The following is a 72089-nucleotide window of genomic DNA, read 5'->3' as shown; positions in this document are numbered from 1 at the left end:
TCTATATGTAAGTCACATGTATATGTTGATCAAGTGATCATATCGTCACTTCTGGTCATGACTCCTAAATTTTTGGATCACGTCTACTCCACATGCCTGTATCTAGAAAGTGTTCTACGTCGAAATATCACTCAACACAATTCTAACTACCAAAACCAATACAGTATGTGTCAATACACATACATAGGGATTCCTGTGGACTATTCACTTCAGCCAAACGTTAAATAACACAAGATGCTGTTCGACTGTGGCAAGTGCGGATTTATAAAAAAATACTCTAAGCATACACGATGGAAATAATGTCCAGAGTACTAATCAACCTCTGCTGTCCCATTTTAGATTTGGGTCGTGTGAAACAGCTGGAATTAATAATAATAAATCGACGGGAAAAAAATCGCAGCACTAAGAAGGAGCTGTGCGACGTAAACGAAAGTTCGTAGTCGTGTTTCTACATCTGGAAGATGATGTCTGTTCAGTTCACACGAGTTGCATAAGAGCGGTGGTAGTAGCGCCACTGGGTTTGAATGGGGTGTTGTATCAGGGCTACGAGAAGCTGGAAGTTCCTTCTGCGATATTGCAGAAAGACTTGGCAGGAATGTAGCCACTATACAAGATTGCTGGCGGCAGTGGCCACGACAACGTTCGGTCGCAAGATGACGGGACTTCAGACAGCTACGTGGCACTACCGAGAGAGAAGACCATCGTGTTTGGTGTATGGCCCTGGCGCGTCGCACTACATCTGCAGCAGCAATTTGAGCAGCAGATGGCATGACAGTGACACAACGAACTGTTACAAATCGGTTACTTCAAGGACACCTTTGAGTCGGACGCCCTGTAGCGTTATTCCACTGATCACCAACCATCACCATTTGCGACTTCAGTGGTGTCAGGCGAGAACTCAGTGGAGAGTACGTTGGAGGTCTGTTGTGTTTTCTGGTGAAAGCTGGTTCTAACTTCTACCTCAGTGCCCATGACGGCCGTGTGTTGGTTAAAAGATGGCCTGCTGAGTGCCTGCGACCAACCTATCTGTGTGCTAGACACACTCTACCTACACCTGGCCTGGGGTACTCTCTTGGTTATCCCACCAACCCTGACAGCAAATTTTCACGTCAGTCCGGTGATTCGACGTGTCGTGCTGCCATTCATGAACAGCCTTCCAGGGGGTGTTGTCCAACAGGACAACAGGAAAATGTTCGCCTACATACCGCTATTGTAACCTAATATGCTCTACAAAGTGTCAGCATGTTACCTCGGCTTGCTTGATCACCAGCTCTGTCTCCAGTGCCGGCCAGAGTGGCCGTGCGGTTCTAGGCGCTGCAGTCTGGAACCGAGCGACCGCTACGGTCGCAGGTTCGAATCCTGCCCCGGGCATGGATGTATGTGATATCCTTAGGTTAGTTAGGTTTACTTAGTTCTAAGTTCTAGGCAACTGATGACCTCAGAAGTTAAGTCGCATAGTGCTCAGAGCCATTTCAACCACTTTTTTTTTTTATACAGAAAAGGACATCGGGCATTACTAGCTAATCCATATACCTAGACGCCAAAATGAAAAAAAATTTAACGTAATATCGTGGGCCTTACAAAGTTGTCGAAATGACTCCGCCAGTCAGAGTAAAATTAAAATTGCCAACTAGAAGTTCTATAGTCCATGTAGTACAGTCAAACTCTTTAGATGTGAGACTGATGCACTGACTATTCCTCCAACTGTCGCAGACAAAACAGAATTACCAAGAAAAAAAGAACATCACAGAAAAATACCTTAAGAACTCAGGTGTCGGGAGTAGGGTAAATTTCATGCAAATGTATATATGGTATTTGTTACTTACTTGGGTTAGTCTTAATTTTTTTTACTTCTCACGTTCTGTGTTTATGTACTTGCGTAAAGGAGAGAATCGATTGACAGTACGCCCTTTTCGTCGTTTTTCCTAAGGTAACCCAGAAAACTTTTACTGAGTATAGTACTCCCATACTTTTGTACTTATCTGCTAGGCAATCAGATTTTCCAATAGCGAGTCGCAGACGGGCAGTCTTGATAACATTCGATATTTGGGAAGTGAGGAATGATGTACGAAGACTGCTGGATAGGTTCACAGTGTTACCAAAAGAAATAGAAAATGAAGGATTAATGGAAGATATGCAAAATGAGTATCAGAAATAAAAACTTTAGTACAAGAAGTTGAGAACTCAGTTGTAGCACTTACAGAGATAGTACCACGAATGGTAATACGTCCGAAACGAAGTTGGTTAAATGCAGGAGGGAAACTATTAAAAACTGTGTTTGGAACAACGGACAGTGAAGACATCAAGATTTTAAGCAGCACAATTGGGAAATATATATAGATACAAACTCACGAAGTACTGTTAGGTCAATTATGTCTGTAGCAAATTTAAAAGGTTTTATTAGAGAAAATGTTATTATTTGTTCAACAAAGGCGATACAAACAAACAATCACTCTCGTGAAATGCAGTTATACGTCTACATCAACATCTACATTTATACTCCGCAAGCCACCCAACGGTGTGTGGCGGAGGGCACTTTACGTCCCACTATCATTACCTCCCTTTTCTGTTCCAGCCGCGTATGGCTCGCGGGAAGAACAGCTGTCTGAAAGCCTCCGTGCGCGCTCGAATCTCTCTAATTTTACATTCGTGATCTCCTAGGGAAGTATAAGTAGGGGGAAGCAATATATTCGATACCTCATCCAGAAACGCACCCTCTCGAAACCTGGCGAGCAAGTTACACCGCGATGCAGAGCGCCTCTCTTGCAGAGTCTGCCACTTGAGTTTGCTAAACATCTCCGTAACACCATCATGGTTACCAAATAACCCTGTGACGAAACGCGCCTCTCTTCTTTGGATCTTCTCTATCTCCTCCGTCAACCCGATCTGGTACGGATCCCACACTGATGAGTAATACTCAAGTATAGGTCGAACGAGTGTTTTGTAAGCCACCTCCTTTGTTGATGGACTACATTTTCTAAGGACTCTCCCAATGAATCTCAACCTGGTACGCGCCTTACCAACAATTAATTTTATATGATCATTCAACTTCAAATCGTTCCGCACGCATACTCCCAGATATTTTACAGAAGAAACTACTAGTAGTGTTTGTTCCGCTATCATATAATCATACAATTAAGGATCCTTCTTTCTATGTATTCGCAATACATTACATTTGTCTATGTTAAGGGTCAGTTGCCACTCCCTGCACCAAGTGCCTATCCGCTGCAGATCTTCCTGCATTTCGCTACAATTTTCTAATGCTACAACTTCTCTATATACTACAGCATCATCCGCGAAAAGCCGCATGGCACTTCCGACACTATCTACTATGTCATTTATATATATTGTGAAAAGCAATGGTCCCATAACACTCCCCTGTGGCACGCCAGAGGTTACTTTAACGTCTGTAAACGTCTCTCCATTGATAACAACATGCTGTATTCTGTTTGCTAAAAACTCTTCAATCCAGCCACACAGCTGGCCTGATATTCCGTAGGCTCTTACTTTGTTTATCAGGCGACAGTGCGGAACTGTATCGAACGCCTTCCGGAAGTCAAGGAAAATAGCATCTACCTGGGAGCTTGTATCTAATACTTTCTGGGTCTCATGAACAAATAAAGCGAGTTGGGTCTCACACGATCGCTGTTTCCGGAATCCATGTTGATTCCTACAGAGTAGATTCTGGGTTTCCAAAAACGACATGATACGCGAGCAAAAAACATGTTCTAAAATTCTACAACAGATCAACGTCAGAGATATAGGTCTATAGTTTTCCGCATCTGCTCGACGACCCTTCTTGAAGACTGGGATTACCTGTGCTCTTTTCCAATCATTTGGAACCTTCCGTTCCTCTACAGACTTGCGGTACACGGCTGTTAGAAGGGGGGCAAGTTCTTTCGCGTACTCAGCGTAGAATCGAATTGGTATCCCGTCAGGTCCAGTGGACTTTCCTCTGTTGAGTGATTCCAGTTGCTTTTCTATTCCTTGGACACTTATTTCGATGTGAGCCATTTTTTCGTTTGTGCGAGGATTTAGAGAAGGAACTGCAGTGCGGTCTTCCCCTGTGAAACAGCTTTGGAAAAGGGTGTTTAGTATTTCAGCTTTACGCGTGTCATCCTCTGTTTCAATGCCATCATCATCCCGGAGTGTCTGGATATGCAGTTTCGAGCCACTTACTGATTTAACGTAAGACCAGAACTTCCTAGGATTTTCTGTCAAGTCGGTACATAGAATTTTACTTTCGAATTCACTGAACGCTTTACGCATAGCCCTCCTTACGCTAACTTTGACATCGTTTAGCTTCTGTTTGTCTAAGAGGTTTTGGCTGCGTTTACACTTGGAGTGAAGCTCTCTTTGCTTTCGCAGTAGTTTCCTAACTTTGTTGTTGTACCACGGTGGGTTTTTCCCGTCCCTCACAGTTTTACTCGGCACGTAGCTGTCTAAAACGCATTTTACGATTGCCTTGAACTTTTTCCATAAACACTCAACATTGTCAGTGTCGGAACAGAAATTTTCGTTTTGATCTGTTAGGTAGTCTGAAATCTGCCTTCTATTACTCTTGCTAAACAAATAAACCTTCCTCCCTTTTTTTATATTCCTATTAACTTCCATATTCAGGGATGCTGCAACGGCCTTATGATCACTGATTCCCTGTTCTGCACTTACAGAGTCGAAAAGTTCGGGTCTGTTTGTTACCAGTAGGTCCAAGATGTTACCTCCACGAGCCGGTTCTCTGTTTAATTGCTCGAGGTAATTTTCGGATAGTGTACTCAGTATAATGTCACTCGATGCTCTGACCCTACCACCCGTCCTAAACATCTGAGTATCCCAGTCTATATCTGGTAAATTGAAATCTCCACCTAAGACTATAACATGCTGAGAAAATGTATGTGAAATGTATTCCAAATTTTCTCTCAGCTGTTCTGCCACTAATGCTACTGAGTCGGGAGGTCGGTAAAAGGAGCCAACTATTAACCTAGCTCGGTTGTTGAGTGTAACCTCCACCCATAATAATTCACAGGAACTATCCACTTCTACTTCACTACAGGATAAACTACTACTAACAGCGACTAACACGCCACCACCGGTTACATAAAATCTATCCTTTGTAAACACCGTCTGTGCCTTTGTAAAAATTTCGGCAGATTTTATCTCTGACTTCAGCCAGCTTTCTGTACCTATAATGATTTCAGCTTCGGTGCTTTCTATCAGCACTTGAAGTTCCGGTACTTTACTAATGCAGCTTCGACAGTTTACAATACCGATTGTTGCGTGGTCCTCACATGTCCTGACTTTGCCCCGCACCCTTTGAGGCTGCTGCCCTTTCTGTACTTGCCCGAGGCCATCTAATCTAAAAAACCGCCCAGTACACGCCACACAACCCCTGCTACCCGTGTAGCCGCTTGCTGCGTGTAGTTCCCGTTTAATACTCAGGCATCTTCCGCTACTGAAACCTACCATTGGGATGGGAGAATATCAAGAGTTATTGTGCAACCTTCATTTTTGTAAAGCGTAAGATTTTGCATTTAAATGGGACCACCAACATCAGATACCTATGGAATGGATACAAACTAGTAATACGTAATGCACGGCGGGTATAGACTACCTAGCAATAAATACAAGAAAGAGAAAATTCGGGACAATTTTTCTTTAAGGAGGGGGGATGTTTTACACGAATGAATAGTAAGGGGGAGAAATCAGAAAAAAATTACCAAAACTCACTAGCATTGTCACAAGTAAACTCAACTCATGCGAGATAGAGAGGCGGAAGCAAGAAGCGAGTCAGTAAGTCGCAAGTGGTTGAGGTATGCGACACTGTCTGCTGACTAGGGATACGCATTCAGCAGAAAGTAGACTGCGACAGAAAACCAAAGGAAGCGACACAAGAATGTTCGTAAGCTAGTGAGATATGTTGCAAAAGACTCTAAGAACAAATAGCAACTGACCCACATAGCATTTAACAGCCTGTTAAGTGAATATAGGAGAATAAAGAGGACACACACGGTCATTACGAACCCAGCCTTGCGTCATAGCCTCACACTAGCTCACTTTCAATACTCCGACTCTCCAGCTCTCGTCATGAGTTGATCACTGGGATCGATGGCAGTTACAGTAACAGGGCTGGAATTTATGATTACGATAATGTAATGAATCTGTGCCCTAGATGCTCCAGCACAATTTACGAACAAGCCGAAGATGTGCTCAAGATGATGGCTTTCACCTGATGAACTTCATGCTGCTTGCCGCCTACTATCTACTGACAGAGAAACTGACTGTCTCTGACAACATCACATCACAGAGTGTCATCAAAGAGCGCTGCCAGTATCGGACTTCATCACGGTAACCAGCGGCAGGGCGTTTTGGGGTCCACGTTCCCGTTTAATACTCAGGCATCTTCCGCTACTGAAACCTACCATTGGGAAGGGAGCATATCAAGAGTACACACGACTAACAGCACTATGTATATTATAGATGGGTCATCAAGGGTCGTCGTAGAATTCATAGTGGGACCGAGTATACTCCAGCAGCCAGCGCGAGAAGCACACAGTTCTGGGCAAGCAAGTGCTTGCTCACCGTCAGTCTGCAGCGGCGCCAGGATAGCTGATACCTTCTTCTCGGGGTGCAAACGCCGAGGTTACTCGACGAACGTCAGCTAGCATCCAACCCGCAGCTGAATGAACAACATTCGAGGCTGGTGCGAAAGAACAACATCTTGTAAACATTGAGAATAATTAACTGAACTCTAATAATGTTTTACTAGAGTCGAATATGCTTCACACATTCCGAAAAGTTATCCTGACTTCACGCAGGGGTGTCTCCCCTCGGCCCTCTGTGCTGCTATAACCGGATCTAGGCCAGAACATATACTGATAAGCTACTGGTGTAGCAGGTGAAATTGATAACAATGAACCCTCAGATTCAAATGCTGAAGAGAATAAAATTGAAATGCTAGTTTGTTGAATCCAGACATTATGATGAACATCTCTCCCGTTTGAATGGTTGATGGTAATTACTTAGTCTAGCAGAATTTGAAACAGATAAATGCTTAAAATGAACAACAAAGAAGGCGCAAAGACACGTAAAATATTTATATTAGACTTGACGTGGACAAGTGGGTGCAGTAGTGATCTTAATTTTCAATATAAAGTTTTTTTATTGATCTGGGTAGCAGATTTATACAATAATATGGCCGTTTCGACTGTGCTAGTAATCCTCTTCAGATCTAAAACTACACGAAAAAATATTGTTCATAGAAAGTTCTATTTACTAGCACTACTACATAAAAAGAAATAACTGACTTAGAACGTGTCATAAAATTATCGTTACGGTATATGTCTCATCACATGTTGTCCTATCAAGTACTGCTGAGTCATTGAAACTATTGTGTGTTGTTAATATATGATGCAGCTTTTTAAGACAAAAAAGGCACATCTGGCAGAGGGCATTATTATGTGCACAATTACATAACTTCAAAAGCTTATTAAATGAGAAATAATACAAAAAGAATGTTGGCAATTTAACTTGGTGTAGCGAAAGAGTTCCAAAACTAATAATAATAAAATATGAAGGGAGTATATGAGAAGATAAAACAATTATTCTGATGAGCTGACCGATAGCTGGTAATGGAATGGTGTACATCAGTAAATTATGAAATAATTTTACAAATAAAATTCAAAGCACACAGGGAACGCTGAGCCAACGATGAGTTCATTGCCGCCAGCAGGGGTCGAATCATTTAGGAGCGCTCTCTCTTCTTCATATCCTCAGACCATGATGGGCTGTGGATACGTAAAATAGATACTAAAACAAGTGAAATCAACAAACTAAATGAACACACACGAACTGAACAATAAACTGCATATCTATGCCAGCGAATTAAATAAAATAAAGCACGAATTCAAGGAAGTCATATGACAAGTTCTTTACAGAATTGGAAAACGAGCTTATAGGATCGACGAATACCGAACATTCCGATTACACTCAAAGAAAGTAAAGAACATCATGAAGAACAACAATCCGAGGTCGCTGGTGTTCAGTCATAACTAAACCGGTAGGAGCAACAAGTAGTTAATCGAATTGCTGAAACGAATTCAAAATCTGAGGATACCATTGTCAACACGTGAAAGCCACATGAAGAAAATAAAAATTCAGTTTAATTAGTGTCTTCTCACCTTAAAATTAATTTTGATGAGCTGAACTAAGTGCTCAAGGCCAAACAAATTCGCAATGCTGACAATGATCGAAGTTTGCTAAGAGAGGAGACTAAATATTTAGTGCTCCTAATGATAACTGTTACTCCAAAATAACGACTGATAATTGGGCAATTGAAAACGTTTGATCTGGATGGATACTGTAAGACGATAAATAATGTTAAAAATTGAAAGATGCACCTTTACATAGCCACTATGAGGCAACTGGTATTTGGGTGCAACAAATGTGTGTTGCTGACGACATATGGGTAAAAGTGGAGAAATTTACCAAATCAGTAGACTTCGAAACAACATCCACAGGTGAATATTTGTCCAAGAATATGAACGACAACAAATATAATCTACTAAGCCACGACGAGTTTACTGACGATCGAAATCGGATCTCAACAAAAGATCTGGAGGAGGAATTCACGTGGAAAAAAATATAAGAAACAGTATGAGAAGAAGAAAAGGAAGAAATTTGTACGCTAATTTCCGAAATAGAAAGATCAAGGGTGACTGTGAAGAGGATAGATCACATATAAGGCCTGTTCTTCTGGTAAGGTCTCTGCTACAAAATATCCTGAATAACCTGATGGATGCTCAGTAAAAGTTGTTCATCTGTATGTTTCCACATCTCCGCTACTATACCATCTTCACCTGAGGCCTTGTTGTTCTTCAGGCTCTTGATAATCTCGTCTGTTTTTACCCTGGTTGATGTTATGGAGTCTGGTTCCTAGAGAGAGCTCATGGTATGAAACTTATCAGGTTTGCAAAGCTGATGAGTGATGACTGTATACGGCATGGTCTGCTCCCGGAGTTCCGTATAGTACTCTCTTGAGTTATCCTTCTTGAAGCGCTCCTTTGCCCGTTGTATCAAGGACCTGGTGAGGTTTCTATTGGTACCGCAGATAGTGTTCGCAGTTATTTTTCTCTGTGTTCAAAATGCCTGGTAGCTGGGCTCATGCTTACGCTGATTCTACTTGATCCAAGTTCTATGCCTTTCCTCTATAGCCTGGTCACTTTCTATGATCCACCACGGACTTGGCGTTGCTAGATGAGGCAGGGATGGTTTTTTGTGTGGTATTCAGCAGAGATTTTTACAGATTGGGCCATCCTTTTTTTAGTGTGTTTTCCCTAGGGTGGTCTGGAAGGTCTCCTCGAAGGGTGTAGTTTGGTCTTTCTGGGAAGACGTAACAGTCAATCTACGTTAGCTCCTCCTAGTACCTTAACATTCTGTATCTCCCTGTGGTACATCCTGTTTATAACCGCGTGGCCTATCTAGAATTCATCCAACAGGTGATTGGGACTTTTCTATGTAAATGTTTGAAGGTAATTGTCTTTAGGACCATGTTATGTTCGTCGCAAAGGTCTATAAGGCACTCTCTATTCATGTTGGTCCTCGCCGGCCGGAGGGACCGAGCGGTTCTAGGTGCTACAGTCTGGAACCGCGCGACCGCTACGGTCGCAGGTTCGAATCCTGCCTCGGGCATGGATGTGTGTGCTGTCCTTAGGTTAGTTAGGTTTAAGTAGTTCTAAGTTCTAGGGGACTTATGACCTCAGAAGTTAAGTCCCATAGTGCTCAGAGCCGTTTGAACCATGTTGGTACTCTTTAGTGGTGAATAGAAGCCAAATATTCCGCGATATTTTCGCTCCTTACCAACTTGTGCGTCGAAATCACCCATGTATATGGTGGAGTGGATTTGTGCGATCTTGTCCCAGGTTTCTTGTAGAATGCTCCAGTAGTGTTCGACCGTTTCTAGATTTTCTCTATTAGTGTCATTCATAGATGCGTGAATTCTCACTGAAGTATACACTATCTTGCGAGACCTTAAGGACTGTGATAAGTCTCTGCCACTAGGTACAGTAACACCTATTATGTGACTGATCATCCTTTGATGTACAGCAAATCCAGTTCTAGGTTGATCTGATATCTGTCATCCACAAGATTTTCTCTACAGCTATGCTAACTAGTCACCATCCAATTTGACTCCCAACCATGCATGTATCAAGCTGACTTTCGAACTAGGAGATCTTGCATAGAGCAAATACATAAATTCAAGATCATCTTTAGATACCTGAAATGTCGTGGACATTCTTGGTAGCCATCCTAGTGGACTTTCAAAAGACATGTGATCTGATAGATAGACTGAATCTTATCGCCACCCTACGACAACTGGGCCTAGATCAAAGGACCACAAGACTGGCGTATGCCACTCTGAGGGACACCACCTACAAAGTCAAATTTTCAGGTGAGCTGAGTGAGAGTTTTACCACTCAAACTGAGTTACGAGGTGCTGGCCTCTTTTGTATTCTCATCAACTGTCTACTGGAGAAGATGATTAAGGATGGACTTTCGTACTACCATCGGGAACTGGAATGAAGGCTGGATACAAGAAAGACAATTCCAATATATCCTGCTTTGTCTTTGCAGATGATCTAGTCTTCTTAGCCAACAGCATATAGGAGGCAACTCACCAACAGCATAGCCTCTGCAGCGTAGCATCTAAGACATGTTTGAAGGTCAGTATACAAAAAACTGAGTTCATTACTCACATAATGGTAGCCCCATTTGCCATTTCACTGGACAGCACCACCATTCATAAAGTCCCTGAAGCCAAATATTTAGGAGAACGTATTTCAACAAATGGGAGTGACAAAATGGAAGTAAATAACAAGTGTCCCTAGTCTAACAAATGTCCCAAGTTGGGGAGAATCTATCACTTCTGCAAGAGCGTTTAAATCTCCAAATACCTTTTCAAGAAACTTAAGCTGAAACTTTACAACTCAATAGTAGTAAGACGCTCCATTTTATACGCCTCTGAATGCCTGTTTATGAACACGAAGGGTCCGCTCAGAAAACTTGAGCTCAAGGACAAGAAAATCCTAAGGACAATACTTGGTCAAATAATAGAAGAGGATGGTACCTACAGGATCAAAAGCTACGGTGACCTATATCATCTCCGAGACGACATATTCACATCAATGAGGAAAAGGTGACTGATCTTCTATGCACATTTGATCTGCTTGAACCCCTGCAGATTCATGAAGAGCATGTTCATCACAACAGATAGAGGAAAAGTCTCCAAACACAAATGAACTGTCACAGTGAAACCATACCTGGAGGAACTTTAAATTCCATTGGAAACTATACATGACTGGCCCAAATTCCGGCAGACCAGGGGTATTCCTAGTGTCCCTAACCAACAAAAAAAAGCACACCAACCAGTAGATCAAAGTGATGAGAGGACAGGAAGATTACTCACAGTTAGAAATGAAAGCTTTCTGGGCTAAGAAGAAACAAAGACCCGGCTAAAGAATCAGAACAAGTCCTGTGCTCCTGAGTAGGCCCAAACTAAATGAAGAAGTAGTACTTATCGAAGGCCGGCCACTGTGGCCGAGCGGTTCTAAGCGTTTTAGTCCGGAACCGCTATTGTCGCAGCTTCGAATCCTGCCTCGGGTATGGATGTGCGTGATGTCCTTAGGTTAGTTAGGTTTAAGTAGTTCTAAGTCTAGGGGACTGATGACCTCACATGTTAGATCCCATATTGCTTAGAGCCATCTGAACCACTTTGAACTTATCGAAGACGAGTGCCACATAAGTAATCCCTGTGCTCTTAATTTGCGGTATTTAGGATGCATCTGGACGTTATTTTTAACTATGCTTGAACAAAAAATCCTATTTACAGAAAAGGGCGTAAAGCTCATTTTCCTTTACTTTCGGCATTTCATCCTTCAATCAACTTGACAGCTACCTGAAACATGTCTTCAAATGTAACCTATGCGCCTCTAATGTGAGCCCACTCAAGAAACACCTCAGCCGAAGAAAATTTTTCTTCCTGTTGATAGTGTTTTGGCCGCTCGGAGTGGCCGTGCGGTTCTAGGCGCTACAATCTGGAGCCGAGTGACCGCGCCGGTCGCAGGTTCGAATCCTGCCTCGGGCATGGATGTGTGTGATTTCCTTGGGTTAGTTAGGTTTAATTAGTTCTAAGTTCTAGGCGACTGATGACCTCAGAAGTTAAGTCGCATAGTGCTCAGAGCCATTTGAACCATTTGATAGTGTTCTGAGCCTTATCAGTATCGTAGAATACAAATAACTTTTTAGGGAGGGCAACCACAGCTCAGAGACGTTTTGGATAACAATAACACTCAACACTCAATAACCGCTCAAATTATCATAAAAATAATAACAAAATGTCACACGTGTTTTGTATTCTGGATAGATAAACCTGAAGACACAACTATACGTACGTGCATAGCATACAGCTATGCGGCTTTTGGAAACACCTCATCATTCTTGGCCATTTAATTTCTTATGATAATTTCCGCGGTTATTGAGTGCTGAGTGTTGTTATGTTAGTCACAATCGTAGAATACGTTTGGCAACTGGGTGATCGAGTAACACAGAGACTTTTCAGAGACGTTTAGAGCACATTTAACTATACAAAGAGAGGCTGTAAAATGCTGTTCTAATCGTAGATTCGGGTTCCTTGACGACGAATTTAATTCGCTTGGTTATGCATTAAAAGCAATTTTTTCAAGTCATCTGTAACCACAGATAGCTTGACTGAGTACGGGACTTTCAAATGGTGGGACCGAATAAATTTCACGGTTGACCTATCAGTTAATTCATAATTTCCTCAAAATGGCGTAGAGGTGGATTAGATCCAATGGTCGTTGATTACAAAAACCCAAGCCAAGGAGTTGGTTGGGCGGAGGGACACCGGCTTCTCCGCCGGCCAGACGCCTATCGCCACCCTAGTAACGCCTACCTGTGCGTGGATGGCCGAACTGACCCTCGGCTGAAAGTCTGAGCGACCGTCGACATTACCGGCCCTGCTCATATTCGTAGCAGGGACCTTTTTTTCTTCGGGAAACCGTAAAGTGTGCGATGGCTCAAGTTTACAAAACCGGTGAAATTCGCCCACTCCGTCTCAGTGCGTGCAGTGCTTGGTACGCTCAGTTCAGGGCAGTACATACTAGTTTTTAGTTCGTGACCAGCAGTCGCGCGGTACTATCCGCCATTTTGCGTTTCGCGAGTTCTTCCCACAGCCGTGGAGGTAACCAAGTACAATTACGTTCAGTTTTTATCAAGTTATTCGCGACAGAACGCTCATAGCGAAGCAGACTGTTTTTAAGACACAAATATTCGGTTTGCACCGCGAGAGATCAGTCTCATGGTTTTATCAATGTTAATTCGGTGGTCTTTGTCGTGTTGTCCCTGTGCGTGTGCTCGCGACGTGTTTCCACCCTTGGCACTTTGAAATAACTTGTGATTCGATTTCGAGAGAACAAGGGCTCAGACCCGCGTCCGGGCATTTGATTTACATTTTCCGTGATCTCCCTAAATCGCTATAGGAAAATGCCAGGATGGTTCCTCTGAAAGGACACGGCTGATTTACTTCCCCATTTTCCCCTTTCTAATCCAAGCTTGTGTTCCGTCTCTAATGACCTCGTTGTCGACGTGACGTTTAACACTTATCTCCACTTCAACCTCCTTCTCCTTGTGATTTGAATCCTGGTGTTCATCTTTGTTAAGATGCATCAAAACTCTCTCTAGGGAGTGGAATAATTATCGTTATCTTTATTCGTATTTTGTGTCTTTCCATACACTTGTGGCTTGACCCACAGTAAACCTGCGGATTGCCTGTGTAATCCGAAATTGTGGACTAATTACCATTTATTTTTATGTGTGTTTACGATAATATATCTGCTGCTCTTTTAGCTGTCTGTCAGTGGTCTGTTGCTTCCATCTGTTCTCTTCCTTACCACTTAACTTCAATCAGCAATCTAAATCCCTGCGGTACGTGAAGAAGAACCTGAAGCCACTACTGTCCGGAGAGCAGCAAATCATCAGGCGAGGGTCTTCTACTCTGACGATAGGGAAGACGGTGAAAAGCAGAACTCATTTATGCCTTTCATTTTGATCCCACCGAAGCCAAAGGAAACGAGTAAATTACAATCACAAGAGATCGGATTTTTGTGTAAATACATATTCTTATTCTTTACCACTACTTCTTGAGAAGTGTCAATACTCATAAATTATGTTTCCAGTTTGGATGTATTTCATGTTGTTAGATATTTTTAAATATTTTACTATAATTACACGTTTTACATATTTTAATTAATGCTGTATTAAAATACATATTACTGTTTTTATACCCTTCTTTATATTTCACTACACCCACTGCAGGCCATTCCCTCTGAAACATGGTTTCTACGACCCGGGCCAACCGGGAGATCCGGGTAAAACCCGAGAATTTATTCATCCGGGAGAAAACCGGGAAAAACCCGGGAATTTTTTTGAATCCCGGGAATTTTTTATTGTTTTTGTTCTCAGTTAAATTTCTGTAATTTTGACTGGTAAGAACCAATTCTCTAACAAACGATATTACTGTATCCCGCTAATGCAGAATAATACTACAGCAATAAAACATGAACGAGAGAAAAAAATAAAATAAAACTTAAATTGCAAAGGAAATGCGCCATATACAGCAACAAAACACAGTGCTCATACAAGCGTCTGCCAACAGCAAAATGTGTCAAAGGCGTTAGGAAGACTACACAATGCTTCGTTAAAAACAAATTGCCTCCGATGAGCATAACGTCACAACTGTTAACATTAAATTTGTTTTAGCAGTTACGAGTGGGATCATGCGCAGGTGCAGTTGAGTAGTATCTTCTTCCGCTTCTGGCTACAGAAACGTGGCTGTTAGCTGCGTAAGCAGTCGCAGCAAAAGAAAAAAAAAAAAAAAAAGTAGCTAGGTGCTACCGGGAAAAATTTTACTGGCGCGCCCAAGCTGCCAGATTGCGCAGCAGCCCTGGGTCTAGGAGTGGGGGGGGGGGGGGGGGGGGGAGCTGCAAATTGATATAAACCTTGTTTCACAAAGCATCTAGCATCCAGCGCACGTTGGTCTATCGACTATTCGTATGGCTTTGAAACGTGTCCCTGTCGGTTTCTAAACATTGTTGAACACATTCTAAGTTGATTTGTGAATGCGTGTATGAAGTACGTGATGTCTCTGTCAGTGGAATCCTCGTCACATCTAGAAATAAACTTTCCTGCAGACAGTGGCTATACGAACTGAGCAGAGTGTAGCCGAAAGAAAGAAAGCCAATCACTGTCTGATTATGTGGTTGATTGGGTTTGCGAATGGTGAGCGTTGTTACGATTACCAGCGAAATCTATAGATTCAGACTACCAGAGTGCGAATAAACGACTAACAGGAATAACAGGTAAGAAAGATTACGTATTATCTTCTCGGTGTATCCAAGAAAATGAAATTTTGACAGAAAATTTTTGGCCAGATCGCTATACTAGCAAGGGCGAGTTGTACAGTCTCCGGCTAGCAGCCTCTTTAAGGTCTGTTCTGGAAGTAGGGCGGAAAACACGTTGTACGAACACGTGACGATGCCTAACCGGAGAATAATCGCGGGATAACTATACTGGTGATTCTGGCAAAGTTAGTGAAGTTAACCGGCGAATAAACTTTGACATTGGCAGGAATAGATACAGAATTAGTGATGACAACATTGTTTGTTAGAACGAGGAAGGAGAAGAAACGGGGACATCACACAAATTATGGAAGAATAAGAATATTCCAAATTTATATAAAAATTTCGCACTACTACTTTTCGATCTCATGCTTGAGAAACTGGAGCATATGAATGAAGTGTAAAACTATTTCCTAACGTAAAGCTTTTTGCTTGAGGTAGGCCTATTAGGCATTTGATATTGGTACTTTGTGAATTATATTCCGTCGTATTATAAAAATGACCATTTCTGCCAAAACAGTCTCGATTATTTGGCGTTTGTTACAATTTCTGCAGTATTATAAACGTCTATTTAATTTTATCTCGCAGACACTGACAAAATATAGGTAATCAGGTCGAGAAACCACACCAGTCTTGGGCCTATTTGTAATTACAGCTTTTTCAGTATTAGACAACGACATTTCGATTTTTCATGTAGCAAAAGGTGTGACGAACATTGATGAGGTAACAGAATCTTTAGCAGAAAGGAAAGCACGTCATGTAAAGCTGTAGCAAGATTAGAGAGAAAAAAATTCTAGGAGCTAAGGATTGACGAAATGTGTGCTGTCTCGCTTGTCTCTTCTCTTTACTGGCTTTATGTATCCTATACTTAATTTTATGTCACACAAAGCAGCAAGTTATTAGCTAATAGGGAATAAATAGTGCAGGATGTCAAACCGGCCGACATGAAGCAGGAGAGGCACCATAGGACATTTTAATTTCCGCTGTCCTGAATATAGTTTGATGGCATCCAGTACAAAATATACACGTTTCAATTCCACAGACCGAAATACAGTGACGTGTGATAGAAGAATGCTGTGTGAAGAGGTGTGGCGTTGCACTTTGGCACACTTAAGATCAGATAACATGTCTCACAATTCCTTGGACACTTATGTTTTATGTATCAGAGTCTTCAGAAAGATGTGCGCTACAAAATGAACGTATTTTTGAAAATTTGATTGTTTTTAAATTTTTGACGTCCTATCTAAACGCTCGAGGGACACCACTGCCTACTATTGCCCCGGATCGGAAATGTCGTAGATACGGGTCTGATGCGCTGAACAGTCTTGAGTTATAATAGGGAAGCGGGTAGTCTCCACGTGACCCGTATTTACATTTAATGATTTTGCTGTTTCCTTTTTGTCTACTGCACTCACATCAAATGAAAACAAAATTGATTTCTTTGGCCGGTAGCCATCATGTGAATTAAAATACATTCACATAATTACGGAAGGCTAAAATACGTTATTAGTTTGAGATTTTATTTTATTTCCACCTTTCTGACAGTCAAGCATTAATTGCCATGCAGAACAATGAAGTTATTTTTATCGGTTTGCTGAAGAAATTTTCTTTTATTGATCTTTTCCGCTGAGGCATTCAATATATTTGAAACAAAGGGTTTAATTTCAAACTATTGGCTAGTTTGAACTGTTCGGTGCATTTCAAGTGTACGTTTTCATTATGCCATAACAAAGAACCTGACATGAGATAACAAAGTACTGGTACCCAAGGAAATTTACGTCCCGAAATGACGTTGAAAAACTTAATATCAGGTCGATGCCTACTTCACTGGGAACCTGGGACTCCTTTAAAAATCAGCTCTTTGATGACGAGCCACTTAGAAGAATTTATAGCCCAGAAGATCACACTTTTATGTCGGGCACATTTGTGTGATATATCTTAAAATGTAATACGTGCATAAAATACCAACATTATATGTGAAACCTTAGCTTCTCTTGCCGCGTATTGGCCTTAGAGACCAATATTATACGTCAAAGCTTTGTTTTTCTTGTAGCAACATTATATATATTAATTAAAACCATTAACTTTTCCTGTTCATGTGATCGCGCTACTTAACAGTGATGTTGCTATTGGCTGACTACACCACGTGTCCGAAGCTCTGAATATCCGCTGTCATCGGCCGGCGAGATCACGTGACATGAGCTATGACTGGCTTACAAATACGCATCGCAAATCTCGATTTCAATGCTTCGGAAAGTAACATGCGGTGTTTGGTGGAATTCGAATTTAAACTTTCGTAATAGGAAAATATGCAGCGTACATGTTACTGCACATCAAACATCTTTCCAAAAGGTGCTTCGTCTTCTAAAGTGCCGGGAAATTCTACGCCTATATATAAAACCATAACCATTCAAAGGATTGATAAATTATACAGTTCCGAGAGAAAATATACTTCCAATTAACGGGGAAAAGCTATGTTTCCACCCGGGAGAAAGTGTATTTTTAACCGGGATATCCGGGAGAAATCCGGAAATTTTTTTCCTTGTCCACGTATACTCCCTGTGAAAAATATCCAAATCTTACCTACCAAAGAAGCTGAAGACAGGGAGTAAATTATCTATAAATATCATGTTCTATTGCCATAAAATGTGGTTAAATGCACTTCGAATTTGAATATCGAGGGCGTGCTTACGTTTAAGTTTCTAACATTTGAAATGTCAGTTCTCAAAAGCAAAGCAGGTATAATAACAAAACTATGTGTAGCATTATACTAGCCATTATTGTGTGTGGTAGTAAGCTTTGTCTGCTGTTAAGACTGGTTGATGGACAAGCAAGAAACTAGCGGCGCGAAGTTTTCCAGCTGCTAGTGACTTGTAGTGATTGAGAACAATAGTTGACGTAAGAATAGTTGGCATAAGATGGACCCTGACTGGTAGTGGCACTGTTGGCAGCTTTCACCCGCAAAGCACAACCCTGAGGCGTTGGTACAAAGACGTGTACGAAATCGCGTTTTGTGACTGGTTGTGGTAGGTGCGCAAAGCTACGGAGTCCTACCCTCTGCAGGTGTCAGCGATCTTCTTACACCGTTTCGAGTACAGGGAGCGCGTGTTCCGAAAAAAGTTTTACAAATATTACTGCATAAGAATGCACGACTGTTTGTGTTCCTGATGCCTCCTGATGCATCAAAATTATCAACTAAGTTAATATTTTCATTTAATCCACTTCACTTATCTGGCCAACGCATTGCAAAGTATATCTGAAAAAGGGCGCGGCAGCTACCAAGATGCAAAGAAAATAATTTCATAGACAAAGAAAGTTTATTTCTCAAAGCCTCGTCTCGTGTGTCGCTCTATAAAGAAATGCTGCCGAACCTACAGAGTACATGGACTGAAGCTGTCGCTTTCTATAACGGACGTTTCATGGCATGCAATGTGAGATTGATTCATTTCCACGAGAATGTTCAGTTTCAGAATGAGACATAAAACGCTTTCCTGAACCTAAAACCAAAATGTCATAGGTTATATCCATCGCAACTTTGACTTCCTCGCCGACAGTGTTAAAGATCAGAAAACTATCACGTTGCCTTTGCACAAATCGTTAGAAATTGTTGAGAACATCTAGATCAAGATGACTGACATCAGAAGTGATATTGAGCTGAGGATGGTGAATGAGTCTGACAATGTTTTGACAAGAAATCCACGCTTCTCTATTCTCGCTACTATCTGCAATATTGTCAGCTGGGGAGATGAAGACCCTCCAGTGAACATCTCTCCAGAAATATTTCACCTCCTAAAACTTGCACTGTCAACCTCCTGTAATGTGGAGAGGTCGTTTTCCTCCTACCAAAACGTTCTCTCTAATGAGTGACTTTTATAACTGCAGAGAATTTGAAGAAATATCTGGTTGTTCATTGTGTTTCAAATTGAAAGCTAAGGTAGGATACCACAGTAATTTCAGTGAAGATGGACATTTTAACAAACAGATGTGACCCACAATAACCTTCATTTTTAGCAAAGTACAGGCGTTCAAAGTAAAAAACTGAATGGTGTAAAGTGTACCATTTTACTGTGTGTTTTATGTTTCTGGCACACTTAAGTGCATGTTACGATAACATATTGTAGTTCAGAAGTTGATTTCAGTTTAAATTATTATTTTGTGTGAAGTACGTAATAAAATGTTTTTGTGACATTACATATTTACTTACATATTTTAACCATTTTCATTACATAAATATGTAGGTATTTTGAGTGTTTCAATTGCATAATAATCCGGTCTATAGTGATAGTTAAATCTACTTGATATTTTCTTGTCATATCCATTAAATATTCCGAATGACTTTCATCTTCGTCAAGGGATTAATAAATTTAAGGTTTTCAGTCTCGGTGAGTCGTCCCATGCAGAATCTACCACTAATCTCCCTTATCTCAGTGATAATGTAATTGCGTTGTTCCAATCGTGTAGGAGACCTAGATACTTCGCTAGCATTTTACCTTTTCACTGACCTACCTACAAGCTGTAAGATCAAAAATTAGCAAGGAAATCTTCTCCTTTGTACGTCTTCCTGAAAGCTCCATATAATACCCCCCAATACGTAACTGTGAAACACTTAAGAAATTGTGGAACTGCCCACTTTTTAAAAACTGCATTTTTCTACTTATGCTGACATAATATTTTAAATGCATAATTTGCTTGATTAATGTGCGGGTAACACTAATTCGCTAATTGTGTTTCCCTACATCCACTACAAGATTTCCATACTTCTGTGACAGTCCTGTTATTTTACTTGCACATGACGTAAGGCTGAATGTAGAACCTGTTTCCAGGTCAAAAGTACTTAATGTATTACTAAATCGTCCAGTTTTGTACTGGTGTGTGTTGGGTATACTTTTTGTTTAATTGAAATTGACTTTCGTCGTATGGTTACTGTAATACGTAGAAATTCATTTATGCTGTACTATTACGATGCGACATGTCTAAGCAATGAGAGTGACAAAAAGTCCAAAACGGCCAGAGCACAAATGCAAGGCTGTAGAAACATGCATAGATAACAGAACTCAGCATGTCGTTCTCAATGAAGAGAAGTCTTGCGAAGTAAGAGTGATTTCAGGTGAGCCGCAGGGGAGTGTCGTAGGACCGTTGCTACTCACAATATATATAATGACCTTGTGGATAACATCGGAAGTTCACTGAGGCTTTTTGCGGATGATGCTGTAGTATATCGAGAGGTTGTAACAATGCAAAATTATGTTGAAATGCAGGAGGATCTGCAACGAATTGACGCATGGTGCAGGGAATGGCAATTAAATCTCAGTGTAGACAAGTGTAATGTGCTGCGAATACATAGAAAGAAAGATCCTTTATCATTTAGCTACAGTATAGCAGGTCAGCAACTGGAAGCAGATAATTCCATAAAGTATATTGGAGTAAGCATTAGGAGTGATTTAAAATGGAATGACCATATAAAATTAGTCGTCGGTAAAACAGATGCCAGACTGAGATACATTGGAAGAATCCTACGGAAATGCAGTACGAAAACAAAGGAAGTAGGTTACAGTACACTTGAAACTTCCTGGCAGATTAAAACTGTGTGCCGGACACTCGAACTCGGGACCTTTGCCTTTCGCGGGCAAGTGCTCTGCCAACTTTTTTATTATTATTAATTTATTTATTATCAATATAAAGACAACTCCTTTCATGATGCTGGTACTTAATATACAAAAGATTTAATCTTAATCTATATATAAATTGCACAAATAGGAAACATGTTTAATAGTCACTGCCATCAGTTTACGTGACTTTTTATGATAGAGAGGCAAAATAAAGCAGAAAATGAAATTAAAATTTAAACTACAGAACACCACACATGAAAGGCATGCTTTTCTGTAAAAAAAAAAGTAAAGCTGTGAGGACTGGGCGTGAGTTGTGCTTGGGTAGCTCAGTCGGCAGGGCACTTGCCCGCGAAAGGCAAAGATCCCGAGTTCGAGTCTCGGTCTGGCACACAGTTTTTATCTGCCAGGAAGTTTCGTATCAGCGCACACTCCGCTGCAGAGTGAAAATCTCATTCTGGATACAGTACACTTGTTCGCCCACTGTTCTTGAATACTGCTCACCGGTGGGGGATCCGTACCAGATACGGTTGATAGAAGAGAGAGAGAAGATCCAAAGGAGAGCAGCGCGCTTCGTTACAGGATCATTTAGTAATCGCGAAAGTGTTACGCAGATGATGGAAAAGTCCAGTGGAAGACTCTGCAAGAGAGACGCTCAGTAGCTTGGTACGGGAATTTGTTGAAGTTTCGAGAACATACCTTCACCGAGGAGCCAAGCAGTTCATTGCTCCCTCCTACGTATATCTCGCGAAGAGACCATGAGGATAAAATCAAAGAGATTAGAGCCCACACAGAGGAATACCGACAATTTTTATTTCCACGAACAACACGAGACTGGAACAGAAGGGAGAACCGACAGTGGTACTCAAAGTACCCTCCGCTACACACCGTCAGGTGGCTTGCGGAGTGTGGATGTAGATGTAGATAACTGGGGTAAATGTAAGTGCTGCCTTTGAAAAAATTTAAAATACTTTGGAAAAACACTTGGATAAATATCAAAATTTAAGACAGCGAGCCAGTCCTAAGAAAAGAAAGAAAAGCTGAAAGATGGAAGGGATATGTACGAAATCGATTTAAAAGAAACAAATTTCAGGACAATATCATAGAAAGATAAGAGGAAATGGGCGAAGACGAATGGGAGATATGATACTGCGAGAAGAATCTGACAGAGCGCTGAAACACCTAACTGCAAACAAGGCCCCTGGGGTAGACGATATTCCATTAGAATTACTGATATCCTTGAGAGAGCTAGTCATGACAAAATTATTCCATTTGTTGTGCAGTGTATATGAGACAGGAGAAATACCGTCAGACTTCAGGAAGAATGTAATAATAACATTGCCAAGGAGGCACATGCTGACCGGTGTGAATACTACCGACCCATCAGTTCAATAAACCACCACCACCATCATCTTCTTCTTCTTTTTTTCTCTTCTTCTTCTTCTTCTTCTTCTTCACTACGAAAATAACAAAAAAAATTGTTCAAATGGTTCTGAGCACTATGGGACTTAACTTCTAAGGCCATCAGTCCCCTAGAACTTGGAACTACTTAAACCTAACTAACCTAAGGTCATCGCACACATCCATGACCGAGACAGGATTCGAACCTGCGACCGTAGCGGTCGCGCGGTTCCAGACTGTAGCGCCTAGAACCGCTCGTCCACCCCGGCCGGCCAAAAATAACATCTGCTGCAGACCAGCCGTGCAGAAACCCTATCCGTTCTTCGCTGAAGATAGTGGAAACTACTCCCTCAAGCCTACTACTGATTATTCTGCAGCATATTTTATAGGCACTGTGCAACAAACTGATGTCTCAATAATTTTCATATTAACTCCTATCTCTCTTCAGGTAAATAAAAATGACCTTCTCTTTTAGCCAGGTATTCGTCCTTGTCTCCAACATATATTCAGCAGATGCGTGTATCTAATACGTGTAGCGAGTCGTGGTTGCGATGACCACGGAGGAGTGGAAGGAGACGTTCTTCTAGCGTTAAGGACGGTGAGGGCTCTTTCCCCCGGACGTTGTGGGTTCTATGGGTTGGCAAGGGCTACGGGAGTCTGTCGGAGGTGAATGTGGCTGCAGCAAGACATGCGATGTGAATGTACACTCTTAATTTCTCCAACAAGCCGCAGCAGTGAGAGGTGCGGGTACTCATCCGGTGGCGCGGCCAAGCGTCGATCTCGTGGTCCACGGCTATGGAGTACTGGCACGTGGCAGCGTGGTGACTCGGCAGTTCTGACGGCCCTCAGGGTGGGGGCAGCACTGAGGCAGGGCTACGCGCCGCACCAAATTCAGAATCTCGGCTACAAGGGCAGGGGGGGGGGGGGGGGAGGGTGATGACGACGACGGCTCTCCAGCGGATTCTGGAGCGCGCCGGCAACACGACTCCTGCTGGTTACGGTTGCCTGCTCGTATCTCTGCCCGCGGGCTCGAACGCTGCTTATAAATACCACCCACCGACTTGTTTGGCTGCCTGGCGGCAAAGGAATGCAGCGCTCGTCGGTGCATAGATGCGTCGACGGATCGTTACGAGAGAGTTGTCGCACGTTGACGTAGCGTGTCATCAGCCACGTGTCTTCGGGGACTGTGTCCTGAATTCCCTTGAAATAACGGTGTGCCACACTCATGTAAGAAGCTGTCACAATATTTCCTGCACTCCGCATTAATCCCGTCCATTGCCACTCTCTTCAAGAGAGATGTCTGATCTGTGAGGGCCATCTGTACATAAATCTCTTCCCCGGAATTCTTATGTGCGTACCAAAGATTTTCATATTACGAGAGCCAGGATGCCTCGTCATCCACATTTAGTTTCACGGTGTCTCTGCGTTCTTTACGTAATATTTTCAGTGCCTTTTAAGGGGAAGACTGTCGACAATGTGTGTCGTTTTCGTTGTTCGAAATGAATCTATCCCATGAACCTTGATGACTCTTCTTTTCTAGGTTTTCTGCTATATTTCTTTTGATCCGATAGATAAATAAAAAGTTTAATATATCACTGACCAAATGAAATGTGCGTTTGGCAAAGACCTATACCGTGACGTCGTTGTGTTGTATTGTAAGGCGCCACGTATACCGTTTATATATGTATGCGTGTATGTCGTCGTTGTCGTCTCTTCTTTCCCTCGTCGATATCAGAGCATGAGAAATGTTTATGCTTGTGTTTACTATTTGTTGTTGACAACACACAACTACACGGCCACGGTACTACCTGATTTCAGGATAGCTAGCTTAATGTAGTATAAAGGTAGTGGGTTTCGATGCAGCGTTATTTAAGTTTGATTTTATTCTGCACTTAATCTTTGAGACTCTAAGAACTCGCTACTCTTAATCAGGCCCAAAACTCGACTTGTAACGAGAGCACTTACGACCAGTCTGTCACAATATTAATAATACGTAAGGCTCTATACCACTGTAAGAAAACATCACTGTTCATGAAATAACAAAATATACAAATAAACTTCTTTATATCTTTCCTTTTATTCAATGAAATGCTTTCGAATGTTTATTTCGCACCCACAAATCATTCACACCTGATGTAGAGTGTAAATGTGTGCATGACAAATAGTACACTGTTTTGCTGATAACCACGTATGAGCTTTTGGGTTGCTAGGCTACTTCGAGCAACAGAATTTATATTGGGTTCTGAAATTGATCTTTCTATCCTAACTTACGTCCTCCACAATGGCCCATCAACAGTGGGATAACCATCAAATATTCTATCCTTTCGTGATAATTGAGAATTCGCGTAAATTGTATTTTCTCAAGTTTAAAGCAAACCAAGCAGTCTTGATACCGCGACACACTCGCGACGCTTACTAGCCTGTCACGAAATTGGCCTGCATACATCTACAATCAATTCCAAGTTCATAATTCGCCCCACGCGATTTTGTGCAATTCAATTTCATCAAAGCAATTATTTCTCGAATCGTAATCACTGATCACGACACTGACCGTTCATAAACACACAATTAACCCTTTTTTTCTAAGAGTAAAGGAATGACGTCACGTCATCTACATAGTTATTAAAATATTATTCCAAATGACCTCAAACATTTATCGTCATTATATTTTAACGGTAGTCAGAAAAAATTTGATTTATTATCGGAAAATAAAACATAACAGATTGCAAATCGCACGGAACTAAACGACAGCTTTGCATACCGTCAGGACTCAATAACTGAAAACTATATAAAGAAATGCCCGAAATTTCAGTTTCTCCCTATCAACTGACAGATACTAATAAGATATTCAAGACTTCATAGATCAATGCCGACCTGTAATGTTATAGACGTACCGTCGGGTAGACCAGGCGAATGGTGCAATACTTTTAGTTGACGCCACTTCGTCAACTTGCGCGTCGATGAGGATAAAATGATAAAGAAGACAACGCAACACCCTCTTCCCCAGTGGAAGTCTCCGACCTGGCCGGTAATTGAAACGGGGGCCCCCACACGGAATTCCGCCGCGCTGAACACTCAACTATTGACGTGGACATGTCGCAGTTGCAAAACACGCCGATGAGCCAAAATACTATGCCACCTGTTTACCAGCATGTGGTTCCACTTTTCTAACACAGTACAACAGAGATTCTACAAGTCCGTGACAGGATTCCAGAAGTATGTAGCACCAGATGTCTACGCACAGGCCAAGAAATTCCCGCAAGTTATGGGATGGTGGCTTACGGATACGCAGCTGGCGCCCGATATGTGTCCCAGTGGATACAGATCAGGGATATCTGCTGCCCAAGACATCATTGTGAGTTCACTATAATGCCTCTCAAACCATTGCAACACGATACTGACCTTGCAACACGGGCAGTTATCTTGCTAGAACATGTCATCGCCGTAGGGGGACACTTCGAGCATGAAGTAAGACAGGCAGTCCGCATTAATGTTCATGTAGTTCACTGCTGTCATGGTTCCTTCAGTTACCACCACAAATCCCTTGGAAGCCCAACTCAATGTACCCCACAGCATAATACTGTCCCCACCGGCTGCATCCGTGGTGCGGCGCACGTTTCGTGCAGCCATTCGCCTGGATTACGTCGTGTAAGGACCGAACCATCGAGCTGGTGTAACAAGAAATGCGATTCATTCGACAGGCGACATGTTTCTATTGATTCACGGTGAAAACTCAGTGATTCTGTGCCCACTACAGTCATAAATGACGATGTCGTTGAGTCAACACAGGAACACGAAGAGGTCGTGTGATGTGGAGCTTCATGTTCAACAATAGCCTTTGAACGGTGTCCTCCGAAATACTTTGGTCTGTAACAGCATTCTATTCTGTCGTCAGATCTGCCTATCCTGGATTACACACTGCCGCGCGGGATTAGCCGAGCTGTCTAAGGTGCTGCAGTCATGGACTGTGCGGCCGGTCGCGGCGGAGGTTCGAGTCCTCCCTCGGGCATGGGTGTGTGTGTTTGTCCTTAGGATAATTTAGGTTAAGTAGTGTGTAAGCTTAGGGACTGATGACCTTAGCAGTTAAGTTCCATAAGATTTCACACACATTTGAACATTTTTGATTACACAGTGGGGGATCCTCCGACCTTTACGTTTTGTGATGAGACATGGTTGTCCAGTACCATATGACCTACTCGTTATTTCACTATCCTTCAACAACTTTCCACAGGTGCTCACGACTGTAGTACGAAACATGCCACCAGCATTGCCGTTTCAGAGATTCTCGTTTCCAGCCGCAGCGCCACAACAATGTGCCTTTTGTCAGAATCCCTTATATCACTGCATTTCCGCATTCGCTGCTCTTATCTTAGCTATAATGATTGCCCATTCGTCTCTGTTCCGCTTACATTCTTTCCTTACTGTGTCACGTGCCCACAACACTATCAGGAGGCATTCAACCACGTAGTGGGCAGTGGTCATACTGTTTTGGGTCATTACTGTATAGACACATATCGTTCACAGAAGTGTGTAAAAACTGGTGGGAGCCTACCTCAGAAAAGTTCAGTTTGCGTCCCAGAAAAATGTAGTAACACGCAAGGCAATTCTGACCGTACGACTTATCCTAAATGACAGATAGGAGAAAGGCAAACCTAGATTTATAACATTTGTAGATTTGGATAAAGCTTTTGACAATGTTGACTGGATTTCCCTCTGAAATTTTGAAGATGCAAGGAGTAAAATACAGGACGCGAAAGATTATTTACAAATTGTACAGAAACCAGACTGCAATCATAAGAGTCACAGGTCATGACAGGGAAGACGTAGTTAAAAAGGGAATGGGACACAGTTGTCGCGCATCCCCGGTATTATTCAAACTTTGCCTTGAGCAGACTGTACGGGAAACCAAAGAGATATCTGGAAAAGGAATTAAAGTTCAGGGAGAAAAAAGGCTTTAAGCTGTGCCGACGACTATAATTCTGTCAGAGATAGGGAAGGACATGGAAGAGCAGTTGAACATAATGAATAGTTTCTTGAAAAGAGACTATAAGGCAAACACTAACCGAAGTAAAACAAGAAGGAATATAGTCGAATTAAACCACACGGTGCGGACGGTATTAGACTGGAAAATGAGACACGAAAGGCAGTAGATGCGTTTCGTTATTCAGGCAACAAACTGTTTGATGATGGTCGAAATAGATACGATATGAAATGCAGATTGATAATAGAAGAAAGGCGTTTCTGAAAAATAGAAATATCCTAACATCGGATATAAATTTAAGTGTTATGAAGGTTTTTTCTGGAGTGTAGCCTTGTATGGAAGTGAAACTTGAACGGTAAGCAGTTGAGACAACAAGAGAATAGGAGCTTTTGAAATATGCTGTTAAAGAAAAATGCTGAAAATTAGATGGGCAGACTGAATAGAGAATTAGGAGTTATTAATTCTACTTGGGAAGAAAAGAAACTTATGGTACCTGGGCTCGGTTGACAGGACACTTCCTGAGGGATCAAGGGACTGTCAGTTTGGCGCTGGAAGGAAGTGTGTGGGGTAAAAATTGTAGAGACAGACGACGGCTTGAATATAGTAAGCAAGTTCAAATGGATGTTGCGGCAGTTATACAGAGATGAACAGGATTGCAAAGAATAGGCTAGCATGGAGAGTTGCTTGAAACCCGTCTTCGGACTGAAGACCGTAACAACAGTAATACAGTGGTGTTTTTAAAGCTTCATTTCGTTAGTTCATTGATCATAACAAATAAAAAAATTATTCATCAACTGTATAGTTTTTCCCACCAGAGTGCCAACAGTGGTGTAGCTTTTCGATTCCACGTCTACAGAGGTCGTCTTTTTTGTAGTTCAGGACGTCGTCCAGCCAAGTTTGAAGAGCATATTCGCCCAGAAAAATTCTGAAAATCTTTCGATAAGAAGTAGAAAAAAAAACATTTGAGGGCATAAGAACTGCTACATCCGGGATAGCAACCAGAAGCCCGAGATTGGTTTCAACCGCCCTGCGAAAGAAATTCGCAAAGTTAATCCCCAGCGGCTCGCGAGCCACATGCGGTTCTTTGGCCCCTTGAGTGTGGCTGTTCTATAAATCACATACGAACGGTCACGTACATTTCCAGAATCATAAAATATCAAGGCATACTGCCAAGCCGTATCTTTGCATTGCGTTCTACAATGTATTACTGCCGAGCGCATGTCCCCGCAGGAAAATCTAGAAGTTATGGTTAAAAATCCGCACCGCTGCGGTTGACAGTTCCACCTGCCTCTTCCGAAGCGCTTCGCCTCGTTTCCAAGTTTACCCCTCCTGAGGCATTTTCCCCTCCTCTACTGCCTTTCTGCGCATCTGGGGGCGACGATGTTTCAGTTGACCTGTACGCAAGAGGTAATGGTGCACGATTCAAGAACCAGTTGAGCGAGTCAGTCAGTCATCAATCTTACTATACAGCGGTTAGTGCTTGTCGAGTCCGCAAAACAGGCGCGGCCGGCAGAAGTATAAAGCTTACCTATATTTTCGAAACAGCTGCAAATCCCACAGGTATTTTTGTCATAAATTTAAGAATGGTAATTATTTTGTGTGGTGGTTTTGTTATTGTAACATGAAACATTTTATGTGTCCTGTCTGATGTGGCTGCAGAAGAGAAGCAAAGGAAAACGGAAGAACGTAAACGGTTTTTCAACCTGTCTTATTTCCTATGAAAAGTTGGCACTCGTAAAGAGAAACCAAACTTGGAGGGATGCTTTATAACCAGACTCGTGTCATTTACTTCTCAACATGCTGCCCGTGATGCAAGGAAGAACACTGTTGAGAAACTTCAGAAGAATCAAGGAAAACATAGTTCTGTTTTAAATTAATGGACTCAGTCTACCAAGAGATTGCTAAACGACGAAAACCGTAGACAGACGGCGAATGTGTAGCATGAGTTAAGAGGAAAGGTATATGTTTTACAGGTGATAGTATTAGTGATTCTGAACAAAAATACTTCATTTGGACATATGGATTGTTCGCAGTTGGTTCCTAGATAGAACACATTTAATGTACACTGCTATTTATTTTCTGTATTACTGTCATTGTTTACAACGTTCCACTGCAATGTTGAGGAAATTGAGACAAACAATTTGATACAGGCCACTTGTGATCTATCAAGTCCGGAAACTATCTCAAAATTGGCCTACAAAAACTACCTAAGCTCGAGTGCATGCGGGTCGTGCAAGAGTTTCGATATTCTCGCTCTCTCCTCGCGCAAATTATTAGTCCTGGAGAAAAAGATGAATAGGACTTTTTTGTAGGAAATTTACTGTAGATTGATTTCGTGCAGCACAGCGTTTCCGCTGGAGGGTGCAGTTTTCGAGTTATTCGGGAAAAACGTACAAAAGTGATATTAAATATGTTTCATCTCGGACATCAGTCGAAATAAGGCATATGTCCACATGAAATCTTTTTGTACAGAACCACTAAACCATCACTTCTCAAAGCATGTAAATCCTCTACTCTCTCACCCTGTGTATATATGAAAGGACTTCAAAAAGTAAGAAAACATGCTGTCCCACGCCAAAACCACGGCGCAACAAGAACGGAGCATTGTTCGGAGAGAGTTTCGTGCAGACAATTCTACTGCGGTATGGATAACAAATGCATCATAGTGTGGGAGTGAAACAGCGTGGCACCTGGAAACGTACTCCAAAGTTCAATCACGCGAGACAGGATGATTCTTGTGAAAAAAAGCTCTAAATTTCACACAGATTCGCCGTGAAATTCTGGCGCTACATGGGCCAAATGCAACGTCCCTTCCATTCGTAGTGAAATGGTGTCAATAATTTGACCGAGACCGCATCCACATGAGCGATACTGATCGGGAAGGAAGGTAATCGACATCGATCACAGACGAGAAACTGATTCGTACCAGTCGAAGATTTCCGACGATGAAGATGTTCACACGGTGATTCTCGAATGGTTCTGTGGCCGTGAGCGGATTTATATCGGCTAAGAGTTGAACGATCTGCACAACGTTCCGACTGTTTTTTACAGACACTAAGTGAATACGTTGAAAAAATAGTGTCATATCTCTGTCACTTTGATGTGCATGGCAGCATTCAGTAAAAGATACTTGTGGTATAATCTGTAACATACATTTTGAAATCCCGTCGTAAAAAGTTGCTTTACAGATGCAACCAAATGGGTATTTCGGGATTATAAGAACAAAGCAGATATTGTAACAAAATTGAAGAATTACCATTGTGTGCTGAATCAGTAAAAGATGAAACAGTCAAAATATCTTGGAATAAAATCAACCAGCAAGACGAAAATCTTACACTGAATTCAGCTTTTTCAATAGCAGTTGACGAGACTTGCGGCATAAAGGATACAGCCCAAGTTTCACTTTCTGCACGATTTAGTTCATTTACACGTTCTAAAATATAACTATTAGAAGTATTTCCACGCAAAGATCAAGTACGTGGAGAGGGTATAGCAAATTTTGTAATTGTGTGCACTGAAAATCACCATGTTCCAATCTGTAAAATTGTCTGTTTCAACACAGAGGACGGGAAGAATGACAGGGCTTAAGAAACGGGTTTTTTGTTAATATCGAGATACTTACTTACCAGAGAACCATTCATCAACAATAGCTAAAACTATAGATACTTAAATGTTTTTAAGTTGAAATAAAGAACGAGTACCTACTGAGGTCTTCTAATACATAACGTGGTTCTTTAGTTATCAAGAGTGAATGAACATTTTTAAAGGTTTCGCTTCCTTATTAATAGAAATTAAAGCATCGCTCCTGGAGAAGAGTGTTCACTATCCAGAACTAACAAACGGTTAGTGGATCAAAAAAAAATTATTTAATGGTAGATGTTATATCTCCTCTAAATCAGCTTAACTGTGGACTGCAGGAGAAAGAAAACAATGTTTTCAATGGTAAAAGAAATTATTTCATTCAACAACATTTTATCGTTTTTTGCTCATGAAAACTCTGATTCACTCTGCAAGCTCATTGAAAAATCGCCAAGAAACTAGTTACGGTAATGACATTTTCTGTTTCAAACCAACAGCTTTAAACAGGAGGGAAAGCCTTCTGAACAGGTTTCAGAAATTCAGAAACAGCAAAGCAACGTTAGCCTTTGTTGAAAAGAAACCTGTTTATGTTGCTGTAACAGAGTTACATCTCTCTCTCTAAAGGGGACACTGGCAAATGCAGCTGATGGATTGAAGGAATAAGTATTGTGGTGCTCAACATTAGAATGTGCTGATGTAGAAATATTTTAGATAAACAAATGTACTTAGTTCACAGTACATGTGGCTTTCTTCGAAAGACCAGGAGAAGGAAGATATGTTGACTGTTAACACCTGGAATGGTATTCTTGACTCATATAATCAGCTGAAAAAACTAGGTCACACTTAATGATATTCTGCCCTAAAATCTGGCCAAAAGTCCTCTTTTTAAATGCGAGTAATTCCCGGAATGGCTAGCTCCCTGCGATAGTCTAATAGATGAGGCATTGCAGAGGCAGTACTGTACGTTATTTGCCTATTCTGGACTGAAACGCTGTAGAGCTAGTCTGTATTTGCGTCTCGCTTGCCGTGTATCTGCGCTTCTCTACTAGCTGTAAGTCACTCTGCGTTTCTGAATGAATTAAATTGTGTTTTTATTTGAATTGTGGTGAAAAGGTATAGGAATTTCGAATATACGGGTACCACTATTTACACTGAAGCGCCAAAGAAACTGGTATAGGCATGCGTATTCAAATACAGATATGTAAACAGGCAGAATAACGCGCTGCGGTAGGCAACGCCTATATAAGGCAAGCGTCTCGCGCAGTTGTTAGATCGGTTAATGCTGCTACAACGGAGGGTTATCAAGATTTAACTGAGTTTGGACGTGGTGTTATAGTCGGCGCACGAGCGATGGGACACAGCATCTCCGAGGTAGCGATGAAGTGGGGATTTTCCCGTACGACCATTTCACGAGTGTACCGTGAATATCAGGAATCCGGTAAAACATCACATCTTCGATATCGCTGCGGCCAAGAAAAAGGTCCTGCAAGAATGGGACCAACGAAGACTGAAGAGAATCGTTCAACGTGACGGAAGTGCAACCATTCCGCAAATTGCTGCAGATTTCAGTGTTGGGCCATCAATAAGTGTCAGCGTGCGAACCATTCAACGAAACATTATCGATATGGGCTTTCGGAGCCGAAGGCCCACGCGTGTAACCTTGATGACTGCACGACACAAAGCTCTACGCCTGTACGTAAGCATCCTGTGTGGTCACCTGCATCCATTCATGCCCATTGTGCTTTCCGACGGACTTGGGCAATTCCAGTTGGACAATGCGAAACCCCACACGTCCAGAATTGCTACAGGGTGACCCCAGGAACACTCTTCTGAGTTTAAAAAAATGGTTCAAATGGCTCTGAGCACTATGAGACTTAACTTCTGAGGTCATCAGTCCCCTAGAACTTAGAACTAATTACACCTAACTAACCTAAGGACATCACACACATCCATGCGCGAGGCAGGATTCGAACCTGCGACCGTAGCGGTCTGGCGGCTCCAGACTGTAGCACCTAGAACCGCTCGGCCACTCCGGCCGGCTCTGAGTTTAAACACTTCCTCTGGAAACCGAACTCCCCAGACGTGATCATTATTGAGCATATCTGGCATGCCTTGCAACGTGCTGTTCAGAAGAAATTTCCAGCCCTCGTACTCTTACAGATTTATGGACAGCACTGCAACATTCATGGTGTCAATTCCCTCCAGCACTACTTCAGACATTAGTCGAGTCCATAACACGTCTTGTTGCGGCACTTGTGGTGCTCGCGGGGGCCCTACCAGTTTCTTTGGCTTTTCAGTGTATAATTAATAAACGGACAGATGTTTACCAGGAAATTTTCACAGGAAGAATGCAATACGGACATATTATACTGGCTGTTATTTGTATGTGATCCATTAATAACAGGTATGAGACCGAAACCAAACAAAACCAGAAAACATTTCTTAAGAGAAACATTAAATTTGCTGCTCTAAAGCGAAGGATGGATTAGGCAGTTCCCCCAAGCTGAAAAGGAGGGTAAAGAGGAGTCTGCAGTAGAACCAGACTACTCAGATGAACAAAAATGGGAGGCATCAGCAGAATAATACATATTATTGTAGCTAAGAAATAAAGACTCTAATAAAAATAGCATAATTTTGTTTTATTTCATGTTATAAAGTATATAAATACATTATTATATTACAAATATGTTCTCTAGGTCTCATACTACAGATAATACCAAACACTAATTTTGGACAACTTTTCGCATGAAACACTCCTATGTGGGTCGTGACCTGCGGAAGGGCCGTGTTTACACCTCCGCTGCTGGTGCCCGTGCGCTGTTAGCTAGTTGACTAGTTTAGCGCCCTAGAGCGTCCATAAGCACTTAACACCTATCAGACAGTAGATATAGCTCATGCTTGATAATACGTATGCACCACCTAAATCGTTTGTAGTGGATGAGGATGATGTTTTGTTTGTGAGGCCCTCAACTGCACGTTTATCGGCGCCCATACAAATTCACAATCTTTACTCAGTCCAATCTCGACACTTTCATGATGATGATGAAACGATGAGGGCAACACAAACACCCAGTCCCCGGGCGGAGAAAATCCCCAACCCGGCCGGGAATCGAACCCGGGACCCCGTGATCCAGAGGCAGTAACGTTAGCCACTTTTTTTTTATTCATCTAATTTTGTTTTATACTGGTCGTTGAATTTGTTCGGGACGGACGACCGATGACACCCGTCTAGGTTCTTCATTGATCCGTTCACTCAGTTTCTTATAACAGAGAGTAGCTAACCCTCTGACCGAACACGCTGAGCTACTGTGCCAGCATTAAAATGAGTGTACGGCATTGTGGGCCGGGAGTCCCCCACTCGGGGAAGTTCGGCCGCCGAGGGCAAGTACTTATGACATTCGACGCCACATTGGGTGACTTGTGGTTCGGAGATGGGGATGAAATGATGATGAAGACAACACACCACCCAGTCCCTGAGCGGAGAAAATCTCCTGCTCCAGCCGGGAATCGAACCCGGGCCCGTTCGCATGGCATTCCGCCGCGCTTACGACTCAGCTAACGGGGCCGGACGGCACTAGACCACGAGTTGCGGACGTTTGGAGTAGAGGACTATATGGAAGAAGTAATTAAGTTAACAGCTGAGGATATAATTGGAATTCGTCTATCGATCATTAGTAGCACTGTGTTTCTTAAGTTAAAGAATCATGAAAAATGTGACCATTTTGTCGAATTATATGTAAACAACTTAAAGTTCAAACTTTGTGACGGCAATATTGGTGAAGTTAAAGTTACTCATACAGGACTCGGAGTACGAACTATTCACATTTTCGAACTGTCCTTTAAAACAAAAACAGAGAAAATTATTGCAGTGTTGAAACCTTATGGCACCATTATAAGCAACATTGCTGGGAAGTGATCCACTGCAGATAAATTACCTGTCCTGAATGGTGTGAGGCATGTTAAAATTGACATGGTCCCACCCACATGTCGCAGGTACCCATAACGTAGGTGCAGGAGTTCGTGGAGCTGCAGCGACGTCAGAGGTAGTTATTCAGGACACTGCACGCCCCGTCGCAGAGGACGCACGAATGCAAAAGATCAAATCAAACAGGGTAAATTCTAGAAGATGCAGTTTCAGATCATTAACGTGAAAAAGAGCGAGACAACGGGGCAAATATTCCGCACACTGGCGCAAAATAACGATGACCTGATCGTAGCTCCAAATAATGAACTAAAGTCCACACATGACTTTGAATCACAGGTGACAAATGACGAAACAACAGAAACCTCCATCAAGGAAAACGAAAATCACAGGATTGCCCATCACGGAACGGGGAAAGGTGCTCCAACTCAGAGGGAATAGGTGCAGCAGGTACGACAGCAACTACATGACACGTCATAGGAAAGCCGGGAAGAAAATCAACAATCGTCGAAGAGATCACGGACGGAAGAACTGCCAAACCATGGAATAAGAAAATTAGAGGACTCTATAAACACCATAATGATCAAAAAAGGTGCAACGAACACGAACACGAACAACCAACCTAAGGTCGTATCGAAGGGGGGAAAAGGAGTACAGAAAGCCGACCATCCATAGGCATGGGCGGATGATAAGGAAGGTTTTTAAGACCAAGAAATGGCGACAAATCCAGAATAAAAGGCAAGAAAAATCGGAGAAAAAAGGCTCAATCAAACACGAGACCCCTCATTACAAGAAGCAGATGCTGAACCTACCGTGACTGGAGAAAGGATTCCTAATAAACCCCACAGCAATGAATCACCAATTGTTGGTGTAGAACACAGAATTAGCCGTATAGACAATCTCACTCGTAACAGTATGGATGGGTCTGCAGCATTGCCCGACAACACACCGCATGAAGAAATGGAAGAGTGTAATCCGCCGACAACACAGAGTAGCGGATCCACGGAAACTCGCTGGGACTGATGCAGACGTGTAAGACAACTTCTATTAATACACAACTGTGATTCGAAGACTGACCGAAATGAACAGTAGAACCGATTTACAATCATATAGTATATTTATTGTTAATATAATCACTAGAGTGGCTAAAATAGAATGTCTATATACGAAGAAGAAATACGAAGGTGGAGGCTTTATTTTTCAGTCAACCCTCGTATGGTTCACTGATCGTGACTGGGCCAAATATCTCACGAAATAAGCGTCAAACGAAAAAACTACAAAGAACGAAACTTGTCTAGCTTGAAGGGGGAAACCAGATGGCGCTATGGTTGGCCTGCTAGATGGCGCTGCCATGGATAAAAAAAATGGTTCAAATGGCTCTGAGCACTATGGGACTTAACATGTGTTTTTCCTTCCAGTTAGTAGGCACCCTTCGTTGGTCCAGCGATCTACAGTAAGCTGTTACTAAATGGGAGCATGTTCTTTCGTATAATTTTTGTTCAATCTCACAGGTATCTCCTCTGGTCCTGTTACCTTTTCGCTATCAAGTAATTGCATTTGCTTTTCAATTCCGCAATCGGTTACCTCAATATCTGCCATTTCGACGTTCGTACGATGGTTGAAACGAGGGTCTGTGTTACGATCTTCCGTGGTGCAACAATTTCGGAAGACCGAATTCAATATTTCGGCCTTCTCTCTGTTATCATCAGTTTCGATGCCAGTATGGCCTCCGAGTGCATGAATAGATAATTTCAAACTAGTTACTGACTTTACATAAGACCAAAACCTCTTACGGTTTTTACTCAGATCGGTTGACAAAATTTCACTTTGAAAATCACTGAACGCTTCTCTTATTGCACTCCTTACGCTCATTTTCGCTTCGTGCAGTATTTGTCTGTCACCTAGGTTTTGACTTCTTTTGAATCTCAGATGAAGTTCTGTTTAAGGCATAATGAACGATGCTTTAGAATTTTTTTCATTTTTGCTCCACGTCTTCGCCCTCATCACTGAATATTTTTGATGCTAACTTCTCAGATACTCTGAAATTTGTATCCCGTTATTCTTGCTAAGCAAAAATATCTACCTACTTTTTTAACATTCCTCTAAAACCGGTAGTCATAGTTGCTATCGCAGTCTTACGACCACTAAAACCTTCCTCTACGTTAACTGATTCGATAAGTTGAAGTCTGTTCGTTGCTAGGCGGTCTAAGACATTACCTTCATGAGCTGGTTTCCTAACTACAAGTATATGCTCAAAGTAATTTTCGGACAAGACGTACAGAATAATGTCACACGAATCCCTGTCTCTGGCACCAGTTTCGATAGCATGACTCTCCCAGTCTGCATCTGTAAAGTTGATGTCACCGTCCTCCCCACCCCCACCCCATCCCCCACTACAACAGCACGATCAGGAAAATTACTAACGATATTCTGTGTGTTCCTCTTAAGCGCTCTACCACTACAGTTCCTGGCCCAGCTGGTCTATAAAAGCATCCTATTACCATTTTTGACCGACCTTTGATGGTTAACTTCACCCAGTGTCAGTTCGCGAACTCCGAATACGCCACTAATTACACGTCTCTGAATCCTATTTTTTTTTTTTTTAACATCATGGATTTCAAACTGCGGCCTGCGACGGATACTTTTGAGGAACAACCATGAAGTGACCAAACTGTGGATTTTCCTCTATACGCATTCAGTTTCAAATATGTGGTAGAACTGGTCAGTCAATATCAACTGGCTCACAGGTGGGTGAATCTTACATGTTATTTGGGCGCTGTTTCCGTTATGTAGCAGAAGAAGGTATGTTGCTGCTGTCTCTTTGAAATTCATTATTTAGTGCCGCTTATAAGACTGCAAGTTGCTGCCATAAAACACTACGTTGTTCCAATTAATATTTTGATGTGTGTTAACGGGACCCTTCTTCCTCTGTATCCATCTCTCCCTCTTTCCTATCTCGCCCATCTCTTCCTTCTCTCTCTCTCCGTCCACCTCCTCCTGTCCCTCCTTCTGTTCATCTGCTCCTTCTTTCTCCCTCTGTCCATCTACTCTTTTCTGTCTCTGTCTATCTCCTCTCTAATTTCTCCATCTGCTTCCTCCCCCTATTTCCATTTACTCCTTCTCTCTCTCTGTCGACCTCCTCTCACGCCATCGGTGCCCATCTCTTCCTCCCTCCCATCTATCTACTGTATCTATCTATCTATCCCTACCTTGTTCCTTTCTCTGCATATCTCCTCCTCTCCGATCTCTTTGTCCACCTCCTCCTATTTCCTACCCTCTCAGTCCATCTTGCCCAGCCCTCTCTCTGTCCATTTCTTCCTCCCCTGTCTCTGTCCATCTCCTCCTCTTTCCTTTCTCTGTCTATCTGCTCCTCCGTCTCTGTCCATCTCCTCCTACCCCCTCTGTCCATCTCCTCCTCCCCCTCTATCTCCTCCCAACCACATCTAAATCAGTCTCCCTCACCCCTTCACTATCATCTCCTCCCCCACCCTGTCTCTGTCCACCTCCTACCATTCTCTACACATTATCACCACTACCCAAACATGAGGTTGCTGGTACTGTTTCTTCCCAGATACTAAGTAATATGAGAAACAGTTTGGCTGAAATCGATCCAGAGTTCAGGAGGAATGTTTTATCACATCACATATATTTAACGTATTTCGCCTGTACCCTTCCCTTTTTCATGCAGCTCAATGCTTGTGATGTCATATCTCTGGAACTATGTGTCGTACAATGACATATTTTCGCAAGTACGTTTATTAATATATGTAAATACCCTCTGCGAAATGTGTTCAAATGCAGTTAGTTCAAAAAAGTAATAAATTGATAGCTTTACAGCGAAAATGTAGTAAACGATAATCTTTCTTTCTGTTGTCATTTTGTGGGATGTCAGCAACAAAAAGCATCGTAAAGGTTTGAAATTATGTGTAAAGTTGGTTGCGAGTCACTAAGTGCTCTCACAGTGAAATACTGCATGAATATATTCTGGCTGTTTGCGAGTAGTGAGCTGCGCTCCTTTTTCATCTCCATCACCATCACTTTGAGAGGTACGCGGTTCTTCCTCCACATTGGTTCCTTCCAGATAGTAAGTGATATTTATACGAAGTTTGTTTCAAATTGATCGAGTGGTTTAGGAGAATATGCGGAACATACATACATACATACACTTTTATAATGTGTATGGTTTGGGGGCAAACTAGCCATCTAGACTGACATCTAGACAAACTGCTCCATCTAGAATTAATCAGCCCGAACGAGCGAATCTTCCTGTGTGATTACATTTTAGTTAGCTTGAAGAATATAGAAAAAGAAATTTTGTAATAGGGCAGACTCTGAGCCTGATAACAGGGAACTATGAGAAATCCAACACGACGTTAAGTTCCAGCTTGACGCTGACGGAGGGACAGTCAGTTACGCCAAGAACAACACGCGTAGGAAGGAGCACGTGCGGACGAGGCAACCGCTTCAGAATCGGTTTTCCCACCGCTGGCCCTTCAGCTGCTCCGCATATGACGATCAGGCAAATTACTGCTGACTTTGAACTGAACACGCAACTGACCCAGCTTGTGCTTGCCGGCTGGAGCGGCCGTGCGGTTCTAGGCGCTACAGCCTGGAGCCGAGCGACCGCTACGGTCGCAGGTTCGAATCCTGCCTCGGGCATGGATGTGTGTGATGTCCTTAGGTTAGTTAGGTTTAATTAGTTCTAAGTTCTAGGCATAGTGCTCAGAGCCAGCTTGTGCTTAAGGACAGAGCACAAGAAAACACTATTAACGACGACAGAAGTATGGCGCTGCTTCGTGACACTAAACAGCGCCTGTACATCATTCCCATCGGTTAGCATGAGCTTGGTTTGTGACGCTATTAGCTGAGGCGCTCCGTTGAAGATTCGGACAAGGCCTCTGTGAAATTTGCAAATAGCGGCACCGTACAATACAAGAAGGCTACGAGAACGATCGTTGCTGATTATATCACTGTTGCTGCCATCGAAATTAATGAAGAAGCAATTATCAATTCTATGCTTCCTGTACCAGAGTAGACTAGACTCTCTATTTAGCAATAGTCACCTCCAATCTTTGTCGAAAACTCGGGCACTATATAGAGCCCCAACATTGGGTGAATGAGGCTGTTACTTCTCCAGTCACCGTAAAGGCCGTGGGAAGGGACATGCTGAAACTCTGTCTGCACACCATCGCTAGTCATATACGTCAGTACAACATCTCGTCGACAACAAGATATACCCTTATTATTCACACAACGTGACATCAGAGAAACTTCTCAGATTGATTCTTCATCAAACTAACTGAGTTCGAGGAGTTCCTCGAGTCAGAAGGTTATGATTTAAAAACTGTGAAGCATATCAAGTCACTGAAGACAGACCTATTGACGCCCCAGTGAACGTCAACCTCACATATATCTATAACTGCAAACTTTACAGGTCAGACACGTCATCCACGGCAAAGTTAGTGTTGAATACGTTAGTGCAAAACGAGGCTCTTCACAATGCTTCAGCTGTCAGGGCTTCAGTCATGCGGCAAAATATTGCTGGATGCCTGTTCGATGTGCCAAGTGTGCTGAAGGACATGATACCAGAGAATGCCCTAAAGAGAAGATGGACAAATCTGTCAGCTTTGCCAACTGTGGTAAACAACATGTTTCCATAGATTATACCCAGACTTTAATAAAGCTATCGCAAAGGAGGGAGGACAATATCAGCCCATCAAATCACCCTTACAGTTCGGAAGGGCGTGAGTTACTCCGTAGCTTTCACAGCATCTCTACAGCAATCAGTAACTGAAAACAGCAGCTCATCAGAAAGGGGTGTGCCACACACATCACCACGTGTTACTTCAGCCGCGACAGCTAGCCACTCAGTGCGGGAACCTATTAGAACGCAAATGCTTGGCCGAGTGGACCACATTACCACCAACGCAACACAGGCCCAGATCTGCGACCACACTCTGGCCCTAAGTCTGACTAAGATTACGAGAAGTCTAGCAAACATTCCAAAAGCGTTGGTCACCATCTCCAAATTGATGGATGGCCACCTAAACGACACCAGTTCGGCACTGACTTAAACCATCCAGGAGACATTCCAGGAAAACGCTATCAAGCAACAAGGCTGGCTGCAGACTCTCTTGATCTGACTATCAGTAAATGGAATAACAATGACTTTCGTATTCAACACGCCTAATTTCAGCCATCATCAGATGAAAAGTCATTAAAATTTGCCGAGTTTATTAGACGCATTATAAATATTATAAACAACGTCCCTAACTTCAGGTGTTACTGTAACGACTTCCCAGCTGCTAATGGTCGTATGGTTGTTCACGTCGCAGCATACCACCAACCTCGAGGAGTTCTTCAATCGACTGACATCGAGATTTTTCTATCTCTCTGAAGCAAATAGACCATTGCTGGGGACTTAAATGCCAAAAGCATAGCCAGGAATTCGTGACTGACAAACAACCATGGTCGATACCTCCAAAGAGTTGCTGATAGGGAAATAGTTCGCACTGTAGAAGCTTTAAACCCTACCATCCACCATGCGAGAGACCAACCTGATGTCCTTGACTTTGCTCTTATCAAAGACATCCCACAGCACGTCATGGCGACAAGAAATGTGTTGTCCTCTAGTGGTCTACAACATTGACCTGGACAGCTTTAATACACTGAAGCATCAACTCGACCTCAGAGGACGCAACAGAAATACCTACCGTACCGAGATCAGTTTGGCACTGGCGGCTGCACCAGCACCTTATGCAGACATCGACACTGCTGTTCGTTACCTCACACATACCGCCATCAGTGTTAACAGCTCAGTTGAAACTCGCACACACCGCCCTGGCCGCAATGAGGCTGCTGCCACAGCATATTCTGAGTATCAACACTCAGAAGAGCAGGGTCTGTCAGGAGTGACTGCGCACTCAACCTCCCACAACTAAACGCATGTAAAAAGAAAACAAGGCCAAAACTGACGCACTCAGTAACGAGGAAACGTCCAGAAGAGCCTCCTCTCTGAGGCTAGATGACTAGCAGTGCATTGCAAGTTCCCAGGAAATTTATGCATTGTTATCGAAAAACACCACTGCTGCAGGTCATACAAGACAGTATTTGTGAACCTAATGAAAAATCGGATGCCCTTGCTCATGCATTTGTTTTTAATTTCATACCAGTCCTGGGTCCAATCAACGTAGCATACGTTCACATGATCAAGGAGAGACTTCAATGGTATCTCACTGCCAAAGACGTACATGACTTCATCGCACCTGTGTCTTCTGAAGAATTCACTAGCCATATCAGACGCATGAAAGAATGCTGAGGTGATGCCGATACCTAACTCAGGTAAGGCTACTTGTCTGTCAACCTGCTGTAGGGCAATCAGCCTCCTGACACCGCTCTCCAAGCTATTTGAGAGACTATACTGTACAATTTTACTTCAAATTGAAGATGAAACCTGCTTCTGGATATCCAGTTTGGTGTCCAACGTGAGAGCACGACGTCGAAACAATTAGTGAGACTGGTGGAAAAAGTACTGGACGCCTTGGAATGCCAGGGACCTAAGGATTCCCTGGCGTCCAGTGCTTCTTCCGTCAGTCTCAATAACTGTTCCGATGTCGTGTACTCTCTTCGAAAACCAAATTGTAATTCCAGAAGCAGACATTGAGCCTCAACGTCCTGAACTGGACTGGTACAATATAACCTCTCAAAGAGCTTGGAGAGTGGGGCAGGAAACTGATGATGACATGCGAGGATCCTTCCCTTCATTAGGTGTTCTTGGATGTTTCCAGGTCATCTGACTCCTTAAGGCATAACAGGCTTCCGTTTAAATTACTGGAACAGGTAGTCCAATACGTTGTGTGTGCTGCTACTTCAATCTAATCTGGCAGGCAGAACCTTCCGCGTGGTGACACTGGACTGCTACCCTACAAGAAGACATCGTGGTAGCAGTACCCCAAGGATTGATACCCAGACCATTTCTCTACTCATTGCACAAAGGTAATGTACCATCAATGGACTGTGTCGACCTTGCGTTGTATGCCGTTGAGACAGTGATCCACACCAGAAGCAAGAACGCTTGGGCTGCTCAGCACTGCCTCCAGTGTGCCCTGGCATACGGTGCGACTAAACGGAGACTGAAATTAAATACCAATAAAACCTAAGGCACACATTTGCAATAAGAAGCATCCCAGTTGATCAGCGGCAGTGACATCCCATGGTTCAGACCTGCTAGATGTCTTGATGTTACCTTGGATCGATGGCTGACTTGGGGACAACATATTAAGAAAATACGGGTGATAGCAGTAGGGTGACTAGGTGCACTTTATCCCCTAACCAATCTGGACTCCACAGTGCCTCCACAACCTGAATGTGCTGTGCACAAGACATTAGTTCATCCGCTCCTGGACTATACTTAGGTGGCAAAGGGTAAAGCCGCAAATATTCACATCAAAATATTATGACAGTTGTAGAACAGAACCTTCAGGTTTATATGTTACAGTCATGACACGTCCCTTGGAGTGACCTCGCCGAGATCACTAGAGCCCCCATCTTCTCATAAGTTATTTACAGATTGCTCCCAGATTTTACTCAAAAATGGGATGGACAGAGATCAATTTAAAAAAGCGCTGGGTAGTAAAAACCACCGAAACACCCGAACAAGATGGGCAGATGTTCTCCACTGACATTAACTGCACAGAGATAAAGTAAAATGTAAAAACATCTTACACCAGACACAAGAGAAGACAACACAAAAATGATATCTGGAGGTAAAATCAGAGGATTAATGAACTCCAACCAGACAGGAGTCCAGAGATGCCACAGTTGCGTTGGTGGAACAGGGACTCAGTCTTCAACCACGCCAAATCTGGATCTGCATCATTTTGAGGGCCCTATCTGCTGCACAATTGTGTTGAGACCTAGGATTACTCACACGTGATATTCAGCAGCTGTGAGAATTTTGCCATTAAGTCACAGTTTGGTCTCTGAATTTATTTGGTGGTTTTGTGGACTTCGTGACTTCTCCAGTGGATTTCTAAGAACTTGTAAGAGGGGGTACTCAAAAGTAATGTCTCTGATTTTTTTGTGTGAAAGCTCTTAAGACTTTTTAAATAAAACAAATGCTATAAGCATTCTACATCGTTGTTCCTCATGTCTACAAATTTGCAGCCCTCTGCCACTAGAGCGCTTTGAATTGTAGCGTGTAGCATGACTGTTTGAAATGTAATTATGTCGATGCTTAAGAAACAGCGAATTTCGAATTCGAAGAGTTCGTCCACAAATGGAGTACCTTCTCCTTCAGCATGACAGTGCTAGACCACACACGAGCGCTGCAACATCTGCAACAGTTCGACGTCTTGAGTTCACTGTCTTCGGTGACCCCCTAAACAGTCCAGACTTGACGCCACCTGATTTTCATCCTTTTCCAAAACTCAAAGAACACCTTCGATTACTTCACTCAGATGTGATGCGATGCAAGCAGAGATGAGGTTGTGGCTCTTCAACGAAGTAAAACAGCCAATAGTGATAGTCTCAACAAACTAGTCTCTCGTTGGGAGGAATGTGTTCATCGCCTGGGTGACTATGTGGAAAAATAAATATGTAGACATGAAGAATAAAGATGTAGACTTTTAATAACGTTTGTTGCACTTAAAAAGCTTTGAGAGTTTTCACATAAAATATTCTGAGGCATTACTTTTCACCACGACCTCATACTTGTTATGGATGCTGCTCGAGTGTTGAAGTTTGTCGCGAGTTAGCCAGAGTCAGGACTTGTATTCATTTGTGGCTTGACAAACAGTCGTGACTTTTATTTATTTGCTGCTGGCGAAGAGGGCCTTATAATTATTTGTGTTAGCCACGGTTGGGACTTGTGTTGATTTCGTTGTGCAATAAACAGTTGTATTTATTCTTCGTTTGCCAAACAGTGGCTCGGCTCAAAGAATTTAGGAATTTTACAGCATGCAGCTTTACTGTATGATTACATGATGATGGCGTCCTCTTGGGTAAAATATTCCGGAGGTAAAATAGTCCCCCATTCGGATCTCCGGGCGGGGACTACTCAAGAGGATGTCGTTATCAGGAGAAAGAAAACTGGCGTTCTACGGATCGGAGCGTGGAATGTCAGATCCCTTAATCGGGCAGGTAGGTTAGAAAATTTAAAAAGGGAAATGGATAGGTTGAAGTTAGATATAGTGGGAATTAGTGAAGTTCGGTGGCAGGAGGAACAAGACTTCTGGTCAGGTGACTACAGGGTTATAAACACAAAATCAAATAGGGGTAATGCAGGAGTAGGCTTAATAATGAATAGGAAAATAGGAATGCGGGTAAGCTACTACAAACAGCATAGTGAACGCATTATTGTGGCCAAGATAGATACGACGCCCACACCTACTACAGTAGTACAAGTTTATATGCCAACTAGCTCTGCAGATGACGAAGAAATTGAAGAAATGTATGATGAAATAAAAGAAATTATTCAGATAGTGAAGGGAGACGAAAATTTAATAGTCATGGGTGACTGGAATTCGAGTGTAGGAAAAGGGAGAGAAGGAAACATAGTAGGTGAATATGGATTGGGGGACAGAAATGAAAGAGGGAGCCGCCTTGTAGAATTTTGCACAGAGCACAACATAATCATAACTAACACTTGGTTTAAGAATCATGAAAGAAGGTTGTATACATGGAAGAACCCTGGAGATACTAAAAGGTATCAGATAGATTATATAATGGTAAGACAGAGATTTAGGAACCAGGTTTTAAATTGTAAGACATTTCCAGGGGCAGATGTGGACTCTGACCACAATCTATTGGTTATGACCTGTAGATTAAAACTGAAGAAACTGCAAAAAGGTGGGAATTTAAGGAGATGGGACCTGGATAAACTAAAAGAACCAGAGGTTGTACAGAGATTCAGGGAGAGCATAAGGGAGCAATTGACAGGAATGGGGGAAATAAATACAGTAGAAGAAGAATGGGTAGCTTTGAGGGATGAAGTAGTGAAGGCAGCAGAGGATCAAGTAGGTAAAAAGACGAGGGCTAGTAGAAATCCTTGGGTAACAGAAGAAATATTGAATTTAATTGATGAAAGGAGAAAATATAAAAATGCAGTAAATGAAGCAGGCAAAAAGGAATACAAACGTCTCAAAAATGAGATCGACAGGAAGTGCAAAATGGCTAAGCAGGGATGGCTAGAGGACAAATGTAAGGATGTAGAGACCTATCTCACTAGGGGTAAGATAGATACCGCCTACAGGAAAATTAAAGAGACCTTTGGAGATAAGAGAACGACTTGTATGAATATCAAGAGCTCAGATGGAAACCCAGTTCTAAGCAAAGAAGGGAAAGCAGAAAGGTGGAAGGAGTATATAGAGGGTCTATACAAGGGCGATGTACTTGAGGACAATATTATGGAAATGGAAGAGGATGTAGATGAAGATGAAATGGGAGATATGATACTGCGTGAAGAGTTTGACAGAGCACTGAAAGACCTGAGTCGAAACAAGGCCCCCGGAATAGACAATATTCCATTGGAACTACTGACGGCCGTGGGAGAGCCAGTCCTGAGAAAACTCTACCATCTGGTGAGCAAGATGTATGAAACAGGCGAAATACCCTCAGACTTGAAGAAGAATATAATAATTCCAATCCCAAAGAAAGCAGGTGTTGACAGATGTGAAAATTACCGAACTATCAGCTTAATAAGTCACAGCTGCAAAATACTAACACGAATTCTTTACAGACGAATGGAAAAACTAGTAGAAGCCAACCTCGGGGAAGATCAGTTTGGATTCCGTAGAAACACTGGAACACGTGAGGCAATACTGACCTTACGACTTATCTTAGAAGAAAGATTAAGGAAAGGCAAACCTACGTTTCTAGCATTTGTAGACTTAGAGAAAGCTTTTGACAATGTTGACTGGAATACTCTCTTTCAAATTCTAAAGGTGGCAGGGGTAAAATACAGGGAGCGAAAGGCTATTTACAATTTGTACAGAAACCAGATGGCAGTTATAAGAGTCGAGGGACATGAAAGGGAAGCAGTGGTTGGGAAGGGAGTGAGACAGGGTTGTAGCCTCTCCCCGATGTTGTTCAATCTGTATATTGAGCAAGCAGTAAAGGAAACAAAAGAAAAATTCGGAGTAGGTATTAAAATTCATGGAGAAGAAATAAAAACTTTGAGGTTCGCTGATGACATTGTAATTCTGTCAGAGACAGCAAAGGACTTGGAAGAGCAGTTGAATGGAATGGACAGTGTCTTGAAAGGAGGATATAAGATGAACATCAACAAAAGCAAAACAAGGATAATGGAATGTAGTCGAATTAAGTCGGGTGATGCTGAGGGAATTAGATTAGGAAATGAGGCACTTAAAGTAGTAAAGGAGTTTTGCTATTTGGGAAGCAAAATAACTGATGATGGTCGAAGTAGAGAGGATATAAAATGTAGGCTGGCAATGGCAAGGAAAGCGTTTCTGAAGAAGAGAAATTTGTTAACATCCAGTATTGATTTAAGTGTCAGGAAGTCATTTCTGAAAGTATTTGTATGGAGTGTCGCCATGTATGGAAGTGAAACATGGACAATAAATAGTTTGGACAAGAAGAGAATAGAAGCTTTTGAAATGTGGTGCTATAGAAGAATGCTGAAGATTAGATGGGTAGATCACATAACTAATGAGGAAGTATTGAATAGGATTGGGGAGAAGAGAAGTTTGTGGCACAACTTGACCAGAAGAAGGGATCGGTTGGTAGGACATATTCTGAGGCATCAAGGGATCACCAATTTAGTATTGGAGGGCAGCGTGGAGGGTAAAAATCATAGGGGGAGACCAAGAGATGAATACACTAAGCAGATTCAGAAAGATGTAGGTTGCAGTAGGTACTGGGAGATGAAAAAGCTTGCACAGGATCATGAGCTAGTATACGGACTTTAACATTGGGTTTAAGCACACCTGGTGCCGGACTTTGCTGTTAATACCAGTTTAAGTTAACAACAGGCACCAGTTAGCACTGTCTATGAAATATGATTAAATAATCTTCCACTTTTATTAAAAACAGTGATTTATAGTACCTCGCTAGTTCACTATTATTAAGACAGTAGTTCTGTTGCAATTTATTTCAGTCAACTACTAAGGGACAGTGTCGCTGATTTACATCAACTTGCCATGTAGCACAGCAAAATAGTGGCACTCACTTCAATAGTGCATGGAGTGCCCCTTCATCAGATTTTTGAACCATGCCCATTGAATGCAGATGTCGCACGAATGTTACATGGTCACAATAACTCACATTTGACAATTATCCTAAACCCCTGTGTGGACAATATGGATTATTCCTTCTAAACGTTCTTCATCAAAGTCCGTAGGTCTTCCTGAATGTGAAGAGTACCTCGTGTGAAAATAGTCAGCCTCGATAAGAGAAAACCATTTCCCCCATGGCACTAGTTCCATGCACAACACAAATGGTTCGAGCTTCCTCTACTGCTGTCATCCTTAGAGCAAATCCAAAGCGAACAACATGGCGAGTATGTTAGACATTTTCCATTTGTCACTCAATTTCCTAACGCTTATACATCTCTTTTAATCCTCAATCATGGCACATTCCATACGTAAAAGCAAGAAACAAACTAATTTAAAATGGTAAATGGCAGTCGATAAATATACTCATAGCAACCTGCCCGCCATCACGCCAAACAAAAGCGCTACGAACTAACGCAACAACTTCTTTTTTCAAGTTAATTTAAAGCGTGATGTCAGATTACGTATTTCAGTATTCGTCTCGTCGTATGTTGCATGAGCTATGGTCACAGTGCAGTTGTTACTGCATGGTATCCGCTCAGTTTATCGAAGATATATTATGCTGAAACTAACACAGCTCTCCCAAATAATGCCATGCATGCGAAAGTGAGTGCGTTGTAGGGCACTGACGCAAGGTGTAACCCCGTGGTAATACACGTTACGCCGACCGGCGACCGATGGCCGGCGTCCGCAGCACAAAGTGGAGAGTTAGCCACGAGGTCTTCCGAGGAACTGCTTCTGGAAGATCACTGTATTGCTACAGCCTAGAAAGTCAAATAATCTTTGGTCTTCCACCAGAACAATGCTTTTAACATAAAGATGAAATGCAGTTTATAAAAAAGCAAAGTAGGAAGTGAGGTCGACATAAGACTTTGCATATACGATGCACAACATTTATCACTTGATCAGGAGTGGATACAGCACCTGAATAGCTCGAGCAGACGGTAATACTTCCTTAAGAAACTTCCGCATCCTACAGTGTTGCCAGTTCGTACACATGGCTGGCATTAGGATCTTGAGGGCTGAAATAAGTTTCTATGGCGGACGGCCAGCAGGCTGATTTTATGTCAAAAACTGCATGCCTAAAAAGGTACTGTTCATGTAGATCAAAACTTTTTCTGCATTTGTTAAAGATTATATGATTTCTGCTTACGTGATCTTCAGTGTCTGTATTTTTTCCCTCCGTTTCTTCCGCGATGGTAGCATCCGGGAGTAGATACAGCGGCTTCCTCCTCGCCTTGGACTGTTTTCTTCCACCGGTCTCCGACGTCTCCATCATTACTTCCCAAAGGAGACGCCCAGGTCCTCTTCGGCCCCAGCCCATTGCAGATATCGAAACAGAGATTCTGTCAGAGGCAGAGCTACGTGTTAGTTGATGTGATGTTGGAATTCTGTCTTTGTTTGGAGTCTCGATATTTTCTTCCAAATTGCCATTCCGCACCTGCAAAACATTGGTGGCGTCGGATTATACTTATCCATAATGGATATTGCAGATCACCATGACTGTGAACTAATTTAATACAAATATAGAGAACTGCGATCAGTAATTTATGAAGTATTTGTTTACTCTATTAACTAGTTTTCCAATGTCTTTCAGACTCATCTTGGTATTAGGCATGCGGAAGTTATATATTGATGTTTGTAACATGAAGCTGGGTATTGGTGGTTGTTTCTCTGTGACGAAGATAGTTAACACCTTAATAAATCACCTTGCCTGTCATTTTCATAGCAAGATATGTCGTAAAAATAAGTTTCTACTTATGGAGTCAGTAAAGGGGGTACTGGGATTAATATCCACCTGACAGCTTCAGTTTTCATTATCTGTTTGTCTGTTACAGGTAACGAAAATGGAAGTTATGAGGCGGACGTTAACACCAATACCATCCCTAGGGTACAGCGGGACTATTCCGCTTACGGGGATAATCCGCCTAAAATTGAAAATGTTGCAACAGTGCGCTAGTTCCTCATAGAATCAAGGTCGTATTGTCTTCAGTGTGTTCCATTATCTCTGTGTCTTCGCATGTGGTTGCAGTGAGGTAGTTTTCTGTTACTTTATTGACAGGTCAAAAGAACAAACTCTAGAGGTAAGCTAATTGTGACGGATTATTGCCATAGTTAAAGAATACAACCTAACAAAAAAGGTGCAACATGCATAATGACGTGAAACTTTAGACTCTTATTGTTGCTGACGTAAGAACACAGGTTATGTAAGGTTTGTATCAACAAATATTGCTGGCTTTATCCACAAAGGTCCGATTTGCTGCATCTTTCGAAATGTCTGCGTATGGGGCTATTTCTCCCCGTACAGGTGCGGCTATTTCAGCTTCGTCGAGTTATCAGTTTAATAGATGTTTTACTGCGAAATTCTAAAGAACTCGTTTTCCTGGTTTCTTTTCAGATGATTCGTACATACAAAAGGAAAAAGGCACGTGCTTCTTGGTCCGAGGAAGATATGAAACAAGCATAACATGTGTTATATGCAGTTCCTCTGGACAAAGTGCCGGCAATGTGCTACATGGTTTCTCGAGGTGTAAGTGGGCGGAAAGGGACGAAAAAGGTTTACTTGTAATAAACGCTTTTGATTTTGACACTGAAATACACTGAGGCGTAATAGCCTCTTGGTTGGGTGGAACAGCCCCACCATTTTCTTATATTGCAATTTCTGCGTTGTTCAGATGTTTCTTCAATACTTTGTTCCTGTAAAGGAACTTCGATCTTTTATATACTGGAATATACTCACAATTAATATACCATAATTGTATCACATTGACAGATGTCTTTAAAAATTTCATGTCTTACTAAACAGGGCTTACAGTTGAAGTGAGTGGAATAGCTCCGTACCCCACTGCCACAGTAAGTCAAGAAATTCGTTTTTCGACACAACATGCAATATTTCTAAAACACCAGACGAAGTAAAGTGTTTTGTGTGTTTGTGTTTCAAGAAAGCATTTTCAGAAAAATCTTCATACTCGGTCAGTATTTTTCGTAAGGATGTTCGCCCAATAATAAGTTACTAAAATGGCCAATCAGAGCACTACAGAAACTACAAAATACACAGAGTGTTAAAAGAAATGTTCAAGATATAAAAATAAAAAAAATAAAATGAACATAAATGCAATTAGTGTAGTACTAGAAGAAAAAAACTTTTTGAGAGCTCACATGAGCCCTGTTTCCCAAAAAATTTCTGGGTGCTTTTAGACAACCACACCATTCATATGGTGAACGAAAGAACGGAACAAAACAACATTTACGACACAGCATGCAACACGAGTAAAAATACGCCAATTGTGATGATTATAAGATTAATTGTTGACAGCGTGAATACCTTCATACACTTATTTATGAAATATTCTGTCAGTTCATGAGGAACATAGACGTATTAATAACTTTTGAATACGCAGTATTAATATTCAACAAAAACATTTAATCAATAGTTCGCTATGAAACAGCTTTAGGCTTCTTAGGTCACCATCAGATAACTTAATACTAAACAGGTAGTCCACACAACTTCAACAAGAATTCGCAGATGTACAAAGATTGCTGTACAAACATATGTGACATTTTATGACTATATCGACAAAAAAACAAAAGCATAACGTAGTATCAAAAGAGATTCTGAACAAATAAATCTTATATTACAGGATACTGAATAATTAAAACTATCTGAATGTATATACTAAAAGTGTTCTACAATTGAGTAATGGCACTGGCTGCTATCTCATATGTGCAAACTGGTGAATGTGAAGAACAGACGGACAAAAGGAGGGAGTTGGGAGAACGTAGTCTATGGAATATGAGTGTGGAACAATTTTAACAAGCTTATTATCTAATGGTGACAGGAATAATAACCAGCATAAGACTTTCACTCTGCAGTGGAGTGTGAGCTGATATGGAACTTCATAGCAGATTAAACTGTGTGCTGGACCGAGACTCGAACTCGGGACCTTGCCTTTCACGGGCAAGTGTTCTACCAACTGAGCTACCCAAGCACGACTCAGGACTCCTTCTCACAGCTTGAATTCTGCCAGTAACTCGTCTCCTACCCTACCAACCTCACAGAAGATCTTCTATAGGTCGTGAATCGTCCTTGGGTAGCTCATTTGGTAGGAAACTTGCCCGCGAAAGGCAAAGGTCTCGAGTTCGACTCTCGGTCCGGCACACAGCTTTCATTTGCCACGAAGTTTCAGTAATAATAACTGTCTGCTGCCACTTTAATTATGGTAAGTAATGGAACTGTGTTTGGTCGTTAAGGGCCGGGTCATGGCTAGAACTTCGAGTAATGTTAGTTTTATGTCTTTAGTTCCTTTATGGAGACCATCACATTCCACATCAAATGAATGACATTCATTCTGAGCGTATTCAGCAAAAGTGGAATCTTTCTTTTTTCAGTCTCCAACTCCTTTAACGTTCAGTCAGACTAGTAGTTATAGCCCTACCTGATTGACCTACATATAGTTTGCCACACTGATTGCAGCGAAGTCTATATATTCCACTCTGTTCTGAAGATGGAATCTTATCTTTTCTGTTGAACAGAAGGTGGGTAACAGTATTCGTAGTGTAAAAAGTTGGAGTATATTTCCTGGATTTTAGTTTTCTGGCAATAACCTGTGAAGTCCTACCCACATATAGCAGGGGGCCCATATAATATCAGAGTCATTTTGTGCTTTCTGAGGTGGATAAAGGAATGCTGTTATCCTCTGTAGCTTCTTTTTGCTGAGTATGTTGCCAATTTGTGTAGCACTTTAACAGTGACTGTTTGCTATTTCCTTAATTATTTTCGATTAATTTTCAAAATATGGTTAGGTTTTTGGTACAGATAGTAGACGGTGCACTATGGAATGAGGGGCTGCAAGTTTGTGTGTCATGGGATGCTGGGAACTGCTTGGTATTATTGTGTTTGTTGAGATTACTTTCCTGTATATCGTGAATAATTGATGTTGCTTACTGATGTCAATGGTGAGGTCTAAAAGGCTGATAGAATCTCCTCCCAAGTACTCTTAAATTACCTAATTACAAATTTGAGAAATAATTATTAAATATAATGCAGTATTTAATACGAACAGAAAATGTTTACAACAGTAGGTGACAGAAAATGGGCAGAAACTATATTTAATACACTACTGGCCATTAAAATTGCTACACCACGAAGATGACGTGCGACAGACGCGAAATTTAACCGACAGGAAGAAGATGCTGTGATATGCAAATGATTAGCTCTTCAGAACGTTCTCACTAGGTTGGCGCTGGTGGCGACACCTACAACGTGCTGACATGAGGAAAGTTTCCATCCGATTTCTCATACACAAACAGCAGTTGACCGGTGTTGCCTGGTGAAACGTTGTTGTGATGCCTCGTGTAAGGAGGAGAAATGCGTACCATCACGTTTCCGACGTTGATAAAGGTCGGATTGTAGCCTATCGCGTTTGCGGTTTACCGTATCGCGATATTGCTGCTCGCGTTGGTCGAGATACAATGACTGTTAGCAGAATATGGAATCGATGGGTTCAGGAGGGTAATACGGAACGCCGTGATGGATCCCAACGGCGTCGTATCACCAGCAGTCGAGATGACAGGCATCTTATCCGCATGGCTGTAACGGATCGTGCAGCCACGTCTCGAACCCTGAGTCAACAGATGGAGAAGTTTGCAAGATAACAACCATCTGCACGAACAGTTCGACGACGTTTGCAGCAGCATGGACTATCAGCTCGGAGACCATGGCTGCGGTCACCCTTGACACTGCATCACAGACAGGAGCGCCTGCGATGGTGTACTCGACGACGATCCTGGGTGCACGAATGGTAAAACGTCATTTTTTCGGATGAATCCAGGTTGTGTTTACTGCATCATGATGGTCGCATCCGTGTTTGGCGACATCGCGGTGAACGCACATTGGAAGCGTGTATTCGTCATCGCCATACTGGCGTCTCACCCGGCATGATGGTATGGGGTGCCATTGGTTACACGTCTCGGTCAATCTTTGTTCGCATTGACGGCACTTTGAACAGTGGACGTTACGTTTCAGATGTGTTACGACCCGTGGCTCTACCCTTCATTCGATCCCTGCGAAACCCTACATTTCAGCAGGATAATGCACGACTGCATGTTTCAGTTCCTGTACGGGCCTTTCTACAGAAAATGTTCGACTGCTGCCCTGGCCAGCACATTCTCCAGACCTCTCAACAATTGAAAACGTCTGGTCAATGGTGGCCGAGCAACTGGCTCGTCAGAAGACGCCAGTCACTACTCTTGATGAACTGTGGTATCGTGTTGAAGCTGCATGGGCAGCTGCGCCTGTACACGCCATCCAAGCTCTATTTGACTCAATGCCCAGGCGTACCAAGGCCGTTATTACGACCAGAGATGGTTGTTCTGGGTACTGATTTCTCAGGATCTATGCACCAAAATTGCTTGAAAGGGTAATCACATGTCAGTTCTAGTATAATATAGTTTTCCAATGAATACCCGTTTATCATCTGCATTTCTTCTTGGTGTAGCAATTTTAGTGGCCAGTAGTGTAGTTAATCCAGAAGAGCTCAAGGAAACTGAAAATCTTCAATGAAGCTTAGGAAATGAAACCTCTGTTATTAAGTCGTTTACTGCTTCAGGTGTCAATCTGATAACTTATGACAATTAATGTTTCAAACACATAGTTAACGTAAGACGGCTGCAATGAGAACTTCTGAAAAAGGCTAGCTGTTTCTTCAGGAAAGGGGGCAACGCCGCCAGCTGTGTAGCATGCTCTGTGGTGCAGTGGTTAACGTCGCTGCCTAGCATGCCGTTGGTCGTCAGTTGAAACCTAGCCACCAACAGTTAATTGTTTATTAGCACTCATCATTTCTGGAGGTTTCTCGAAATATCTGGCGTGTAATTTACTTTCATCAACCTGCCATGTACCGCTGCAATATATGTGCACTCACTTGAATCAGGGTGTGCAATATCCCGTCACCAGATTTGCGAACCTCGCGCATTGAATGCAAATCTGTTGGCCTTGGTGTAGTGCATGTACGACGACAGAACCGGTTATAACCGGTTTCTTATCTCAGTGTCACTTCTGGTGTCAGGTTACATTCTTGGTTAGATATATTCAAGGTCAACCTCAAACCACCTTCCTCTGAGGAACCACTGGCAACTGTACGTTGTATATTTGAGGTCACCCAGGGGAACTTCTGTCCACAACTTGGGGCAACTATTCGAGACAGATTGAAGATTACGATGTATATCAACACAAAACACAAGGTCCTGTGTGATATGAAATTGGCAGTAAGACACCTGTATCTCTCCTGGCCAGTGGAAACACACTAATGTGATGTGAAACTCCTCCCCTCCCCACCCTGCTCCAATAAGATTCACGTTACCCGCTACCATCCCTTACGACTACTTCAGTTACATAGCCCCCTTCATGCGAGTTCTGTACACCCCATGGAGGCAGTTAAATCTGTTATAAGCAAGTTATTACAAACAATAATTGTATAGTGAAGCGGCCACGAAATACTAACAACCACAATGAATTAACTAATGTTTTATTAATAACTATTTTTGCTATACAATTATTTAACAGTATTGCTTGATTTTTATTAACTTTTTTTTCAAGCCCTTTTCTTGGTGTATGTACAAAGTTGTTTTTGATGAACAGTAATTTGCAAGCTAATTTTTACAATATTTGTATTGGTTATTTATGACGCTATTTATTTCTTTTTTTTTTAAATACAATAACTTGCAAAGTTATTTTTAGAATATTTTAGGACACGTTTCTTAAAAACTTAAATACTACATTTCCCACTGAATTTTCTTTTCATTATATAAACGTTTTTAATCAGAGATCATTCTATACATAATATTTACATTTTAATCACTAATCAGTCTCTATCCATCTATATAGCAATCATCATTTCTGGAGGGTTCTCGAAATATCTGGGGTGTAATTTACTTACATCAACCTGCCATGTACCGCTGCAAGATATGTGCACTCACTTGAATCAGGGTGTGCAGTACCCCTTCACCAGACTTTTGAACCTCACGCACTGAATGCAAAGCCGTTGGCCTTGGTAGATAAGTAGTGTATGTACGAGGACAGAGCCGGGAAATGACTAGCAGCAGCAGGTGAAGAAAATACACACACACACAGAAATACATTTAATATTTAGAGGCATACATAGCTTGCACACAATATGCGCACACACAGTGGGTGCAGTCACACACCTGTACAACCAGTTCATCCAACTATTCCACACACGCTTGTACACACAACTACGTATTTATAAATAAATTAACCAGGCACAGACTTAATCACTCAACGAATAGTGTGGGTACAGGAGGGTCCCGATTATGATCTCACAGATGGAACGTTTTTCATCATGACACAACAGCCCGACTGTCAGCTGCAGAGCAGTATGTCCCTCATAGCCTCACGACTGAAAGACTGCCTGGCGCACCATATGTGGAGAGTTGCCAATGCCCTCAAACAGACACCTCCTGTAATCCTCGATTTTGAGAGCCTTTGAGGCCGCTTAATGCACAACCTTATCCCACCTCTGGGTGGCACCTACATCTATACAGTATGCATACATTTTCGAACTGAACCCCACAAATTCCAGAATCTGCGAACCATTTGCGTCGTCTTCTTTTATGTTATTATTCCATAAGGATTATTGGCCGCACATCCAGATGTGTCGATTGCTTCATGATTGTACCTAATCACCTCATTTGAATTGCAGCCTTTCACCCAGTAGATGAAACTGTCTGTATTCATATAAAGTAACTTGTGATCAATGAAGTCTGGCTTCAGGAACTCGTAGCTGAATAGGTACATGTGGAGTTTGGAGAGTTCGATAACACACATATTGACATACACGGGTTTTGTGACCTTCACCGATGCCTAACCACAGTCACTAGTCCTTCATTGAAACTGGTGGCCCACACGAAATTTGGCCTGGTATGCAATCTTTGGTGCCACAACAGCCCCACCCCTTCCATACACAAACACACACACACACACACACACACACACACACACACAGACACACACCATACGCTGGTAAAATAAATTAATGTCGGGGTATTCTCTAAGATTTAATATTGCTTTCAACTGAGTAGTTCGTTATTAAAGAATCTTTTTTTCAAAGTCACACATCGCAAGTGTCCTCTGTTTGATGTTTACATGAACGTACTCCTTCAGCTAGGATCCTGGTTGAAGGAAATGCCGTGGGGATCCTTGCAAGTTCCTTCCCAAACTGAGACTGGTCAACAGTTTAGAGACGGAACCATTGTGCCGGACTAGGCCGTCCAGACACAGCCACAATTCAGTGTGCACGTCATGCAAATGACTGGGATATGTCAGGTCTGCCTCCAGAACATACCCTTCACCAGATTCGGCAGCCGCATATTGGATCTCTTTCTCTAATCTGCCGATTTCTTCTTCGGGCAGCCGTCTGAACCATTCAAACGGTAGAATTTGTTGCATTAAGTCTCTCCTCACTCATTCATGGGTTACTCGCCTTGGAATGCCTTTGCACACACTGGCAAAGTCCCTACAAATCCCATGTTCAAAGAGGAACAGCATGTCAACATCAGTCAACAGTTCGATGCTGACTCATGTTCTTCTTAACATTGCATCCCAAAAAAGCCCTGGTGTGGTGTCATAGAAGGCTAACTCCAAAGAGTAAGTGCCCAGACCTACACTCCAAAATGTTTCGAAAAAAAATGTTTGCGAGCAATCGAACGTTAGTGTTCATGTATAACGTAGCATTTTCCCCTACTTCAGGATTGCTCAACACCGGCCACACATTCATCACCTGTTCATACTCAGCATCTGTTATGGAAGTACCTGTAGGCAACATGATTTTGTGCAGTCTCTCCATCAGCTCCAGGTATTCGTGTGGAAAGGCCCTCTTCTTCGTCACAAGCTGAAAATCTGTACCTGTACGTTTCCTGAAGCACATGTATAATTGCTTATATGTCCACCATAATTTTTTTCTGAGTCTTCGACTAGGTGGTCAGTTATACTCTGTAAGGTTCCTTATTGATGCACTTTTGAATATATCACAAAACAACAACACTATTCCACGGCCATTGACGAAAGCCATGACGTCTTTATGATTGTATATAAGACACGATTTCACCGTTTCCTCATGCTGCATTCCCTCATCGCCTCACTGCTTTTCATGATCAAAGCGAGTCAACCAAGTACCAGTCCACCGAGTATTGGATTCTCTGGACTGTCCTAAACAGTCCACACAAAGCGACGATAGTCGAGATTATTGTCAATACTCACCCAGTGTTGGTGAATGCATGTATCTTCAAATACAAACTGTCCGCATATCCAAAACGATGTTCGCACTTTGATGAGATATTGTGGAATGCCTCAAGCGTGATGCAGCATCACCATATTTATTCTGATCACAGTATGCCTGATGGTTCAAATTCAGTATAGGTTTCCGTTGGTCCTGATTTGACATTCTGGTTTTGCTTTCAGCAATCGATCATGGCAACTATCACTAACTCTGTGCACTTCGGTGCGCATAGCACGCATCCAAATCCATTGCCGTCAAAGTAAGAAGAGCAAAACCTTGAGTACACACTGTACAGTAGACCAATATTGTCATTGTTCCAGTCATGTTGTAGATTCTCGTATGAGTAATATACAGAATTCAGGAACTCTTTCGCAATGGTTAGTTTACAGTTGTCGAACACGTTTGAAACGTTAGTCACATTTCCTCTCTTGTCTGCAGTCCCAAAATAATGAATCAAGGTATTTATAGTTGAACTGCCATCTTTACTGCCCGACTCTGGATCTCATTGGTAGAACTAGATACTCATACAGATCCCATTAACGGAATCTTAATGGCAGCTGAACTCCAGAATTTAGCAAATGTAAAAGTTTCAGATGGTTCTCATCTTATACAGATATGTGGGACAGTTTCCACACCATCTTATCCAAACCAGTTTTACATATATGAAGATGGTATCTGTTCTTTCGGACATGTCCGAATGATCAGACACCATTGGTGACCATGCAGCTCGTTAGAGCGAAATTACAATGAAATGAATACCCTTAGCTGCATACAGGCGTTGCTATAAGTCAACTGGGACAGTTGAAAATGTGTGCCTCGACCGGAACTCGAACCCGGGATCTCCTGCTTGCATGGCATACGCTCTATCCATCTTTTTTTCTTATCTAGTATCATAACCGCTTTTTTTGCCTTCATCGGCCAGCTTCTAAGCTGTATTTGCAAATAAATCATTACATTCAATTTGAAAAACGAAAGCGGAAAATGATGGAATTTCATTGATGAGGAAGGAAAATAAACATTTTCTCCAATTTGTGATGTGAGTAGAATTAACAAAAGTATGTGTTATTTGCAGCCCTCCGTTGCGCAATATATGAAATGAAATTTCTTCTTGATATTTCTTTATTCCAAAGTAGTAAACAGAAAAACTTATATGACACAAATGACTATCACTTCACTGTTGAAGGAAATTTGCTCTCCTCTTCTGCGAGAGAAAGGAAATTTAAGAATATTAAATGGGAAATAAAACTGCCTTCTGCAGTGGTAAGCGCCTGGAATAATATCGTAAAATTTCGACGACAACGAAAGTCTCAGGAAGCAACTAGGATTCTTTATGTAGATAGGTGTTAACCTCTACTATCCGAAGTACTGGATTTGAAGTATTTAACCGTTGATTATGATGTGCAGCATATTTCCCCTGTAGTCACGATGTTGGCTTATTTTGAGGTGTTCAGTTTCGATGTAAGAGTGATAATCTAAGAAAGTAGCATGCCTATTCTGCGTAATGAACGATGCTGTGTGGCCCTTGATCCGCGTTGCAGCGTTGTTTTCTGCTCGTGGATACCTCAGTGTTTGTGGCTGAATGATCTCTACAAGGTCTACACTATTGGGTATCTTGCGGTCTATCACCGACAATCTTTGAAGAAGAAATGTTGTAATTTCTTCTGCAGGTCCGCACGTGAGCCTACGCATTAGTGTATCGACTTTCCCACATGCGTCATAGTTGGGCATCGGATGAAGGCCTATCTTATGTAGCTTGTCATTCGTTGCTACTTTATCACTGACTGTGAGATACTAGTCGGATATGACGCGTGACGGTAACATGTCGCTATGCACATTCCGCCATACTATACTTAATGTTATATGTGAATATTTGTCTCCGAGACGATTCCTATGATTTGTTGTCATGAGAAGGTTATAAAGTTTCCTGTTGGTCAGACTGCCGGTATCGAGGATGTTGTGTCGGATGTGGCTCAGTTCTATACAGTAGAGTCGCACATATCGGTAATAAAACGGAATGCCGGTGATATCAACGGGTGGGTCAAGGCTATGAGGCTTCCATCGCTGGATGAGGTTTGGCATGGTACTGGTCCTCCGGGTACGATCTTCCTTTATGATGTGATTTAGAAGCAGGGCGACAGATTTTTTTGTGTAACTTAATGAGGTTAAGGCCACTTTTGGGCGTAGGTAAAGTTAATGTATCAAACTGAACTTTGAAAATGTGCCCTCTAAAAAGAAACCAGCATAGTGCACTTCGCTCGATGGTTGGATACAGGAAGAATCTGCACCAAATAATTCCTCTTGCTTGTAATGGCGATCCCTATGGCCTTAACTTTCTGTAGTATGTTCAAATCACGGTCGGAGTGGAGTATCAAAGCAGCACGTAATTTAGTAAGCACTTGTGACCAGTTCTTCGTCAGGAATTTGTCTTACGCTGGGAGTTTTGTGACAATCCTTTACATTGCACCAGGTAACATGGGATATATCTCCGATACCGCCTCCGAAGGCCAAAGCTGTGGTTTTAGTTCTATTTAATATTGCTCCTGAAATAAACGTGAATGCTTGTAGAAGAATTTCTGCTGACATAAGTTGTTGTGACGATGAAATAGCTACGCATATATCGTCAGCATACGCAATGCATAGGATAGTAACAGAATCGATTCTAAGCCCTATCCTACAGCGCACTAAGTTGTGCAGTAGCTGCTCTACTGCAATGGCCTACAAAATCATTGACAGAGGACATCCCTGTTGGATGAACTGCCCAATGGAAACTTCTTTTGTAAAATGGCCATTAATGAGAATCCTGGAAGATACGTTTGTAGTAAGTTTGCGAATTAATTGTAAAAGGTCCAAAACTTAGTTTTGCCATGCTTTTAAAGAGGAAGTCATGACGTACACGATCATACGCCTTCTCAAAATCTGGAAAGATCAGAGCGCCATTTCCTTTGGTTTCAGCATATGAAGAGATAATGTCCCTCAAATCACAAGCAGCTGAGATTGCACTTCGGCCTTGCTCGGCACTGCATTGATAATCACCTAAAACCTTGGACATAATGGTTTGCATCCGAAGCTTAATTCATCTGGTAATGATTTTAAAATCGGTGTTCAGGAGTGTGATGGGTCGTATGTTTCTACCTTCCTGCTGTTACCTTTTTTCGGTAAGGGCAGGATGATACATTCCTTGAATGCCTTGGATATTACTTCCAGGTGCCAGATTTCATTCGCTATCTCGAGGAGTGTCGGGCGAGGATGTTCCAGTAGCAAAAACTCAGCGCTGAGGCCGTCGGGTCCTGGTGATTTCACTTTCTTTGCACTGCGGATCACTGGTAGGATTTCGTCTCCGTGAAAACAGATCCCAGATGTACATTATCCTCGTGTGACAAGCGGCAGCTCAAGGTCCTCAGAAAATTGTCGCACAAGTGTTCATCAGTTGGTTGCTTCTCGTAAAGTTGACTGCGTAGCCGTGCGAGATGATGTCACGTTGCTTCACGATGGCATTCTCGGCGTCATCAACGACGGCTTCAATCAACATGGCTTTACATCGTTTCATCGTTCTCAGAATGTGGTACAGAAAGGCCCGTTCTTCGCCGGCAACGTTTTTTGGACGGGTTCGCACGATGATTCCTTCCATTCGTTTGCGTTGGATCGCCGTGATTTTCGCTTTACATCGTTTGATCTTGACATCGATATCGAGAGAAGGATTGGTAGTGTGACTGTACAGTTCTCTCAAACAGCGATAATAAAATTCCATAGTCTGTTTCTGCCAAAAGATTTTTTGTCGAGCGTATGCCATGATGGTGAGGCGTAATTTGGGCTTGGTACACTGAATCCACCATTGTTGAACGCTAGCGTAACGACGTCGGCGCCGCTAGAGCTGTTGCCACAGTATGTTCACCTCCCCCTCAAGTTGGGCATCCTGCAGAAGGCTGACATTCAATTTTCAGTAGCCTTTACCGCGGTAGATTTGCTGACGTTATTGGTTAAGGTAACACTGATTGCGCAATAGTCAAGAGATGTTGACAGGAGCTATGTCACAGTTCACAGTGTGTCGTTGGAGGGCATCGGACACATAGATCCTATCCAGCCGACTGGCAGAATGACTGGTGACGAAGATGTACGCTACCTGTTCACCGTGCAGTTTTTCCGAGGTATCGTGAAGACGCATGCCATGAATTAAATGTTCAAGTTCTACACATCTGTTGGTGTTAGGAGTTTGGTCTCTGTCGTTAAGCACACCACTGAAGTCACCGCCAAGAATGAGATTTGCACGATATGCGCTAAGGAGCATGGGAACCTCGCTTTTATAAAAAGGTGAACGCTCTCTCTTATGACTGCTACCTGAGGGGGCGTACACGTTAACAATCTGCACACAATTCACTCGAAGAGAAATGCCACGACCACTAGGCAGCCGTTGCACGTCCGTAAATGGTATACCGCCGCGCAAAAGTATGGCAGTGCCCACAGCATTCTGCATATTTACGTTATCAATAAGTACATAACCGGGCACTTCTAAGACTGTGACTACCTCCTGTAGCAGGGCAGTGTCAATGCTGGTACCATAAAACAAATCAGTTAGCGAGCGGTGTTTCACCTCATTTTGGATCCTATTGATGTTAAGTGTGGTAATATTGTAGGTTTCGCTATCGCACATAATGGCACATAGGGCGATGAGCTCTGAGTGGTGGGATCATCGCCGGCCGGAGTGGCCGAGCGGTTCTAGGCACTACAGTCTGGAACCGCGCGACCGCTACGGTCGCAGGTTCGAATCCTGCCGCGGACATGGATGTGTGTGATGTCCTTAGGTTAGTTAGGTTTAAGTAGTTCTAAGTTCTAGGGGACTGATGACCTCAGCTGTTAAGTCCCATAGTGCTCAGAGCCATTTGAACCATTTTTTTGGGATCATCCTTCCCGACAGCTTCAAACCAGGCTCGTTTTACAACGACTAGAGTATGAGGTGATACGTCAGAGCAGTAACGTGTCAGAGAGTGGCAGAAGGTCGCAGCGCGATAGCCATGCGCGAGAGCCGCTACTGCTGCATTTCCTCGTCCTGCTGCCACCACGGCTCTTTGCTGTCGGGATGCTGTGCGGTGCCCGCGCCGCCCTGCCGCCACCACCGGCTATAAGTCTGTCAACGTGGCCGCATCCGCCTGGCCATCACTCGGGGCTGCGACTGACGTCAGCGAGTTCCTGCGGGAGCGCTGAGGCAGCTGCTCGCTGCTCTGCTCGCTCTTCCTCTTAGCAGGTACAGCGCTCTGTTCCCTCTCGGCGCTCAGGAGTGCCTTCAGATGTTTAGTTTGTTCAGGAGTACGTTCTTGCCTCGCGGTGTTCTCGTAGCTCACTGAGCAAGAAGACTGAGGTTCACTCTCGCTGCCACTTTCTGACATGGGTACGGTTATCATAGCATCCGGCGTTTCCTCTTTGCAGTTATTCCCTTTCGACGTCATTTCTTCGTTTCTGCTGCAGTCGTTGTCGGTAGGGGTGGTTCAGGCAAACTGATCTGCACCTGCTCCTGTGTTTCACACGGAGCGGCGTCGGTATCCAGCGGTAACTGTCCCGGCGTGGATGACGGGGCTGAGGTGCCGTCCGTTCTACCGGGAATGTCTTTGTCACTGTTGTCCACCAGTACCGGCAAATGCCGTTTCGTTAAGATGTTCTGGCTGCCGAGGTCCCCGCGACTACCTCACTCAATAATGGAACAAGCCTTTCACTACCGTCTGCAGGACGTTCCCGCGGAAGCTGAACTGGACGTCGACGTGTGCAGTTCATCCGCAGGTGTTCTGTTGAATGGCAGATCGAACCCTATAGGACGTTGACCAATGTAAGTTACCTGCGTGCGAGAGCTGCCAATGGCAACGTACGAAGGTATATGCTTTTTTAAGTCTATATGTACACATCTTACGCCGCTGTTAACTTGGTAACAATATATATATATATATATATATATATATATATATATATATATATATATATATATATATATATATATATATATATGGTGGGCAGAAAAGTCTGAAACGCTTGTCGTGATGTTTTAGGGAAGATTGTACTGAGACATATATGTTAAGAAAAAAATGCGATACCTTGCGCCGTTTCCGAGTTATTTAGCATAGAATTTAGCCAATCGGGCGTCGCGCGCTCACATTCAAGCGGCCTGCCAGGGGCGGTGTCGCCCAACGCGTGCTTTGTTTGGTTAGCTGAAACCTGAACTTGCGCGCGCCGTGACCTGATTGGCTGACTTCAGTGCCAAATAACTCGGAAACGGCGCAATGTATCGAATTTTTTTCTTAACGTTTATGTCTCAGTAAAACCTGCCCTGCAACATCCCTACAAGCGTTTCAGACATTTTCTGACCACCCTGTATATAGGTCACCGCCATTTGACCATCTTCTTCTGTGCGGATGCACAAACAGTGCATGAACTCTTACGGGAATCGGTAGTAAAGCCACGAACAATGAGTATAATAGACAGGGGCACTATCAATATAGTGCGGGACAAAAAGTTGCGAATGTGGGTCTCACGGGAGGTGTGCCAGAGACAAGTCCCTGTAGTCGCACTACCCTCTGTGTCCTCGATGGCTCAGATGGATTGAGAGGGATACACATGCCGGCACGGTAGCTCAGCGTGTTCGGTCAGAGGGCTGCGTGCTCTCTGTAAGAAAAAAAAAAATAAATAAATAAAAAAAAAACTGAGTGAACGGATCAACGAACAACCTGAACGACTGTCATCGGACGTCCACCATGAACAAATTCAACTAACAATATATAGAACAAAATGAGATAGAAAAAGATGGATAGAGCGTCTGCCATGTAAGCAGGAGATCCCGGGTTCAAGTCCCGGTCGAGGCACACATTCCCAACTGTCCCCATTGACTTATATCAACGTCTGTATTCAGCTACGGGTATTCATTTCATTGTAATTTCAAAACACTTTTATTTCCTGCTGCTGCTTGCGCTTATAGAGTTTACACATTATTATCTGTAGCACTTCGAATGAAAATCAGTTCCTGTTTGGCGTCCATAATGGAGAGCTTATTACACTCTAAGAGCTCCATAAAGGTATTGAGAGGGATACACATACTAAAGCGTTTCCTTTTCGATCCGTTCATGAAACATCCTGCGTTTTGAAGTGCAATGAGGTTCTGATTTGATGTCGATACGTAAGTTTTGAGTGCTGAAAAGATTCAAATGTGTACTGTGCAGTCGACCTCGACGCCATTATGTTCATATAATATTTCTTGAAACAGAAGGGCAAATGCATTATGTGCATGTCACGACGTTTCTGCTGGAGCGCTTACATCAGTCTTCATAAATGTGCCTTATAAGTGTAGCAAACTACTGCTTGGAACTGTTTTTCATAAATGTGCCTGCCAAGTATAGAAAACTCGTGCTTGGAACAGTTACATTATGTTGATGTTGAATCACTAGCCTTATCTCGTCATTATTACTGCGCGTTTGAAAAGCAAAGGCTTTGTAGGAGATATATTCCCGATGAGTGGTTCATTCATCATACTGAATTGGAGTTGTTACCTCGAGTGACACTATTCTGTGATTTCCATCTAATCGATTTAAGAAGCTTGTAACTCTAATGGATTACTACGTTGTCCCTCTGTTGCGGAATGAAGTACTGACTAGTATACTTTACATCCATACTGCTGCTGCTTTCACAGATTACTGTCCTTATCAACAGTGTTCAGCAAGTAATGGTGTAATGTCTGAACTGTCACTGGGAGATATATCGGGTTGCTCGATTTTGCATCACAGTCCCACTGTAGGAAAAAGTCTTTAGATAGCATATACTAATCGATAGTTAAGGTATGAATTCGCTGCGATGTTATACTCCACACAGATAATGCTAACAAAGTGAAATATCCACTGTTCCATCCGACTCGTAAATTTTCTTGGTATTACTAAACAAAACTTGACTCCCAGAGGAGAGCAGTATTGATACTATTGAGGCTTCCTGGCTAGAGTTCTATGCCTGTTTTCGGTTTTTATCTATGCCTTCAACTTATTAGTGTTTGAATGGGCTACAAATCCTTTCACAGATCATTTATAATTGCATTTAAATCGTCAATTCCTATGAGCCAGAAGGTATTTCCACAAACTTACCATTTCCTAGATGAAGTATAATGGTGGCTTAGATGAGATTTGAATTGCTGTTGTAAATTTCCAGATCGATCAGTGGAATACTACATTCTCCCTTGCTTAGGTCTACTGGACGCTGGGGGTAAAGCAATTTGCACTTAATACAGACGATTACCCCTTTAATGTCAGGGTGCACAACATCACAAATAAACCTCATCTGATATAGTGATGTACACACTGCTTGCTTTTATGCATCTGTCAAGAGAAACATTAGACAGAAATGACGGCAGAGGTATAAATCGAACTTTTGGTGGGTTGAAAATCTTAGAACACATGGTTGTTGGTGAAGTAATTTCGCAAGTCGTCTGGTTGGTGTACAACTCAATACGAGTCAGAGTAAAGCGCATTATTCCATTTTTTAACAGATGCAACCCAGTAGGTTCTAAGTCCTCCTGCAACATCTAGATTTATAACCCCACACTTCCTGCATTCCCACATCGGCTTTGGCCACATATTCCACATAAACGTTCCATGAAATTTTAGAATTTTGAGTTTTTTGGCGAATTTACACAGACGAGTATTGGTAAGTAGTCAATCCAATGTTACAGCCTGGGAAATATTTTAAATAAACAGTCCAAGTCCTTTCTTCTATGATTTAAATACAGTCCCTCACCAACAGTGACGGCCTCCACCATCCTACACTACTGGCCATTAAAATTGCTACACCACGAAGATGACGTCCTACAGACGCGAAATTTAACCGATAGGAAGAAGATGCTGTGATATGCAAATTATTAGCTTTTCAGAGCATTCACACAAGGTTGGCGCCAGTGGCGACACCTACAACGTGCTGACAAGAGGAAAGTTCCAACCGATTTCTCATACACGAACTGCAGTTGACCGGCGTTTCCTGGTGAAACGTTCTTGTGATGCCTCGCGTAAGGAGGAGAAACGCGTACCACCACGTTTCCGTCTTTGATAAAGGTCGGATTGTAGCCTATCGCGATTGCGGTTTATCGTATCGTGACATTGGGTGCGTGTATTCGTCATCGCCATCCTGGCGTATCACCCGGAGTGAAGGTATGGGGTGCCATTGGTTACACGTCTCGGTCACATGTTGTTCGCATTGACGGCATTTTGAACAGTGGACGTTACATTTCAGATGTGTTACGACCCGTGGCTCTACCCTTCTTTCGATTCCTGCGAAACCCTACATTTCGGCAGGATAATGCACGACCGCATGTTGCAGGTCATGTACGGGCTTTTCTGGATACAGAAAATGTTCGACTGCTGGCCTGGCCAGCACATTCTCCAGATCTCTCACCAATTTAAAACGTCTGGTCAATGGTGGCCGAGCAACTGGCTCGTCATATACGCCAGTCACTACTCTTGACGAACTATGGTATCGTGTTGACTCTGTTTGACTCAATGCCAGGCGTATCAAGGCCGTTACTACGGCCAGAGGTGGTTGTTCTGGGCCGGCCACAGTGGCCGAGCGGTTCTAGGTGCTTCAGTCCGGAACCGCGCAACTGCTACGGTCGCTGGTTAGAATCCTGCCTTGGGCATGGATGTGTGTGATGTCGTTAGATTAGTTAGGTTTAAGTAGTTCTAAGTTCTACGGGACTGATGACTTCAGATGTTAAGTCCCATAGTGCTCAGAGCCATTTTTGTGGTTGTTCTGGGTACTGATTTCTCAGGATCTATGCGCCCAAATTGCGTGAAAATGTGATCACATATTGTCAGTTCTAGTATAATATATTTGTTCAATGAATACCCGTTTATCATCTGCGTTTCTTCTTGGTGTAGCAACGTTAATGGCCAGTAGTGTATTATACCTTTTCGATTCCTGTAGTTGCTTGGTTGTATTTTGCGCTTTCATTACTGTGCAGGCTAATGATCCAGTTGTTCATAATCCGGCCAAATGCTAGGATTAGAAATGAGATAAATCGACCAGATGTCTTACGGATGGACAGAACCTTAGCCATTTTATTACGTCTTCTCCTCACTCCTTTCTGTTTTAAGGCACTTCTTGCCGCTACCACCACTGATTGGAAGCAATTTTTTTTAAATTTCACGAAGGTTTCTTCTTCTTCTGCTTTAGTGTACGATGAGCTGCAGTCACAATGTGTTTGAAATTTATTCCAGCACACAGTTTAAGTTTGGCATGCATTGCTTCATCCATTTCGAATGCCGCAGTATGCTGTGACATGCCTATGTCATTCCTTGGACATATCTGCTTGGTTTTATCGGCTAAAATTCTATCTGCTGTGTGACACTATGCCAAACATTTATTTTCAACGTACACTAAATCATGCTAATTTCAGGCTTCGTCAAGTAGATAAATCTCCATGATCCAGACATTTTTTAGTATCATTCCAGGTGGATATAAGTTGTATCCAGGGATATGCAGATCAAATGGTACCTTAACGAGAATACTACTATCATCTCTGATGTGATTACTAACTCTTTTGTCGTGCTACTGCTCTCTCTGATACTTGCACACCCTGTTATATGCCAATTGCAAGCCTTCAGCCAACTGTTTTGCGATGATGAAAGCTGTGCCATTACAAAGAAGCCTTGTTTCCATGATGCCTTGTGACACACTCTACGGGAAACACGTTCAGTTCAGAATTTCTCACCTTCATTGCTTTTAAGATGTAAGTTCTTGGATTTGTCTACGGTACTTTGGAAACTCCAAATACTTCCACTGATGACTTCAACAGGTAAGACTTCTCAAATGCAGTTTTGTATTTCGAAATATGCACCAAATCATCTGCACTGAACATCTGCTTCCTTAGATCCACCATCTTAATACGACTTTATACTGTATCTAACTGCCTACTGTCACAAACATCAATGGGTCCCATTTTGATCATATAATGTTCAGCTTAATTTTAGTCCTCAATAAGTGATGGAAGTATGTCTAGCCATGTGTATCAGCCACGCTGATTAAATTGCATCCATGTACGGCTTTTCTGTTTCTGTTAAAATGATCCATAGTATTCGCTTTCATGTGAGAAAATGTCAAGTAGGAGATTATTCTGTAGCATTCCATTACTTATTTGAATTACTTAATGTGAAATTCGCCTCTGTGATTGTTTTTTAGGTAGTCAGGACGCTAGTTTCTCCTGATCTGTAGCAACTGTTCGAAGACCACGTAACTTCCTTCCCAGTTTTTGCCTTCACAGGAAGAGCTGAAGCGAATTTGGAATACGTATTTATGACCACTAAAATATATATGAAAACTTTATTGGGGATGAATATTCTCTCATATGCACAAGACGAGTCTGCCATGAATCATCCAAACCCCATATTTTGACACGACTATGAGATAATGCTTCCCCATGAACCATGGACCTTGCCGTTGGTGGGGAGGCTTGCGTGCCTCAGCGATACAGATAGCCGTACCATAGGTGCAACCACAACGGAGGGGTATCTGTTGAGAGGCCAGACAAACGTGTGGTTCCTGAAGAGGGGCAGCAGCCTTTTCAGTAGTTGCAGGGGCAACAGTCTGGATGATTGACTGATCTGGCCTTGTAACATTAACCAAAATAGCCTTGCTGTGCTGGTACTGCGAACGGCTGAAAGCAAGGGGAAACTACGGCTGTAATTTTTCCCGAGGGCACGCAGCTTTACTGTATGGTTAAATGATGATGGCGTCCACTTGGGTAAAATATTCCAGAGCTTAATTAGTCCCCCATTCGGATCTCCGGGCGGGGACTACTCAAGAGGACGTCGTTATCAGGAAAAAGAAAACTGGCGTTCTACGGATCGGAGAGGGGAATGTCATATCCCTTAACCGGGCAGGTAGATCAGAAAATTTAAAAACGGAAATGGATAGGTTAAAGTTAGATACAGTGAATTTCGGTGGCAGGAGGAACAAGACTTTTGGTCAGGTGAATACAGGGTTATAAACACAAAATTAAATAGCGGTAATGCAGGAGTAGGTTTAATAATGAATAAAAAAAATAGCAGTGCGGGTAAGCTACTACAAACAGCATAGTGAAAGCATTATTGTGGCCAAGATAGACACGAAGCCCACGCCAACTACAGTAGTACAAGTTTATATGCCAACTAGCTCTGCAGATGATGAAGAAATTGAAGAAATGTATGATGAGATAAAAGAAATTATTCAGGTAGTGAAGGGAGACGAAAATATAATAGTCATGGGTGACTGGAATTCGAGAGTAGGAAAAGGCAGAGAAGGAAACATAGTAGGTGAATATGGATTGGGGCTAAGAAATGAAAGAGGCAGCCGCCTGGTAGAGTTTTGCACAGAGCATAACTTAATCATAGCTAACACTTGGTTCAAGAATCATGAAAGAAGGTTGTATACATGGAAGAATCTTGGAGATACTAGAAGGTATCAGATAGATTATATAATTGTAAGACAGAGATTTAGGAACCAGGATTTAAATTGTAAGACATTTCCAGGGGCAGATGTGGACTCTGACCACAATCTACTGGTTATGAACTGTAGATTAAAACTGAAGAAACTGCAAAAAGGTGGGAATTTAAGGAGATGGGACCTGGATAAACTGAAAGAATCAGAGGTTGTACAGAGTTTCAGGGAAAGCGTTAGGGAACAATTGACAGGAATGGGGGAAAGAAGTACAGTAGAAGAAGAATGGGTAGCTCTGAGGGATGAAGTAGTGAAGACAGCAGAGGATCAAGTAGGTAAAAAGACGAGGGCTAGTAGAACTCCTTGGGTAACAGAAGAAATATTGAACTTGTGGTGTCACCGCCAGACACCACACTTGCTACGTGGTAGCCTTTAAATCGGCCGCGGTCCGTTAGTATACGTCGGACCCGCGTGTCGCCACTATCAGTGATTGCAGACCGAGCGCCGCCACACGGCAGGTCTAGAGAGACTTCCTAGCACTCGCCCCAGTTGTACAACCCACTTTTCTAGCGATGGTTCACTGACAAAATGCGCTCTCATTTGCCGAGACGATAGTTAGCATAGCCTTCAGCTACGTCATTTGCTACGACCTAGCAAGGTGCCATGTTCAGTTACTATTGATATTGTGAATAATACGTCACGCCAGCCTGCGTGAGCTAAAACGCGTGCCTTTCGGCTTCCTCTAGTAACCCGGTGTTGGCTCTCCTGCGAGCCCACAACAGAACTTAATTGACGAAAGGAGAAAATATAAAAATGCAGTAAATGAAGCAGGCAAAAAGGAATACAGACGTCGACAGGAAGTGCAAAATGGCCAAGCAGGGATGGCTAGAGGACAAATGTAAGGATGTAGAGGCTTATCTCACTAGGGGTAAGATAGCTACTGCCTACAGGAAAATTAAAGAGACCTTTGGAGAAAAGAGAACTACTGAATATCAAGAGCTAATGAATATCAAGAGCTCAGATGGAAACCCAGTTCTAAGCAAAGAAGGGAAAGCAGAAAGGTGGAAGGAGTATATAGAGGGTCTGTACAAGGGCGATGTACTTGAGGACAATATTATGGAAATGGAAG

Source organism: Schistocerca piceifrons, chromosome X (assembly GCF_021461385.2).
Source record: "Schistocerca piceifrons isolate TAMUIC-IGC-003096 chromosome X, iqSchPice1.1, whole genome shotgun sequence".
Taxonomy (NCBI): Eukaryota; Metazoa; Arthropoda; class Insecta; order Orthoptera; family Acrididae; genus Schistocerca; species Schistocerca piceifrons.
This window is presented reverse-complemented; position numbering follows the sequence as displayed.